At 47.0% G+C, this 71,828-nt stretch overlaps 1 protein-coding gene across 1 annotated transcript; it reads right to left on the bottom strand.

The window, feature by feature from the left end:
- Positions 1-25,097: 25,097 nt before the first annotated feature.
- On the bottom strand, positions 25,098-40,296 carry LOC137817379 (uncharacterized). The gene is made up of 3 exons (XM_068620664.1): positions 39,949-40,296; positions 27,798-28,186; positions 25,098-25,239 (listed from the first exon to the last, which is right to left on the bottom strand). The coding sequence occupies exons 1-3, from the start codon at positions 40,294-40,296 to the stop codon at positions 25,098-25,100; spliced, it is 879 nt and encodes a 292-aa protein (XP_068476765.1).
- Between the last annotated feature and the right edge of the window lie 31,532 nt (positions 40,297-71,828).

The raw sequence follows: 71,828 nt of genomic DNA, 5'->3' as shown, positions 1-71,828 counted from the left end.
ATCTCAATAATAGCACTGGAATTACTCAAAAACAGTAAGCCAATTAATTGTGATAAATTTTCTAAAATCACTGCTAGATTACCGTATTTTTTTCGGCAGAATTACACACTGTTCGTATTTCATTTATCATTTTTTTTGTACTTTGAATTTTGAAGTACTTCTTTTTTCTACTCTTTTAAAACACTTTGACGAACTCAAATCCAGAATTTCAAAAAGTTCCAGTAAGCAAATCAATTCCAATAAATCGAAACAGTCAGCACGTTTTCAGGAAAACAGAGGAATCCTAATAGGAATGAAAAACAGAATTAAGAACTAGCAAAGACATAATAACAATGATGTTATAGAACTTGTATAGGTTTAATACACAAGTATGAACTCAATACTAAAAACAAAATGTACCAAAGGATCAAGAATCAAACACAGAAAACTGTTTGATCCTGACGACAACTCGAGCGTGGGGGAATTGCCTTGTCGCTTGCTTGACCCGCCTCGGGCAACTATGCTATCTGCAGGAACACTCTTAGAACCTCCTCCTTGGGAACTCCGAACGCAACCTGCAAACACACAGACGGCGCCTCTACCGGCCGTTTGCACTCCGACGCTCAAGTTAGATCACAGAATCACTAGAAAATAATGTGTGTAAAAAAACGTGTGTGTGTATTTCTCTCTAATCCTCTTTTTATCGCCCTCTGTATCTGTGCCTAACAGAATTCTGCTACGCTGTCCTCTGCGCGTGTCAGAATTTTGTTATGCTTTTGTACGAAAACGTACCACAGTCAGGGTCGTGGGTGTCTGGGTTTTCTGCCTGTACCTTTCACGACACGGAGTGCACCTTTATCTGGGTCGCGCCCCTCTCAGACAGTGACACGTGGAGGCATGCAACTCGCATCTAACCGTTCACGTGCCTCCACCTGAAGGGCTCTAGCGCATCTCTTGTGCGCCTAAGTTATTCCCTTGCGGAGTAACTTAGCGCGTTTCTTCCATCTGGGTGAAATCGCACATTCCCAGGAGAACGCCAGGTGTGGCTGGACTAGGCACACTCACCAAGCATTGCTCTCTACATACACGATTTCCCCTTCACGACGCCATGCACGTAATGGGTTGAGAGAGTAACCAATCACCGACCGGTTTGCTGACTCCCTCAGGCCACTCTCGTGCACGACTATACCGACGAGGAGCTCTTCTTTCTCTGAGGTATGATCATGCGAGGTCCATGCGTAACGCTCTCGCTGGGAATCTCAGTCCCAGTTTAACTGCGTGTAACACGAAACCCCGATGACCATGAACCCGATGACTGATCGGTACTCTATTGCTTCTCGCGTTCTCCCCCGGGTGTTTATCTTGGAACTGATCTGTCGGTGGCCACTCGGTTACTGACCACCGATAACCATACCAGGTGATCTCCTCCCTGATTTCTCGGCCACCTGATCCACGTGTCACCCTCGAGTAGTCCACGTGGTTATCTGCTGCTGACGTCATCGACTACCGATGACCGACCGGATCACTGTTCTTAACATAAAATCAAGAAACAAAAATTACAACAAAAGAACCACAAAGAATTGATAACATGCTTGGAGAAACATGACTATGACAAAACTTAAAAGGATTCAAAAATTAAAATGACACAAACACAATGTAATAAAAACAAGAAAAACAGCAAGAAATACCCAAAAAATAAACCTAAAACAGAAAGGTAACAACAAGAATGTAAAGTTCTTGAATTAAAAGTGCCAAAACAACTCAAAATCAAACAAGAACAAACCTAAGACTCATGATACCACATGATATGATTCCAATAGCAAGATATAGATGATTCTTTGACATTTTATGGAATCAACTTGAGTTGGAAAGTGAATAGGCACTTTTCTAGAATTGGATCAATGTTCTTTGATTCAAGAACTCACCAAAACTTGAGCAACCACACCAAAACTCATAGAGAAATCCATTTCTTGTCAATTGAGCCGATTAAAAGGCATAAGAACTCAAATGAACTGATTAAATTGCTTAATAATTGAAATGCATCGAACAAATCAAGAGAAAATGAAGAAGAACCAATTGAATCCAGCAAAAGAGAAGATGAACCGAACAATACATGAGCTAAAGCTAAAGCACCGAATGAAATTGCAAGAAAAGAGCCTAAGACATGTTTAGGAGTTCATATGAGCTTGGAAATGGAGGGAGAAGATGGAAAAGAAAGAAGACTTATGTGGTTGAAGTTCTTGGTTGATGAACACGCCACTTGAAGTGTGAACGCTCCAAGATAAGTGTGAATTGCCGCCACTTGAGGGAACCAAGGCTCTCCAAGATAAGTGTGAATCACGTGCCACCTCACGTGTCGCCCTTTAACGTTACAACTTCCTTTCTTAATCTTGCGACACGTGGTCGCATCAACGGCCAGCGTGGAGTGCCGCTAGCGCTTCCCTTATTCAAATAGGCGCGCGTTTTCACTGTTTCATCATCTTCTTCAACACTCTCAGGCTCACTTCGAATTCCCTCTCTGCGCGCCCATCTTCCTTCAAGCTTTCTACCTCCAAACCTTTCGCGATCACTCAAAGGTATGGTTTTTCTTCTTCCTTGGTCTATTTAGGCTCTTTTCACCAATTGCATTCGTCCCTTTCATTATCATGCATTCATCTTCTCTGTTTTTCCTCTTCTCGACCCGCGCTAGGGTTTTCGCACCCCTCACTCTGCTTTCTGCTTCTCCCTCTTCCTCTTTTTCACCTGGACATCTCTTTCTTCTTCCCTTCCTCTGTTTTTCACCGAACCATTCATCATTTCTTCCTCTTCCATTCCTCTGACCCTTCATTTTTCTCCATTGCAGTTATCTTGCAATGGCCCTCTTAAAACAAACTGCTCGAATCGTCGCTTCGTCTTCTGGTGCACAGCCTTCAGCAAGTGCACCGGCGCCGCCACCACCCGATGCTACCTCCTACCATGACAACGCCAGGGTTTACGACTGGCTCCCTTGACGTTGCTGGCCGAAACCTCCACCCTACTACCGTAGGGTCACCTCACATCCCTTCTGAGCAACGACCCAGACGAGCCTTCTTGCGTCGTCGACAGGGAAAACGACATTAATATCCGTATACGCATTCCTCCTCGAGGGATGCCCATCTGTGCGGATGAGAGAGCCACCAATGGGGTGCCCTTCACCTTCGTCTACTCTGCCATCTTCACCTTTTTCGAGAAGGAGCTGATGATGGAGCTGAACGTCGCACCCTGCCAACTCCATCTAAATGCCTGGGCTTTCATCCGGGCATTTGAGATTCTCTGCAATTACTTCGGGCTTAACGCCTCTGTGGATGTGTTTCTCTACTTCTTCGAGGCGAAGAACCCTGGGGACAGGTCCTGGGTTAGTCTGAATGGGGTTGCTGGACGGGTGCTCTTGGGCCTGTATCAGCAATCCTTCTGTTCCGTCCGGTTGACCGGGACGTCTTCGTGCGCGACCTCAACCGTCAGCTAGGGACTCCTTCCCACTGGTTGCCCGTGGATTCCTGAAAAAAAGAGGACAAAAAGGCGCCCTAGCGGCCGTGTGCACTCCGACGCTCAAGTCAGCCAGCAAGAAACACCAAAAACTGTCCACCTACGTGTCTGAGCACCGCGTATGGCACTCTGAAGGTGGTAAAAGAACTGTGTATATGTGTGTGTTGTCTCCTTCAGGCAAAAATATTCCCCAGTCACTTGTACGTAACCTTGAAGCACGAGCAAGCAACTAGAGAGTTCTCTGGTAAATTTGCTGAAAGTTCCAACCCTTTTTCCAACATTCTCCGCGCTATTTAAACTACCCAAGCATTTAAAGCGTCTTAAAGCGCTTTTAATCACAAACGTAACGCGCTCATTAAAGCGCTTAATTAGAAAATGTAGCGCATTTAAGACATTGAAACGCTCGGGAGCCATTATAGTACCTGAATGCTAAAAAGGGAAACTGTATCGGGGAACGCCCTGCCAGTGATTTGCTGGCGTTTGGCGGTCTCGTCTCCCTCCACAGTCTTTCCTACCTGTGGGCATCGGGGAGGCGACGCCTGTGTCTAGCTTTGCCTTCTTTGATTTCGTCTCCCTCCACAGTCTTTCCTACCTGTGGGTATCGGGGAACGCCCTGCCAGTGATTTGCTGGCGTTTGGCGGTCTCGTCTCCCTCCACAGTCTTTCCTACCTGTGGGTATCGGGGAAACAACGCCAGTAACTAACTCTGCTTCCTTCACTTTCGTCTCCCTCCACAGTCTTTCCTACCTGTGGGTATCGGGGAAGCGACGCCAGTTGATATTTGGGTTGGCGACGCCCGTGACGTCACACGCTGGTGTCGCTCTTCACATCCTTCCGGGCGACGCCTCGGGCGTTACCTTTACTTCGACATTGACTCTGATTCTTGCCTTGGTCGATGCCTGATGGCAGCGAAAAGCCCAAAGCTTTGTCTGTGCCATCCACGTGGCGCTCCTTGTATAGCTGATGGGACGTTCCGTCATTCGACTTGATCCACGTGGCGCTGCTTGTATGGTTGATGGGGCATCTAGTCATTCCATTTTCTGACTCCTGTTGTACCCCTGACCCACTTTCGACGGCGCATCGTACCACTGGATATTCTGCTGATACGACGTTTTCTGATTTAAACCCGTGGTGCCAGCGTCATCCTTTCATCTTCTGCCACGTGTATCAATCGTGCGGTGCATCCATTCTCGTCGTTTGGCGCTCTAACCGCTTTATTTAACTCTTCAGGCTCTGGAACTATCTTCATCATTTTCTCACTCTTCATAACCTACTTGCGTTCTTTCTTCTTGCACCCTTCCTTCTTGCACCCTTTCTTCTTGCACCCTTTCTTCTCTGTCGAAGGGTTGTTCTAGTCTTCGCTCCCCTCACTCAACTCTTGCATTTCTGGCAGTCCTAATCTTGTTAAAGAATGTCATCTCATGCTGCTTCCTCCAGAGTTCGTCCCAAGGACTTGTACCCTTGGGCTTCGAATGAACTTCTTGACGAGTGTTCATGCTTACTCTCTACCAGGGCCATACAGGAGCACAAAGGAGGGTCATGTTCCTATGACCACCGGGCCTTTGCGAGGAGGCATGACGACGACATCGCTGTGCTCCCTTGCACTCTAGGGGAGCCGGTATGTGGGGACGAACGGGCCAACGACGGGGTCCCTTTCTTTTACTTTTACCAGGTGGTGTTCAAGACCATCGGGGTGCGCTTACCCTTCTCCTGGTTCGAGAAGGAACTGCTGACGGAGATCAACGTCGCTCCGGCTCAGTTATACCCAAACAGCTGGGCCTTTGTCAAAGCCTTCGACATTCTCTTCGGGTTTCTGGGTTGTGCACCCTCGGTTGACCTCTTTCTTCACTTCTTTGAGGTGAAGAGGCAGAGACACAACCTCTGGGTAACTCTCAGTAATGTACCCGGGAGAGTTCTCTTCACACCCTTCCAGAGCTCGTTCACCGGGTGGAAAGGCCGGTTCTTCAGGATCTGTCGTACTGACCTTGTCCCCGACGCTCTGGATGGGTTTCCGCTGTACTGGGTGAGAGAGGAAAAGGTCCTCAAAGCCAAACCCCTCAAGAATCTAGCTCCAAGTGATCAAATAGCTTGCCGGATTCTTGCTGAGGCAGGAGGTTTTGACTCTGCTACGGTGATCAGCCTGGAGTTCAACGCTGGGACTCTTGAGAAGTACATACGTAAGAACCACTGCCTCAGGAAACTCGACCCTCGTTGCTTTCTAACTGCACCTGTCTTCCTTCATGGTGTCTCTAATACGTCTTTTTCCCTGGTGCAGGTTCGAAGCTAAACCAAGAAAAGAGGACACGACTTACTCGAGCGCTGCGAGCTGGAAAAGAGGTTTCGCCTTCCTCCAGTGATGACTCTGATGAGCGCTGAGAAATAGCCTGTTCGTGTTTTTGCATGATTTGTAGCGTTTGTGTCGTTTGTGCTGTTCCCATTGTACTGAACATTGCTTGTAACAACAATTTTTCAATGTCATACTTTATTTTTGTAACGCTACTTTACTTTGCATATGCTTCATGTACTGAGCGCTTTCTTTTCGTCTCGTTCTTCCAACGATGCATGCCTTCACTTCACTTGGGCGACGCCTGCTCAGGGCGACGCCCTTATCTTAGGTGACGCCTTCTTTCTGGGCGACGCCATGACCTGGGCGACGCCTTCTTTCTTGACGACGCCAAGGTCTGGGCGACGCATCACATTACTTCTGACAAGGAAAGATAAAGGCTGAAAACCAAGGCACTTCTTTTTCTCAACTGGTTTTTCCTTTTATTAGGGTGACCTCGTTAAAAAACCCCCGAAAGGGAAAAAGAGCGTTCCCTTCAACTAAATTGTTACATACTGCTTACATAAGTCAACTGAAATAAAATTTTAAGTTGGCTGCATTCCAACTGTGCGGGATAGGGCCTCCATCTAAGGTCTCCAGGCTGTACGAACCATTGCCCTTAGCCTCAGTCACCCTGAAGGGTCCAGTCCACTTGGGAGACAGCTTATTCTCCAACTCGTATGGGTGGGCTTTCCTCATCACTAGGTCGCCCACCTGAAACTGTCGCGGCTTTACCTTAGAGCTATATTGTCGCTCTACTCTTCTCTTCATCGCTTCAGCTTTTATTCTAGCTTCTTCCCTGGCCTCCTCTAGCAGATCGAGGTTTACCCGCCTCTCTTCATTGGACTCCTCCACCACAAAGTTTTGAAAACGTGGTGAGCTTTCATGTATTTCTACTGGAATCATTGCATCCGACCCGTATACCAAACTAAAAGGCGTCTCCATAGTAGAGGATTGGGGCGTGGTGTGATATGCCCATACAATCCTTGGCACCTCTTCCGCCCAGGCCCCTTTGGCTTTCTCCAACCTTCTTTTTAACCCCCTCAGCAGAACTCTGTTTGCCGATTCTACCTGCCCATTAGTCTGGGGGTGCTCAACTGATGCAAACACCTGTTTGATCCCTACTTCAGCACACAGATTTCTCAACTGCTGGCTGGCAAACTGGGTCCCGTTGTCAGATATCAGGCGCCTAGGTACGCCGAAGCGACACACAATGTTTCTCCACACGAAATGCTGTACCTTATGCGCAGTGATCTGTGCCACGGGCTCTGCCTCTATCCACTTAGTGAAGTATTCGATGGCGACGATCAGATACTTCATTTGCCTGATTGCCAGTGGGAAAGGGCCCAGGATGTCACTTCCCCATGTATGAAAAGGCCACGGGCTGTATATGGACCGCAACTCCTCTGGCGGCGCCTTGTGCCAGTCGGCGTGCTTTTGGCATTGCTTACACCGCTGGGCGTGCCGTGCGCAATCCTCTTTCACTGTTGGCCAGAAGAATCCTGCGCGTATTACCTTGGAGGCTAAGGACCTTCCTCCCACATGGCTTCCACAGATGCCTTCGTGTAGCTCCGCCATTATCCTGGTGCACTCATCGCCACTGACGCATGTTAGGATAGGGTGAGTGAAACCGTGCCTGAACAGCACCCCATCCACCAAAGTATACATTGCGGCATTTCTTTTGACTTTTTTACCCTCTTCAGGGTCCACTGGAAGAGCCCCATCCGCCAGGTATCGTTTATAGGGCGTCATCCAGGTGTCTCCCCTGGACAAAACGCAGACCTGCATCTGCTCTTCTTCAGGCACACCCGCGTATATGCTGATGCGGGGCGCCCTCTGCGTATCTTGGGTCAAAGAGGAATGACTCCTCGGCCTTCCCCTTGATGTATAAATCTGGAGGACATCCACCCTGTTGTCTTCCACGAAACGACGCGGAGCTTTGAGGGTTTCCTGGATCACTGTCCTCTGTCTACCCCCCTTGCCTGAGCTGGCTAGCTTTGCGAGCAGGTCAGCTCTGGCATTCTGCTCCCTCGGGACGTGTATCAACTCAAGAGCGTTGAACGCCCCCCTCAACAAATGGACGTATTTTAGATACGCTGCCATCTGTGGGTCCTTCGCCTAGAACTCACCCGACACCTGTCCCGTAATCAACTGAGAGTCGCTCTTCACCAGGAGGTTCTGTGCACCCATCTCCTTGGCCAAGAGCATTCCTGCTATCAGGGCTTCATATTCTGCCTGATTGTTACTTGCCTTGAAGGCAAAACGCAAGGCCTGCTCGATCAGTATGCCGTCGGGTCCCTCCAAAACTATTCTGGCACCGCTCCCCTGTTGGTTTGAAGAGCCATCAACCGAGAGCAGCCACTACGAACCCGCTTCCACCTCTTGCTCACCTCCGGGCGAAAGTTCTGCTACAAAATCTGCGTACACCTGCCCCTTGATGGATCCCCTAGGCTCGTACTGGATGTCGAATTCTGACAGTTCCACTGCCCAGCGTACCATTCTTCCTGCCACATCGGGTTTCTGTAGCACTTTTTGTATAGGGAGATTGGTCATCACCACCACCGTAAAACTGTGGAAGTAATGACGGAGCCTCCTAGCAGAGAACACTACCGCCAGCACCGCCTTCTCTAGTGCTTGGTACCTCGTCTCAGCCCCCTGTAAGGCCTTACTTACGAAGTAGATGGGCTTCTGACTCTGGTCCTGCTCTTGGACCAACACAGAACTGATGGCCCGCTCTGTTACAGTAAAATACAACCGGAGGGGCACGCCCGTTACCGGCTTGCGGAGGACCGGTGGCGTCGCCAGGTACTCCTTCAGTTTAATGAAAGCCCCTTCGCATTCATCAGTCCATGCAAAGCGACTGTTTCTCTTGAGGCACTGGAAGTATGGGTGCCCCTTTTCTCCTCCGACGGAAACAAACCTCGAGAGCGCCGCCATCCGCCCCGTCAACTGTTGCACCTCCTTAACCGATGTCGGGCTCCGCATCGCGATAATAGCCGCGCATTTGTCGGGGTTCGCCTCTATCCCCCTCTCGGTGAGCAGAAAACCCAAGAACTTACCGGCCTCTACCCCGAAAACACACTTCTCGGGGTTCAACTTGAGGCGGTACTTGGATATTGTGTGGAACAGCTCTTCCAGGTCTGCCATGTGCTGCACCCTACTTTGCGACGCCACCACCATGTCGTCTACATAAGCATACACGTTCCTCCCAAGCATTGGCGCCAGAACTTTGTCCATTAGTCTCTGGTATGTGGCTCCCGCATTTTTCAGCCCGAAGGGCATCACCTTATAGCAGTAACTGCATGTCTCGGTCATGAATGCAGTCTTGCTCTCGTCTCTTGGGTGCATCTTAATTTGGTTGTACCCTGAAAAGGCGTCCAAGAAACTTAGCCCCTTGCTGCCGGACGCACTGTCTACTAAGGCGTCGATGCTGGGCAACGGATACGAGTCCTTTGGGCATGCCTTATTCAGGTCCGTGAAGTCGACGCACATCCTCCACTTTCCGTTCGCCTTTTTCACCAAGACGACGTTGGCGAGCCACTCAGGGTACTGAATCTCCCTGATGTGGCCAGCGCTCAGCAGCTTCTGCGTTTCGTCTTTCACCACCTGTTGTCGTTCCTCATTGAACTCTGACAGGTTGAACACGCGCCGGTCCCCTCGGGCGTGAGGGCACGGCGCTGGTGCGCTTCACACAGACCTCCCCTTCCGATGCAATATGCTCTACCGCCCTGCGCCGTAACTCAGCGAAAGTCCTAGGGCGATTACGGATGATGGATTCTCCGAAGGGGCCGGGGCACACGCCTTTTACAAATGCGTACACAATCATAGGCTCCTCTATCGTGCCAACCTTCACGATCTGGGCCCCAAAGCGATTGATATACTCCTTCAGGGTCTCTCCCTGATACTGCTTTACGTCGTACAGATCATAGGAGACCGGCGGCGGGGCCTTGTTGGCTAAGTACTGTTCTCGGAACAATCGCGACAATTGGCGGAAAGATGTGATATGAACTTCTGGGAGGCTAATAAACCAGTCCATAGCCATCCCGGTCAGGGCGCTCATGAAGAGCTTGCACTTGGCAGCATCAGAACCGCCTATCAGGACCATCTGCGTGTGAAATGCAGCCAGGTGCGTCTCTGGGTCCTCCATCCCGGTGAAGATCACCTTGGGTCCCGCGAACGTGTTTGGGATCGCTGCGTCTAGGATCTCCTGCGAGAAAGGAGTGGAAAACTCCCTTGGTGGGGAATGGTTCTCCATCTCGTCTTGCCCAGGTCGTCTCCTATCGTTTCTCAGGCCCTGGCGCAACTCCTCATTCACACGGTGGAGCTCTTCGTTCCGCTCATGCGAGGCGTCAAGGTCTGCCTGCATGCGTTCCTACTCCATTTTCGAATCCGCCATGTCCTGCTGCACCCCCTCATTTTTTCCAGGACTTGCTGCATGGATAGGTCTACTGGGGCTGCGCGTGCTGCTCTTCGTCTGGTGGGAGCCATTGTCACTCCAACCTCCTTCAACGTTACTGTAACTTGGTAGATTTTCTCGAACTTGTGATGGGACTGATGTTTTATATCGGCCCCACGGTGGGCGCCAAATGTTCCGTCCGGTTGACCGGGACGTCTTCGTGCGCGACCTCAACCGTCAGCTAGGGACTCCTTCCCACTGGTTGCCCGTGGATTCCTGCAAAAAAGAGGAAAAAAAGGCGCCCTAGCGGCCGTGTGCACTCCGACGCTCAAGTCAGCCAGCAAGAAACACCAAAAACTGTCCACCTACGTGTTTGAGCACCGCGTATGGCACTCAGAAGGTGGTAAAAGAACTGTGTATATGTGTGTGTTGTCTCCTTCAGGCGAAAATATTCCCCAGTCACTTGTACGTAACCTTGAAGCACGAGCAAGCAACTAGAGAGTTCTCTGGTAAATTTGCCGAAAGTTCCAACCCTTTTTCCAACATTCTCCGCGCTATTTAAACTACCCAAGCATTTAAAGCGTCTTAAAGCGCTTTTAATCACAAACGTAACGCGCTCATTAAAGCGCTTAATTAGAAAACGTAGCGCATTTAAGACGTTGAAACGCTCGGGAGCCATTATAGTACCTGAATGCTAAAAAGGGAAACTGTATCGAATGACTTTTAATTACCTGGCACTTGACTGAAAGGTGTTTCTATTCTGGCATGGCTATCGTACACGTGGAGGGCCTCACGACGCCATGACCCCATCCGGGGGCGCTCCTGCCCACCTGGGGACGTTTCTACGTGTGAGTCCTCTTGCTGGGAGTGCTACTGCGCTAGGGGTGACTTTTTGGGTGCCAACTCATGCCCCCAAGTATCTAGTCACTTACTTTGAGAGCGTATCTGCCTTTCTTTAGTACTCTGCACCGGGTTGCCCTGGGCGTGACTTTCTTCTTGAGTCGTATCTGCCCCACAGGCGTCTCTGGGGCGGCAGGAGCACTTCACGAGTCAGGCTGCCCTTCACTGGTACTATTACTATGGCCTTGAAGCCACCTTTTCCTTCTCTTTACTACTGCCCCGTGCTATTGGGACCTGAGGCCTTCCCACGGCGTCGCTCCCTCCATGGTCTTTCCTACCCATGGGTATCGAGGAACCACACCGCGATTGCCTTACTTTCGCACTGTTTGATCTGGCGACACCTTGGTTGGGCGACGCCCTTACTTAGGCGACGCCCTGCCTTGGCGACGCTTCCTCTTGGCGTCTCTCCAGCGAGGCGACGCCTTCACCTAGGCGACGCCTTGCCTTGGCGACGTTTCCTCTTGGCGTCTCTCCAGCTAGGCGACGCCTCGCGTTGACTTTGACTTTGACTTAGTCAACGCCCGGGTACCGGACGGTACACCTTCAAAGATTGGAAAGGCAGGTTCTACATGATATCTGCCACCCCACGAAGTCCAACATTGCTCGAGGGGTACCCCCTCTACTGGGTTCCTGGGGTTGAGTTCAAGAAACCCCGGGGTCTCGAAGCCATGGCCCCCTACGAGCGCGAGCTATGTGGGCTGTTCCTGGGGGCCAAGTACAACTCTGCTCTTCTCATCAAACATGAGTTTGATGTGTTGGCTTTGAAAAAATACATAGGTAGTCTCTTATTCCTTCACCTCTTAGGATACTTGCACATTCTCATGCATGCTTGCATACATTTTGGCTCACTTGCATAACTATGCCATCTAACTCTTCTTTTTCCCTTCGATGTAGATACGATGTCAGGGAAGGAAAGGAGGAAAGCTTTGCTGGAGCTTGCCAGACTCAAAGGGGCCAAAGGGACTGGCTCCTCTTCTTCCACCACCGATCCTATCGCCGCTCCTCCTCTCTCGGTCGCGCCAACTGAAGGCCCCGAGCCAGGAAGGAAGAGAAGAAAGCTGGTGAAGGCCTTTCCTTCATCTGCTGTTGCTGCTCCTGCTCCCTCAATTGAAGAGGAGAGCTTAGGCTCTCCTCTCGTACACCGCAAGAGGAAACTTCCAGCGGTTGGGGGGGGCTTCATCTCTTCAGCCTGGGGAGATTGAGTTAGTGGAGATAGAGGAAGGTTCACCCTCGCCTCCTTCTATTCAACCTGCCCCAGTGCCAACAAGCTTTCCCTCTCCTCAACAACTGCCATCCCCAGCTCCTCGATCACCATCTCCTTCCCAGCAGGCCAACCACTTGGTCAATCCACTCCACCTGCTGGAGGCGATTCTGCTCGCTCGGGGGATCTCCCGGGACCTCTCGTGACGCCACCACCACCGCCAACCTCTGCCGCTACTGCTGAAGGCGGCGGGGCCAGCTCTCGACCAAGCGACTCTGGAGCAAGCAATGAGAACTTCAGCCGAGTTATTGCCTTGGTCCGACAGCTCATTCGCAGCCGGGAGCTTGTCGAGTGGAACGGGGAGGAGGTGGACATGCACCTGGCGAAGCAAATAGTGCTTTCCCTGGAGTTTTCCACCCAGCACCGCAAACAACTAATCATGGAGAAAAGGATCAAGGAGCTTGAGCATGACAAGGAGTCACTGCAAAGTGACTTTGAGGCTGCCCAAGGATCCGTAGAGCTGATGAGGGGTATGGTGGAAAAAGTCAGGGGAGAGTACCTAGCGCAGGTCCAATAGATCATCAAGACTGAGATCTTGATGGGGCAAGCCGTTAATGTCTTGGACTGCGAGGTGGTGGAGTTGCGGGGCAAGGTGACCCACCTGGAGGCCGAGACTTCCTCCCTACGCCAACTGAACTCACAACTGGCGGGGGATCTCGAGTCTACCAGAGAAACGGCTGTTACTGGGGAGAAGAAGCTCGAGGAGGTGGTGAGCAAGCTGTCCGAGGCAAAAGGCCAATTGGAAGAAGCTGCTTCTTCCATTGCTTCCCTTACCACTGAGAAGAATGCTGCGGAGGCCTCCAAGCAAAAGCTCGAATTGAGAATGCTGACCTTATGGGCGTGGGCGCTGAAGCCCTTGCTGATGGGTTCGAGCTGGCACTCGAGCAGATCAAATGCATTCTCCCGGCTCTGGACCTCTCCCAGTTCAGCATTTATCACGAAGTGGTAGATGGAAAACTCATCCCTCCTCCTTGAGCTCTTTCTCTCTTTTTTCTTTGTAATTTTACACTTCTGCACAATTTGTTGTACTTGAACTTGTATAAACTTTGTCGCTTAATATATACTAGTTTCAGATGCATATCTTTCTCTCCGCGTTTTCTTAAGCTTTGTCTTTCTCTTTGCACACGACTAACTGTTAACCAGCTTAGGCTTAACGCGATCTGCCTTCTTTGATCTTGGCCTCTACTTTGATCACGACTAACAACTCCCTTAGCTTCGTCCTTAACAATTCTTGTGCACTGCTTTGTACTGGATGACTGACAAGGCATAGCCTGTCTGCTAGCTTGTTGTGTAGGAATTTGTTTGGAAAAGTTTCCTCCGACAAGGCAAGACTGATCAGTCATCGTTCTTCAAGCAGCGTACCCACCAACAACTCATCAGTCATCGTTCTTCGGGCAGCGTACCCACCAACAACTCATCAGTCATCGCTCTTTGTACTTCACTTTGCTTCTCTATCGCTCTAGCGCTAAGTGCATAGAGGACATCGATCGTCAGAGGTGGTACCTTGTTTGGCGAAACTTGCTCAACTGCGTGAACTCAGCAATACTTGAACTTGACCCTCCATGTGCCGCTTTTAACTCGAGCAAGTTGTTTAACCTTATAGCAAACTTGGCAAACTGTTAACTCAAAGTAAACTTGAGCAACTATCAATTCTTCGGCGATGACGTTCAATAAAACTTGTGAACTTAAGGCAACAAACCTTAACATAAAATCACTTACTAGGCAGCAGGTTTTGACTCAAACTAGTATTAAAATACAGTTTACCTGATCTGCCAAGTGAAATCCCCCCTACTTCTGTCGTCGCCCAGAACTCTTCTGATCTGGTACTCGCCGCACAATCCCTTCACTGTCTCAACTTTCACGCCATAAGGTTCTGGCGATGTTACCTTTCTTCTTTTCCTGACCTGATCATTGTTCCCTCATCTGGGGATAGAGGCGCCTTTCGGATCCTTCTCTACCTCCCTGAGTTTCAGAACAATGATCTGGTCTTACTGGGTCAACATTGATGTTTCACTTAAAGGGGGAAAGGCATTTTCCTTCCCTTCCCACCATTTAAGGTCACAAACACCCCTGACCTTTTAGCTCATTTTGCCTGAACTCGCTCAACGGCGAGAAGGACTTTATCTGGCCTGAACTCGCTCAACGGCGAGAAGGACTTTATCTGGCCTGAACTCGCTCAACGGCGAGAAGGACTTTATCTTTCCTAAACTCGCTCAACGACGAGAAGGACTTTATCTTGCCTGAACTCGCTCATCGACGAGAAGGACTTTATCTGGTGCCTCTACTTTGCCCAGGGTTTACATCTCCTCTTCCCTGGATGCACTGAGGACTTTTAATCTTGCCTCTATCTCCTGGTGCAGAGAGGTCTTTTAATCTGATCTCGCCTGCACTCGCACAAAGTCGAGGAGGACTTTATCTCTTTCTCGCCTCAAGACGCGCGAGGGCGTTGAGGTCTTTAATCATTGTTGGTGCCTCCGATCGCCGAAAGACGATGAGGTCTTTAAAACCTTTAACTGATACCGCCGATCGCCCAAAACGATGGGGCTTTAAAATTTTTAACTGATGCCGCCGATCGCCGAAAAGCGATGGGGACTTTAAAACTTTAACTGAGAGCATGCAATACGATTTTATTGTTGCCCTAGATCACATACAAGTAATAAGGCCTTTTTTCTAAAACTCTTGAAGCCAAAAGCATGCAAACATAGAAGCTTTAAACTTTGAAAAACTCTTCTTTATTGGGTGGCCTCATTAAAAACCCTCCTTAGGGAAAAAAGAGTGCCCCCTTGAAATTGTTTTAACAGAAACTATTCAAATCTCTTCATATTCGTCTTTACTTACAAGGCTTTAACTGTAATACGACTTGAGATGTGTGGCGTTCCAAGTGCGAGGAATCGCCCCTCCTTCTAACGTCTCCAAGTGGTAGGCGCCATTCCCGAGCGCCTCGGTATCACTTGTTCTGCATCTCATACTGATGGGCCTTCCTCATCACCAGATCGCCGCTTCTAAACTGCCTTGATGTTACCTTAGAGTTGTACCTTCGCTCAACTCTTCTCTTTACCGCTTCGGCTTTCACTCTCGCCTCCTCCCTGACCTCATCCAGCAAATCCAGATTCATTCTTCTTTCTTCGTTCGAGTCTTCCGCCACGAAGTTCTGGAATCTCGGCGAGCTTTCCTGGATTTCGACTGGAATCATCGCATCACATCCATAAACCAAACTAAAGGGGGTCTCGTGGGTTCCTGACTGCTCAGTGGTATGGTATACCCAAACTATGTGGGGTTCCTCTTCAGGCCACGATCCCTTAGCTTTCTCTAATCTTCTCTTTAAACCTCTCAGCAACACCCGATTGGCAGACTCCACTTGGCCATTCGTCTGTGGGTGCTCGACAGATGCAAACACCTGTTGTATCCCCACCTCTTCCCACAGCTTTTTCAAGAGGTGACTTGCAAACTGAGTCCCAATGTCTGACACCAGGCGTTTAGGCACACCAAACCGGCACACTATGTTCTTCCATACAAAGCTCTCGATCTTGTGTGCGGTGATCTAGGCCACTGGCTCCGCTTTGATCCACTTGGTGAAGTATTCAATCGCCACCACCAAGTACTTCATCTACCTGATCGCCAATGGGAAGGGTCTCAGAATGTCAATTCCCCAAGTATGGAACGGCCAGGGGCTGTAAATCGACTTCAGCTCTTCTGCGGGTGCCTTGTGCCAATCGGCGTGCTGCTGGCATTGCTTGCAACGCTGGGCGTATCTCTTGCAATCTTCTCTCATCGTGGGCCAGTAATAGCCTGCACGGATAGTCCTTGTCGCCAGCGATCGACCTCCAATGTGGCTCCCGCAAATTCCCTCATGGAGCTCAGCCATAATCCTCGTGCACTTCTCTCCGTGTATGCATACAAGAAGGGGGTGCGTGAATCCAAACCTGTACAGCTCGCAGTCAATAAGGGTAAACTTGCTGGAGCTCTTCTTTATTTTTCTGGCCTCAGCTGAGTCCACTGGAAGCACACCATCCGCTAAATAACGTTGGTAAGGCGTTATCCACGTGTCTGGCTCGTGGACAGCGCAAATCTGCATCAATCTTGCCCCTTCTTCTGCTGGGCGCGCTCTGACCCTCGGCGCCCTCAGAGTTTCCTACGTTAGGGACCTATGACTTATCGCCGGTCTTCCCATTGATCTACAAACATGGAGAACTTGGTGGTCTGCCACGAATGCTCGAGGCGCTTTCAAAGTTTCTTGAATGACAGTCCTTTGCCTACCCCCCTTGCCCGAACTGGCGAGCTTGGCTAGCAAGTCAGCTCGGGCATTCTATTCTCTTGGCACGTGCACCACTTCAAACGAAGCGAAAGATCTTCTTAGCTCCTGCACGTACTCCAAGTAAGCTGCCATCTGCGGGTCCTTGGCTTGAAACTCGCCAGTCACTTGTCCCGTGACCAACAGCGAGTCGCTCTTGGCCATCAGCACTCTCGCCCCCATTTCCTTAGCCAACAAGATTCCAGCGATCAAAGCCTCATACTCTGCTTGGTTGTTGCTTGCTTTGAAAGCGAACCTCAATGACTGCTCTATCAACACTCCATTGGGCCCTTCCAAGATGACCCCAGCCCCGCTGCCCAGCTGGTTGGACGACCCATCAACAGAGAGTACCCAGCGAAAGTCACCCTCGGCGTTTTGTGCCACCTCGGAGGACAACTCGACCACGAAATCGGCGAAGACTTGCCCTCTGATCGATCCCCGGGGTTCATACTTGATGTCGAACTCCGAAAGCTCGACCGCCCACTTCACCATCCTTCCGGCCACATCGGGCTTCTTCAAAACCTTTTGGATCGGCAGATCAGTCATCACCAGTACCGTGAAGCTCTGGAAGTAATGGCGCAATCTCCTCGCCGAGAATACAACCGCTAATGCTGCCTTTTCTAGGGCCTGGTACCTTACCTCCGGGCCTTGCAGCACCTTGCTAACGAAATATATAGGCCTTTGGGTCTGGTCCTGATCCTGCACTAGCACTGCGCTGATCGCCCTCTCAGTTATGGCAAAGTATAGCCTGAGGGGTGTTATGTCTTGGGGCTTGCACAGAATTGGAGGGCTCGCCAAATATTCCTTGAGCTTTACGAAGGCCTCCTCACACTCCTTTGTCCAAACAAATCTGTTGTTTCTCTTCAAACATAGGAAGTATGGGTGGCCCTTCTCTCCGCTTGCCGATACGAATCGAGACAGGGCGGCCATCCGCCCCGTGAGTTGCTGCACCTCCTTCACATTGGCGGGGCTCCTCATTGCCAAAATGGCGGCGCACTTCTCGGGGTTAGCCTCAATTCCCCTCTCTGACAGAAGGAACCCCAGAAATTTCCCTGCTTCTACACCAAAAACGCACTTTTCAGGATTCAGTTTTAGCTTGTACCTGGCTATTGTGGTGAACAACTCTTCCAAGTCTGCGGCGTGTTTGTCTTTCTCCAGGGACGTCACGACCATGTCGTCGACGTATGCCTGCACATTCCTTCCGAGCATGGGCACGAGCACCTTGTCCATCAGCCTTTGGTACGTGGCCCCTGCATTCTTCAACCCAAAGGGCATCACCCTGTAGCAATAACATGACCTTTCCGTCATGAAGGCGGTCTTCTCTTCGTCCATGGGGTGCATTTTGATTTGGTTGTACCCCGAGAAGGCATCCAGGAAACTGAGCAGCTTGCACCCTGATGCACTGTCTACTAGGGCGTCAATGCTTGGCAGAGGGTAAGAGTCCTTCGGGTAGGCCTTCTTCAAGTCTGTAAAGCCAACGCACATCCACCATTTTCCGTTGCTCTTCTTGACCAGGACGACGTTAGCGAGCCATAATGGATATTGGATTTCCCTGATGTGGCCCGCTGCAAGTAGTTTCCGTGTCTCTTCTTTGATCGCCTGTCTCTTCTCCTCATTGAATTTTCTTCTTCTTTGGCGGATGGGCTTGACTTGGGGGTCCATTGCCAAACGATGGCACAAGAAATCGGGGTCGATCCCCGACATATCTGAAGCAGCCCACGCAAACGCATCCAAGTGTCTACTAATTACTTTGGCGATTTGGTCTTGCGTCTTGCTATCCAGGGTTCTTCCCAACTTAAACACCTTACCACTGATATCCTTCTCGAGCCATTCCTCTACTGGCTGAGGTTTCCTCTCGCTGGCGATCAGCGCCCTCGCGATACCGGTTTCTCTGGCGGTCTCCGAGCAGTTTCTCTCCGACCTTGCCTCTACATTCCCCATCGGCACATCGCCCTCGGTGATCACCTCTAACGCCGCATCCGAAACTCGCCAGGGTTCGCGCTCCGGCTCCACGCCAGGGGGAGGCGTTGTGGTTACGTGGCACACAGACCTCTTGTTTTTTTGGGCTGTTTTCGTAACACTTCTTCGCCTCCTTCTGGTCGGAGCAAATAGTGATGATCATACCCTCCATAGACGACAGCTTGACCTTCATGTGCCTTGTCGAAGGCACAGCTCCTGTTCTGTTGAGCGTTGGCCTCCCCAGCAGTATGTTGTACGCTGACGGGGCATTTACAACAAGGTACCTGACCTTCTCCGTTCGTGAGGCCAAGTCGTCAGTGAAGGTCGTCCTCAGCTCGATATACCCCCTCACCTCCACTTGGTCGCTGGCAAAGCCGTACAAGCAGCCCCCATATGGTCTTAGCTGATCAGGGGACAGTTGTAACTTCTCAATGGTTGGCCAAAACATCACGTCTGCTGAGCTTCCTTGGTCGACCAGCACCCGGTGGACGGTCCTTCCCGCCGTGACAAGCGAGATCACAATAGGGTCGTTGTCGTGAGGCACCACGTCCCTGCGGTCCTCCTTGGTGAACGTGATGTCCACGTCGGGCGAGTGATCTTCAAAGACTTCCACTGACATTATCGACCTCGCATACCTCTTTCGTTGCGACGCCGTGCACCCCCCGCCGGAGAATCCGCCAGCTATGGTGTGGATTTCGCCGTGAATAGGCACCTCGTGCTGTTGCCCTCCGCTGCTCGCCGGTTGAGACCCTGATGCTTGGTCCGCTTGCTTCTCTAGCAAGTAATCCTTTAGGAAACCACATTTGACCAGCTCGCGAGCTGGTGCCCAGAGCCAAACACGAATTGATAGAGTGGCCAAAACTCTTGTGGAACTCGCACCATGCGTCTGGTTTTGCCCCCAAGATCTTCTCCGCCGTTTTCTCAAGCACTTTGAGCCTGGCAGCTATGTTTGGGATGGCGATCAAATCAGCCAAACCCATCACAAACTCATACCTTGGGGGGCGATTACTCTCCCTGGGGCGCCCTGGTCCCTTGCTTTTATTTTTCTTAGGGTCGTAAGGATGACGCGTCCTTTGATCCCTCTTTCCCGCCGCCGCCTCCATTACCCTCTGATCCGATCGGTCATCGGTAGTCGATGACGTCAGCATCAGAGAACCACGTGGACCACTCGCAGGGTGACACGTGGACCAGGTGGCAGAGAGGTAGGGGGACGATCGCCAAGAGAGGTGATCGGTGGTCAGTAATCAAGTTACCACCGACAGATCAGGCGGCAGAGAGTTCGGGGGATAGATCACCCAGAATGGTGATCGGTGGTCAGTAGCCAAGTGACCACCAGCAGATCAGTTCCTAGACTCGCGCCTGGAGGCAGAGCGCGATAAGCGAATAAACTCTGATCAGTCATCAGGTGTATTGTCATCGGGGTCTCGTGTTACACGCAGTTAAACTGGGACTGAGGCTCCCAGCGAGAGCGTTACGCGTGGACCTCGCATGAACACACCTCAAGGAATCGTGCACGAGAGTGGCCTGAGGGAACTAGTAAGCCAGTCGGTGATTGGTGATTCCCTTAACCCATTACGTGCGTGTCATCCTGAAGGGTAAGTCGCCTACGCAGAGAGTAACGTTTGGTGAGTGTGCCTAGACCAGCCACACCCGACGTTCTCCTAAGAGTATGCAATTTACCCAGACAAGAGAAGCATCCTAAGTTACTCCGCAAGGGCGTAACTTAGGCAGACAGAGAGAGGCGCTAGAGCCCTTCCAGTAAGTGACACGTGTGTGGTTAGATGTGAGTTGCAGGCCTCCACGTGTCATCATCTGAGAGGGGTGCGGTCCAGACAAAAGAGCACTCCGTACCGCTAAAGGTACAGACAGGCGCAGCCAAGCGCAGACATGCGCAGACTCTCACGCTCCCCATTGCTGATTCTGAAGGTACGCTTTCTCTGAAAAGCACGACAGGATTCTGACACATGCCAGTAAAGCATAACAGAATTCTGTTATGCCCAGAAGCAGGGAAAGAGAGATAAAAGGCAGAATCAGAGGGAGAGTGAAGGGAGGGAGAAGAGAGACAGAGTGCAAGTTCTACACACACACATTCTTACTAGTTTCTAGTTTCTGGTGGTTCTGTTGAACTAACTTGATCGTCGGAGTGCAAACGGCCGCTAGAGGCGCCGTCTGTGTATTTTGCAGGTCACATTTTGAAGCCATCAGAGAGAGAGAGTTCAGAAGGTGATTCTTCAGGAGACGCAGTCGCGAAGACAGGGCAGAAAGTGTTACAAAGCGATTCACCCACGTTCAAGTTGCCGGCAGGATCATTTGGCGCCCACCGTGGGGCACGAGTGAATCGTTGTCCCATATATACCACAGTTTTAAAAGCTCACCAGAGTTTTGTCAGTTTCTCTGATAGAGAAGATGCCTAGAAACAGACAACCATCACCTGCGCCATCCACTGACGAAGGAGCTGTGACAATGGCGCAGGTCCTGGAAATGGTGCGCACGCTGCAGGATAACGCTGCAGCGTCGAAAGTCGAACAAGAAAGGATGCAGGCGGAGTTGGCTGCGTCGCAAAGCAGGAACGACGAACTGAATCGTGTCAACGAAGAGTTGAGAAGAACGCTGCAGGCGCAGAGGGAGCACGTCGTTGACGAAAGGGTGTCTAGGCAGCCTTCACCTCCGAGGGCATTTCCCATGCCATTCTCCCCCGAGATTATGGGAACCATGGTGCCTTCCAACCTGGTGGGGGTAAAAGCGTCGTTCAAAGGGGTAGAAGACCCGGAGGCGCATCTGACGGCATTCCACACCCAGATGATGTTGTCTGGGGGCTCCGACGCTGTATACTGCAAGATGTTCATGAGCACCCTGAGCGGAATCGCCATGGAGTGGTTCGTGAGTTTACCAGAAGGGCATATCACGTCGTTCTCTCAGTTCTCGAAGCTCTTCATCGAGCAATACATCGTCAACAAGGCACCTGCAGTGGTGTCCTACGACCTGTTCGACGTGCGCCAATACCAGGGGGAGTCGCTGAAGGACTACCTCAACCGTTTTGGAGCACAAGTGGTTAGACTACCCAGCAAAGATGAAGATATGCTTGTGCACGCGTTTAAGAAGGGAGTGCTGCCTGGCCCTTTCAGTGAGTCTCTCATCAGGAGCCATCCCAGCACCTTTGCAGAGATCCGACGGCGTGCGGTGGCGCACATAGTGGCAGAAACAGAAGTTTCTGAGAAGAGGGGAAGTGCTGCACCACCCAGACCGCGTGGAGGGCAAGGAAAACCACAGCAAGCGAGGGTGCATGAGGCCAAAGAAGGGAAGAAGGTGCGGGAAAAACCTCGTCCCTATGCACCAGGCAAAGACCAGAGTAAGGGGCGTGCAAGGGAGAATAACGCGCCCCCAAGATACAACTTCATGGTGGGGTTGGCGGATCTCATCGCCCTTCCTGCCGTAGCAGCAAGACTACGAGTACCAGAGAAGACAGACAAGGTACTCGGAAGGAAGAAGAATGAATGGTGTGAGTTTCATCAGGCCTTTGGACATACACTTCATTCCTGTTTGGCGCTGGGACACCAACTGGCAGAGTTGGTGAAGTCTGGTTTTCTAGCAGATTACCTGCGTGAGCCACAGGGTGATCGCGCGTCAGGATCCCAAACTGGAGAGCAACAGCATGAAGTCCCTGTGCATGGGGAAGTGCAGACGATCGCTGGAGGCTTCTCTGGTGGGGGATGCACAGCTTCACAAAGAAGGAGATACACTCGATCTGTGATGGCGGTAGATGCAGTAAATGAGAGTCATTACCCTGAGGTGGACATTGTCTTCAGGAAGGCTGACCTACGAGACGTTGTCCCACACGACAACGACCCTGTGGTCATTTCTCTCATCACAGCAGGAAGACGAGTGCATAGAGTACTCGTAGATCAAGGAAGCTCGGGGGATGTCATGTTCTGGCCAACATTCAACAAGCTACAGTTGTCCCCCGATCAGTTAAGACCGTATACTGGTTGTCTCTACGGTTTTGCAGGGGATCAGGTAGAAGTGCGGGGATACATCGAGCTGAGGACAACGTTCACTGACGGAACGACAGCCCGCACTGAAAAGATAAAGTACCTGGTGGTGAACGTCCCTTCTGCGTACAATGTCCTGTTGGGGAGGCCAACGCTCAATAGACTGGGCGCAATACCATCGACAAGGCATATGAAGTTGAAGCTGCCGTCGATGGAAGGGACTGTGATAACCATCAAGTCGGATCAGGCTGAGGCAAGACGCTGTTATGAGAACAGCTTGAAGCAAAAGAGAAGTGTGTGCCACGTCACCACAAAACCACCACCAGGCGTGCGCGAAGAGCGATTGGCGGTCAGGGAAACACAAGGCGCTCAGAGGATGGATAACGCCGCGGTGGGAGGCTCCCAGGTAGCCCAAGTTGAAGAAGAAGAGGAAGGCGCGATCACTCCTCGCGAGTCAGGGATCGCGAGAGCGGTCATTGCCAGTGAGAGAAGGCCCCACCCAGCTGAAGGATGGGTCGAAGTGGACATCGGGGGAAGAAAATTCAAGTTGGGGGGATCCCTCATTGAAGAAGAACGAAGGCTGATCATGCGTGTGATTGAGAAGCACATGAATGCCTTTGCATGGTCATCATCCGACATGCCAGGAATCGACCCCGATTTCCTCTGCCATCGTCTATCAATGGACCCCATGGTTCGACCCGTACGGCAGAGAAGAAGGAAATTTAACGAGGAGAAAAGGAAGGTGATCCACGACGAAGCGCAGAAGCTCCTTGACGCAGGGCATATCAGAGAAATCCAGTACTCCGAGTGGCTAGCGAATGTGGTACTGGTGCGGAAGGCAAGCGGCAAGTGGAGAATGTGCGTGGACTTCACTGACCTCAATAAGGCGTGCCCCAAGGATTCTTACCCCTTACCCAGTATAGATGCCCTAGTCGATAGCGCATCGGGGGGAAAGCTGCTCAGCTTCTTGGACGCTTTCTCGGGATACAACCAGATCAGGATGCACCCAATGGACGAATGCAAGACCGCGTTTATGACGGAACGGTCTTGCTATTGCTACAAGGTCATGCCATTTGGGTTGAAGAATGCGGGGGCTACCTACCAGCGGCTCATGGATAGGGTGCTCTCGCCCATGCTGGGGAGAAACGTACACGCCTATGTAGATGACATGGTGGTTACGTCCCAAGAGAAGAAGCATCATGCAGCTGATCTGGAAGAGCTATTCGCCACCATCGCCAAGTATAGGTTGAAGCTCAACCCTGAGAAGTGCATATTCGGTGTAGAGGCTGGGAAGTTCTTGGGTTTCCTCTTGACAGAGCGAGGAATCGAAGCTAACCCGGAGAAGTGCGCGGCGATCGTGGCGATGAGGAGCCCAACGACGGTGAAGGAGGTGCAGCAGCTCACCGGTCGCTTGGCAGCACTGTCCCGGTTTATGTCTGCTGGTGGGGAGAAAGGTCACCCATACTTCCAGTGTCTCAAGCGCAACAGCAGATTTCTCTGGACGCAGGAGTGCGAGGAGGCCTTCATTAAGTTGAAGGGATATCTGGCAAGCCCACCAGTCTTGCGAAAGCCCCAGGTAGGCATCCCTCTCCGTCTATACTTTGCTGTTACGGAGAGGGCAGTCAGTTCAGTCCTGGTGCAAGAGCAGGACCAGGCCCAGAGGCCTGTTTATTTCGTCAGCAAGGTGCTGCAAGGCCCGGAAACCAGGTACCAGGCCCTCGAGAAGGCTGCTCTGGCGGTGGTATTCTCAGCCAGAAGACTCAGGCATTATTTCCACAGCTTCACAGTGGTGGTGATGACTGATCTGCCTATCCAGAATGTATTGAAGAAACCTGATGTGGCAGGAAGGATGGTCAAGTGGGCGGTAGAATTGTCGGAATTCGATATTCAGTATGAGCCCCGAGGACCGATCAAGGGGCAGGTGTTCGCGGACTTCGTAGTCGAGCTATCATCCATCGCGACACCTGCAGAAGGGCTAGATTTCCGATGGGTGTTATCGGTGGATGGCTCCTCTAATCAGCAAGGAAGCGGCGCTGGGGTCATCCTGGAAGGGCCAAACGGAGTACTGATCGAACAGTCCCTCCGTTTCGCCTTCAAAGCTAGCAACAATCAGGCGGAGTACGAAGCCCTGATCGCGGGAATGTTGCTAGCAAGGGAAATGGGAGCAAGAAATCTGCTGGCCAAGAGCGATTCGTTACTGGTCACTGGGCAGGTTACGGGGGAGTTCCAAGCAAAGGATCCTCAGATGGCAGCCTACCTGGAGTATGTGCAGCTCCTGAAGACGTCCTTCACTGAGTTTGAGTTAGTGCATGTGCCAAGAGAGCAAAATGCCCGAGCAGACCTGCTTGCCAAGCTGGCCAGCTCAGGCAAAGGGGGGAAGCAGAGGACTGTCATTCAGGAGACCCTGAAGGTGCCACGCGCGTTTGTATCAGACAACCAGGTGCTTCACGTATACAAGTCAATGGAGCGTCTAACGATCGGTCATCGGTCGTTGACTCAAGAGACGCTGAGAGCGCCGAGGGTGAGATCACGACCCTCAAAGATTGGTGAGTCGATGGAGGTCCACGCGGAGAAGGAACCCCACACCTGGATGACTCCATACCGGCGATACTTAGAAGATGGTATACTCCCGCTCGATCTGGCAGAAGCCAAAAGAATAAAGAGGGGTTCAAGTAAGTTTACTCTCATAGATGGAAGCCTATTTAGATTTGGATTTTCTCACCCTGTGCAGATCTGTGTACACGGCGAACAATGCACCAGACTCATGTCTGAGCTGCACGAGGGGGTGTGCGGAAGCCATGTAGGTGGTCGCGCTTTGGCAAGTAGAGTACTCCGCGCGGGGTACTACTGGCCAAAGCTGAAGGAAGATTGCATAAGGTTTGCTCAGCGATGCAAACAATGTCAGCTGCATGCAGATTGGCACAAGGCACCCCCTGAGGAGTTGAGGTCCATCCATAGCCCGTGGCCATTCCATACATGGGGGATTGACATCCTAGGACCTTTTCCCCTGGCGACAAGGCAGATGAAGTTCCTCATTGTGGCCATTGAATATTTCACTAAGTGGGTGGAGGCAGAGCCAGTTGCACACATCACCGCACAAAAAGTCGAACACTTCGTCTGGAAGAACATTGTCTGCCGCTTCGGAATACCCAAGAGGCTGGTTTCCGACAATGGCACCCAGTTCACCAGTCATCAGTTGAGGAAGATGTGTGAAGAGCTAAAGATACAACAGGTTTTCGCATCAGTGGAGCACCCACAAACAAATGGACAGGTGGAGTCAGCAAATCGAGTGCTGCTCAGGGGGCTGAAGCGAAGGCTAGACAAGGCCAAAGGAGGCTGGGCAGAGGAGGTCCCCAGAATTGTGTGGTCTTACCACACCACCCCACAGTCCAGCACCCATGAGACACCCTTCAGCCTTGTCTATGGGACAGACGCCATGATTCCTGTAGAGATACAGGAGAGCTCCCCCAGATTCTTGAACTTCGTTGCTGAAGAGTCCAATGAAGAGCGTAAGGTGAATCTAGATCTGCTAGACGAAGTGCGAGAGGAGGCCAGAGTCAGTGCTGAAGCCGTAAAGAGAAGAGTCGAGCGGAGGCACAACTCTAAAGTGAGGCCCAGGCGCTTCCAGGAAGGTGATCTGGTGATGAGAAAGGCGCATCAGAATGACATGCAGAATAAGTTATCCCCGAAGTGGACAGGCCCGTACAGAGTGGTGGAGACATTAGAGAACGGAGCCTATCGCCTAGAGACTTTGGAGGGAGGAGCAATCCCCAGAACGTGGAACGCCACCCATTTAAAATTTTATTTCAGTTAAAATTGTACGGTAATGGCGTTCTCACGCTAAAAGGCACATGCTTTGTTTATGGTGGAAACAGTTGAACAGACAAGGGGGCACTCTTTTCCCTAAAGAGGGTTTTTAACGAGGCCACCCAATTAAAGAAAAATTTCCAGCATATAAAGTGTTCTCAAGTATTAAAGTTAAAATCCTCCTTGCCCCAGGTGCAAGTGCAGGTGATTGGTTAGGCCCTACTTGCCCTAGGCGCAAGTACTGGCACCGATCTAAGTCTTCCTCACCCCAGGTGTGAGCGCAAGCAGAAAGGTTTGAAAGGCCAGGGGTGCTAGTAAGACCAAGAGAAGGAAAGGAAAGTTTTTGACAAAACGTCCTTACCCACTTGGCATGCACCAATATTGGCCCAGTAAAACTCTAAGTCAGAAAACCTTTCTCACCCCAGGAGTGAGACAGGGAGTGATCGACTCAACCCGCCAAAGGGTGATGACCTCGGGGAAAGGGAAAGGGGTTAGCGAGAAACACTTCCTTTTCCCCAAGATGAGGCCTCACTTTGAGCAATCGATGTCAAGGTCCTTTATGCACTTAGCGCTAGAGCGACAGAGAAAGCTAAGTAAGGAGTAAAGAGCGATCACCGATGAGTCGTCAGTAATTGGCTAGTAGTACAAAGCAGCGCACGAGGACTGTTAAGCTGAGGGAACAGCCAGTCGAGATCATGCAGATCACGCTAAGCCTGAGTTGGTTAATACTTAGTCGCGCGCAAAGAGAAGAGAAGCAGATCGCGCTAAGCCTGAGTTGGTTAACACTTAGTCGCGCGCAAAGAGAAGAGAAGCAGATCGCGCTAAGCCTGAGTTGGTTAACACTTAGTCGCGCGCAAAGAGTAAGAGAAGCAGATCGCGCTAAGCCTAAGCTGGTTGACACTTAGTCGTGTGCGAAAGGAAAGGCAAAGCCCAAGATCGCGCTGAACCTAAACTAGCTAACAGTTAGTCGCGCACATAAAGGTAAGTGGAGTCCAAAGAAAATACAAAGAAAAATTGAGCAATTGAAACCAAGGTATATCACCAGAGATGTTCATACAATTGTCAGTTACAAAGAGTTGAATGGTGCAGAAACATAAGGTTACAAAATGAAACTTTGTACAGAAGAAGTCAAAATTACAGAAGGAAGAGATTCAGGCAGTAGGAGGCTTAAGTTTCCCATCTACCACCGAGTGATGAATGCTGAATTGCGCAAGGTCCAGTTCTGGAAGGACGCAGCGGACTTGCTCGAGCGCCAGCTCGAATCCATCAATGAGGGAATCGGCGCCCACGTTCATCAAGTCCTCTTTCTCCGCCTCCAGACTTCGCCTCGAAGCCTCTGCAGCATCCCTCTGCGTGGTAAGGGTAGCAAGGGAGGAGGCAGCCTCAGACAGCTTGCCCACTGCCTCCTCAAGCTTCTTTTCGGCGGCAGCAGTTGCCTCCTTGGCGGCCTTGAGCATCTCTACCCGCTGAGAATCCTGTTGGCGTAGGGAGGAGTTCTCAGCCTCTAACTCCTCCACCATCTGACTCCGTTCGAGCAAAGAGGAATTCTCAGCCTGTAACTCTGCCACCTTCCAGTCCAGGGGACCAACAGTCTGCCCCATCAAGATCTCCATCTTGATGGTCTCCTGGACCTGCAGCAAGTACTCCCTCCTGGCCTTCTCCACCATGCCTCGCATCAGCTCGACAGACCCCTGAGCGGCTTCAAGGTCACTGTGCAGCGACTCGTTGTCGTGCTCAAGTTCCTTCACCCTTTTCTCCAGGGCTTTCTGCTTGCGATGCTGGTTGGAGAACTCCAGCGAGAGCACCACCTGCTTGGCAAGGTGTGCGTCTATCTCCTCCCCGCTCCAGTCGACGAGCTCCCCATTGCTGATGTGCTGTCGCACCATGGAGATGACTCTGCTGAAGTTCTCATGGTTGGCTCCAGTGTTGCTTGGGCGCGAGCCAGACCCACCATGTTCAGCATTGGCGGTGGAGATTGTCATTGGAGGCGGGGCACACTCTTTTTGAGCAGAAACACCCCCAGCAGGGTGAGCGGATGGACCAGGTGATTGGCCTGCTGGGGGGGAAGTTGGTGGTTGAGAGGTTGGGGGCGATTTTTGGCCAGGAGAAGGAGGACATGCGGGCTCTGGGGCCGGTCGAGTAGAGGGAGAGGGAGGTGGTGAACCTTCCTCTACCTCTACCACCTCTATCCCTCCGGGCTGGAGAGACGAGACCCCCTCGGCTACTGCTTTCTTCCTCTGGCGGTGAATGAGGGGGGAGCCTGAGCTTTCCTCTTCCACTGAGGCAGCAGCAGCAGTAGGTACCAGCGAAGAAGCCTTCACCAGTCTCTTCCTTTTCTTCCCTTGCTCAGGGCCTTCGGCTGGCGCGACCGAGAGCGGAGGGGCTTCGATTGGCTCAGTGGTGGAAGAGGAAGAGCCAGTCCCTTTGGCCGCTCGGCGTTTAGCGAGCTCCAACACCGCCAACCTCCTATCTTTCCCTGACATTGAATCTGCATAGGCAAGAAAGAGGGAAGTTAGACAACTAAGAGACGCAAGCAAGGTGAAAAGTATAAGAGCATGCATGAGGAAGTATAAATGTCCTAAGGGGCGGCAGAGAAAGAACTACCTATATATTTCTTCAGGGAAACCACATCAAACTCATCCTTGATGAGGCGAGCGGAGTCATACTTAGCCCCCAGGAGCAGCCCACACAGCTCGCGCTCGTAGGGGGCCATGGCCTCGAGGTCCTTGGGTTTCTTAAATTGAACCTGGGGAACCCAGTAGAGGGGGTACCCCTCGAGCAGATGAAGGCTTTGTGGGGTGGCGGATATCATATAAAATCTGCCCTTCCAGTCTTTGAAGGACTGCTGGTACAGGCCCAGAAGCACCCGTCCAGCAACCCCGTTCAGGCTGACCCAAAACCTATCCCCTGGTTTCTTCGCCTCAAAGAAGTAGAGGAACACCTCCACCGAGGCGTTGTGCCCAAAGTAGTTGCACAGAATCTGAAACGCCCGGATGAAGGCCCAGGCATTGGGGTGGAGTTGGCAGGGCGCGACGTTCAACTCCATCATCAGCTCTTTCTCGAAGAAGGTGAAGGGGAGTCGCAGCCTCAACCTTTTGAAGATCGCGGAGTAAACAAAAACGAAGGGCACCCCATTGGTGGCCCTGTCGTCAGCGCAAATGGGCATCCCTCGGGGAGGGATGCGGACTCGGATGTGGAAGTCGTTTTCCCTGTCTATAGAACACGAGGGTTCATCCGGGTCGTGGCTCAGAAGCGAGTTAAGATGGTCCTCAGGTAGCAAGATGGACGTTTCAGATAGCAACGCCAGAGGGGCCCAGTCATAGACTTTGGCGTTGTCATGGAATGAGGTGACAACAGGCGGTGGCGAAGCTGGTGCACTCGCGGAGGGCTGTGCACCAGAAGAAGAGGCAAGGACGCGAGCGGTCTGCTTCAAGCGAGCCATCGAGAGATAGCTGCAATGGAGGAAAAACGAAGGGTCAGAAATAGAAAGGGAGAGAGTGATGGATGGATCGGTGAAAAACAGAGAGGGGGAATGAGGAAGAAATGCCCAGGTAAAGGAGAAAGAAGGGAAGGCAGAAGCCAAAGCGGAAACATGAGAAGAACCCTAGCGCGGGTTGAGAAGAAGAAAAACAGGGAAGGTGAATGCATGATAACTAGAATGGTAAATGCAATCGGTAAAGATGACCAAAAAGGGGCCAGGGAAAAGAAAAACCATACCTTTGAATGATCGTAGGAGTATAGGATCACAGAGAATTCGAAGAAAGATGGGTGCGCAGAAGAAAGGTTCGCAGAGAGTTTGGGAGTCAAATGAAGAAGATGAAGGAACAGTGGAAGGGCGCGCCATTTTGAATAAGAGAAGCGCTAGCGACGCCCAACGCTGGCCGTTGATGGTGCCACGTGTCGTGAGATTAAGGAAGGAAGCCCAAACGTTAAAGAAGCAGCACGTGAGGTGGCACGTGAGGCGGCCCCACTTGCCACATGGACTGAGGGCACGACCACTTAGTCTCTTCGCTGAGAACGAGTTCTCGACTCGAGACTGGGGGGCTTGTGATCCGATCGGTCATCGGTAGTCGATGACGTCAGCATCAGAGAACCACGTGGACCACTCGCAGGGTGACACGTGGACCAGGTGGCAGAGAGGTAGGGGACGATCGCCAAGAGAGGTGATCGGTGGTCAGTAATCAAGTTACCACCGACAGATCAGGCGGCAGAGAGGTCGGGGGATAGATCACCCAGAATGGTGATCGGTGGTCAGTAGCCAAGTGACCACCAGCAGATCAGTTCCTAGACTCGCGCCTGGAGGCAGAGCGCGATAAGCGAATAAACTCTGATCAGTCATCAGGTGTATTGTCATCGGGGTCTCGTGTTACACGCAGTTAAACTGGGACTGAGGCTCCCAGCGGGAGCGTTACGCGTGGACCTCGCATGAACACACCTCAAGGAATCGTGCACGAGAGTGGCCTGAGGGAACTAGTAAGCCAGTCGGTGATTGGTGATTCCCTCAACCCATTACAAGCGTGTCATCCTGAAGGGTAAGTCGCCTACGCAGAGAGTAACGTTTGGTGAGTGTGTGATGGAGATCAAGCCCAAGAGAACATGGAGGCCACTCATCAAACTCAAGAAGAGGTGGAGGCACAAATAGAGGACGCCCATGGAGGTCAAAGTCCACCTCAAAGGATTACAAGAAGCATGTTCAAAGCCTTGGGAGCTAGAGGACATTTATTTTCTCTTTTTGTAGTGTCTTTAGTTGAAGGTGCTTAGAGGGAAACCTTAGAAACCTCTTTTGTTATAGCATCTTTTAGGTTTTAAATAGGACCTTTAGGGGGGTGTATTAGTAGATAGGTGTAGGAGTAGAATAGGGGGTGCCAAAGTGAAGGAAGGGATCACACCTTCCTTGCTTAGGCAATTAGCGCCGGTTCTAGTGGCTTTTGGAGGGAATTTTGAATTGTTTAGCTTTCATTTTTCAGCACCTTAGGCTATAAATAGAGGTGCCTTCCTTGTAAATTTCAGATTTGAATTTTATCTAAAGAAACTATACTCAAAATTGGAGTGAGCATTTGGAGAGCTTTGAGCTTCTTCTCTAGTCTTATCTTGAAGGACCATGGTTTCCTCAAGTGGCGGCTTCCACACTCATCTAGGAGCATCCATTCTTCTAGTGGCGTGATCATCCAACCATTCCTCCATCTTCATGAGCATTCTCTTCTCCTTCCTTTCTTCTTCTTCAATTTGTTCATGTTATCTTGTGTTTTGAGTTGTCTAGCTTTCGGTTTTTCTATTTTCAGCACCTATATTCTGTTTTGTTTTTAAATTCTGTTCGGTTCTTTTGTTTTAAGTTCAATTCTGTTCGGTTTCTTCTTTTCATTCTCCTTTGTTGATTCAATTTGACAATATTTGGTTCATCCAAATGAGTTTGGGATTTGGTACTTGTTATTGGTGAGTTCTTGATTTTAGAATCATGATCCAACTTCTAAGAAAGTGCCTCTACATTTTCCAGCTCAAGGTGATTCCTCAAAGTGTCAAGAATCTTGTTCTATGTGGCTATTGGAATCACATCATGTGGTATCATGAGTCTTAGGTTCATTCTTGTTAATTGTTGAGTTGTGTGCACTTTAATTTCAAGAGCTCTTTAATTTCTTGCAATTTAAGTTTCTGTTTTAGAATTTTAATTGAGTATTCTTGCTGTTTTTCTTTTGCTCCAAGTGTTTGTGGAAAGGTTTATGGCACTCATAATTCTTATGAGTATGGTTGCTCTTTTGGAATGGCATTATCCTTCCTAGAGTTTACCTTAAGCTTCCTTTCACTTGTTACAATTTGTGTTGTGTGTTTTAATTTTTGAATCATGTCAAGTTTTGTCTTAGTCATGTTATTCCATATATGTCATTACTTCTAGTAGTACTTTTATTGTTTTGATTGTTTCTTGCTTTGGTGTCATATAATTTTCTGAATTGATGTTGATCCTTTGTGCATTTTCTTTTTAGAATTGAGTTCATACTTGTATTCTAGACCTATACAAGTTCCAATACATCATTTTCTATTATGTCTTTGCTAGTTCATCATCCTGTTTTTTATTCCTATTAGGATTCCTCTGTTTCTGAAAAAAAGTGCTTACTGTTTTTCCTTATTGCAACTGATTTACGTACTGTAAAATTCTGAAATTCTGGATTTGAGATATTCAAAGTGTTAGAAAAGAATAGAAAAAAGAATCATTCAAAAATATGAAGTACACAAAAAATGATAAATAAAATAAAAAAAGTGTACATTCCTGCCGAAAAAAATACGGTAATCTGGCAGTGATTTTAAAAAATTTATTTCTCTCAATTGGCTTACTGTTTTTAATTGATTCCAGTGCCATTTTTGAGTTAACATCTTGAAGTTTCTGTGGTATAAATTTCATAATCCAGTTCGCTCTACAACGTTCCAGTTAAATCAGTGAATATCAAGCACAGTTTGCATTTTAAAAAAAAAAATTCCAGTAGCTAATTTTTTTGTTTTCTTCATCTACTCTAGTGCTTTTCCTTAAGTATTCTTTTGTGTGCCTACTTTTCTCATTGAGTTCTTTATTTTCTTGATTGTCTTTCATTCTTACTCTTTGAGTTTGTCTTACATATAGTATTCCTTTTGCAATTACCTTTCCTTGCTTATACCTTTTCTTGTTTGTCTTTATTGTTTCTTTGGTTTTGTGGTGGTTTGCTCTTAAGATTGGTGTGCTTGCTTTGACATATTTCATTTGAGGATTCCAAGGCCTCAAGATCAGATTGGTGCAAGAACATTATTTCTTTGAGAGTGATATCTTTTTCAGCCTTAAATTCACTTCGGCAGTTTCAATTGCAAAGCTCACTGTTTTTGCTAATTTTTAACTTGTTTGCTGTTTTGTGTGTTTGCTGTTTTTTAATTACAAATGGCTGGATCTTCAAGTGATGCATCCTACAAGCAGAATTCTCCTTCCAAAGCTTCCATTCTTGGTGAATTACATGAAGCTCAAAGAACAATTAGAAGGTTGGAGGAAAAAATGCAAAAGATGGAGGTCCAACAAGCTAGACCATCTCCTTCTATCCATGATGGACATCATTCTCATAGACCATCTTCAAGAGCTTCTTCAAATGATGTTGGCCGTGAAGATGAGCATAGGAGAAGGAGACCTCCACCCCAAGTCCATGGACAAAGACATCATCACCAAGGGGAAAGAATTCACTACGGCAATGGCTTCTACCATGATGCAAAGTCCAAGCTTCCTTCGGTCAAACTACCTTGTTTTAATGGTTCTAGTGATCCAAATGTGTATTTAGATTGGGAGGCTAAGTGTGAACAAATTTTTGAGATCCATGAGATCCAAGATGAGCATAAGCTCAAGCTAGCCACCCTAGAGTTTAGTGATTATGCCATGAAATGGTGGCATGGGATTGTAAAGGACATTATCTATCACAAGGGTCCTCCCGTGGACTCTTGGAACTCTTTAAAGGATCATATGCGCGCTAGGTTTGTGCCCCCACATTTTAGGAAAGACCTCATGTTGAGACTCCAACGGTTTCAACAAGGCACGCTAAATGTGGATGAATATTATAAGGAGCTTGAGACGCTTGTGCTTAAAATTGAATTAGAAGAAAGTGAAGAAGCCATGGTTGCTAGGTTTGTGAGTGGTCTTAGGAAGGATATCCAAGACATTGTTGAGTTACAAGAGTATTCATCATTGGGCTCTTTAGTTCATCTTGCAATGAAGGTGGAAGCCCAACTTGCTAAGAAAAACTCTTTTAAAAATGCTTCCAATAATGGATACTACTCCAAGTCTTGGAGAAACAAAACTTCTTTTTCAAAACATCCTTCCAAAGATTCTTCTTTCAAACCCAAGGAATCTAAGCCATCAACATCTAGACCTAAGTCTCCCACTAGAACATCTAACACTAAATGCTTTAAATGTATGGGTTATGGTCATATTGCTGCAAATTGTCCTTCAAAACGAAGTATGTACATGCATGAGGGCATTGTAGTTAGTGAGCATGATTCGGATTCTTCAAAGCATTCATTGCATTCTCATGCATCTAGTGAGGAAGAGAGTGAATGTCCACTTGAAGGGGACTTGTTAGTTGTGAGAAGACTTCTTGGACAAGTTTCACAACCTTTTGATGAAAGTCAAAGGGAAAATATTTTCCATACAAGATGTCTTATTCAAAACAACATTTGTTCCTTGATAGTGGATGGGGGTAGTTGTGCAAATGTGGCTAGTACAAGAGTAGTAGATAAGCTTGGATTGCCTACTATCTCTCATACAAAGCCCTACAAATTACAATGGCTTAGTGAAATAGGAGAAATAATTGTTAATAAACAAGTCCTCATCCATTTCTCCATTGGAAAATACAAAGATGAGGTATTATGTGATGTTATGCCCATGGAAGCCACTCATGTTCTTTTGGGAAGGCCTTGGCAATTTGATAGAAAAGTTTTACATGATGGCTTTACCAACAAATTATCTTTTGAATTCCATGGTCACAAGGTTACTTTAAAATCTCTCTCTCCAAGAGAAGTCCATGAGGACCAAGTTATCATGAAGAAAAAGAGGGAGAGTGAAAAAGATAAAAAAGATAAAAAAGATAAAAAAGATAAGAGTTCTAAGCCTACACTCCTTTTGTCTAGGCGTGACATTGAAAGGGAAATAGTGGCTCATCATCCTCTTTTTTTAGCCATCCCTAGAACTCTTAGCATAGAAACACTTGTTGATAGTCCTCATTGCTTGGAAAATTTGGTAGAAGAGTTCAAAGATGTGTTTCAAGATCCTCCAAATGGACTTCCACCTTTGAGAGGGATTGAGCACCAAATTGATTTGATACCGGGCTCTTCTTTACCAAATCGTCCCGCATATAGGACCAATCCAAGTGAAACCAAGGAAATTCGCCAACAAGTTGAGGCTTTGATTGAAAAAGGGTGGGTGCAAGATAGCATGAGTCCTTGTGCTATGCCTATCATCTTAGTGCCAAAAAAGGATGGCACATGGCGAATGTGTTCGGATTGTAGGGCCATAAATAACATAACCATTAAGTATAGGCATCCCATACCTAGACTAGATGATTTGTTGGATGAATTACATGGTTCTAAAATCTTTTCAAAGATTGATCTTAAAAGCGGCTACAATCAAATCCGTATCAAACCGGGTGATGAATGGAAGACGGCTTTTAAGACCAACTTTGGATTATATGAGTGGTTAGTTATGCCTTTTGGTTTACCTAATGCACCAAGTACCTTCATGCGCCTCATGCATCATGTTCTTAGACCTTTCATTGGTAAGTTTGTTGTGGTTTACTTTGATGACATTCTCATTTATAGCTTATCTTTGAATGACCATAGGTTGCATGTTAGGCAAGTTTTGGAAACCCTTAGGAAGGAACATTTGTATGCTAACCTTGCTAAATGTATGTTTGCTCTTGATCATATAGAATTCCTAGGGTTTGTTGTGAGTTGTAAAGGGGTCCATGTGGACAAAACCAAGGTGGTGGCCATTCAAAATTGGCCTACACCGAAATCTTTGAATGAGGTCCGAAGTTTTCATGGGCTTGCTTCTTTCTATAGAAGATTTGTCCCAAACTTTGGTACCATTGCCGCACCACTCAATGACATAGTGAAAAAGGATGTGGTCTTTCATTGGGGAGAAGCACAACAAAATGCTTTTGATACTTTGAAAGAAAAATTGACTAATGCTCCCATCTTGGCCCTTCCTAATTTCACTAAGACATTTGAGATTGAGTGTGATGCTTCAAGCATAGGTATTGGGGCTGTTCTCCTTCAAGAGGGCCACCCCATAGCCTATTTTAGTGAGAAATTGAAGGGAAGTCATCTCAACTATTCCACCTATGATAAGGAATTATATGCACTTGTTAGGGCTTTGTTTACTTGGCAACACTATCTTTTTCCCAAAGAGTTTGTGATACATAGTGATCATGAATCTCTTAAATATTTGAAAAGCCAAAACAAACTTAACAAGAGGCATGCTAAGTGGGTGGAATTCATTGAGCAATTTCCTTATGTGATCAAACACAAGCAAGGCAAAATAAATATTGTGGCGGATGCTCTTTCTAGAAGATACACCTTGCTAAATCTTTTAACCTCTCAATATCTTGGTTTTGATCACATTAAGGAACTTTATCATGATGACCTTGATTTTTCTCTCCTCTATCAAGAGTGTCTTAAGGGAGGACACAAAGATTTTTTTATTCAAGATGGCTTTCTTTTTAAGGGAAAACGTCTTTGTGTTCCCCAATGCTCTATTAGATTATCTCTTGTTAGAGAAGCTCATGAGGGGGGCTTAATGGGACATTTTGGGGTTGCTAAAACTTTGGATGTGTTGCATGAACATTTCTTTTGGCCTCATATGCATAAACATGTTCATAGTTTGTGTGATAAATGCATAGCTTGCCGCAAAGCTAAATCTAAAATGCATCCCATGGTCTTTATACTCCTCTTCCTATCCCTTCAATGCCTTGGGTAGATATATCTATGGATTTCATCTTAGGCTTACCCAAGACATCAAAGGGAAAGGACTCCATTTTTGTGGTAGTGGATCGTTTTTCAAAGATGGCTCACTTTATTCCTTGCCACAAAGTGGATGATGCATGCCACATTGCAAACCTCTTCTTCCAAGAAGTGGTTCGCTTGCATGGGATTCCTAGGTCTATAGTGTCCGATAGAGATCCTAAGTTCTTGAGTCACTTTTGGAAGACCTTGTGGGGCAAGCTTGGAACTAAGCTTTTATTTTCTACCACTTGCCACCCACAAACCGATGGTCAAACCGAGGTGGTGAATAGAACTTTGGGACAACTATTGAGATGCTTTATTTCGGGGAATCCTAGAGTGTGGGAGAATTTACTACCCCATGTTGAGTTTGCATATAACCGAGTAGTAAATTCTACCACCTCCCATTCTCCTTTTGAGGTGGTCTATGGGTTTAATCCCCTAACACCTCTTGATCTTCTTCCTATTCCCCTTCTTGACGATGTCTTGTGCAAAGATGGGGATGAAAAGGCTTCTTTTGTGAAAACTTTGCATAAAGACATCAAGAAGAGAATTGAGAAGAAGGTTGGCAAGTATGCTGAACTTGCCAATAAGAGGAGAAAAGCATTGTTGTTTGATGAGAGCGATTGGGTATGGCTTCACTTGAGGAAGGATCGTTTTCCTATTCAAAGGAAGTCCAAACTAATGCCTCGAGGGGATGGACCTTTCCAAGTCCTCAAGAGGATTAATGACAATGCTTATGAGTTAGATATGACTGATACATTCTTAGGTAGTCATACTTTTAATGTCAGCGATCTAACTCCTTTTTCTGTAGGTCTCCAGAATTCGTGGTCGAATTCTCTCCAACTCGGGGAGTATGATGGAGATCAAGCCCAAGAGAACATGGAGGCCACTCATCAAACTCAAGAAGAGGTGGAGGCACAAATAGAGGACGCCCATGGAGGTCAAAGTCCACCTCAAAGGATTACAAGAAGCATGTTCAAAGCCTTGGGAGCTAGAGGACATTTATTTTCTCTTTTTGTAGTGTCTTTAGTTGAAGGTGCTTAGAGGGAAACCTTAGAAACCTCTTTTGTTATAGCATCTTTTAGGTTTTAAATAGGACCTTTAGGGGGGTGTATTAGTAGATAGGTGTAGGAGTAGAATAGGGGGTGCCAAAGTGAAGGAAGGGATCACACCTTCCTTGCTTAGGCAATTAGCGCCGGTTCTAGTGGCTTTTGGAGGGAATTTTGAATTGTTTAGCTTTCATTTTTCAGCACCTTAGGCTATAAATAGAGGTGCCTTCCTTGTAAATTTCAGATTTGAATTTTATCTAAAGAAACTATACTCAAAATTGGAGTGAGCATTTGGAGAGCTTTGAGCTTCTTCTCTAGTCTTATCTTGAAGGACCATGGTTTCCTCAAGTGGCGGCTTCCACACTCATCTAGGAGCATCCATTCTTCTAGTGGCGTGATCATCCAACCATTCCTCCATCTTCATGAGCATTCTCTTCTCCTTCCTTTCTTCTTCTTCAATTTGTTCATGTTATCTTGTGTTTTGAGTTGTCTAGCTTTCGGTTTTTCTATTTTCAGCACCTATATTCTGTTTTGTTTTTAAATTCTGTTCGGTTCTTTTGTTTTAAGTTCAATTCTGTTCGGTTTCTTCTTTTCATTCTCCTTTGTTGATTCAATTTGACAATATTTGGTTCATCCAAATGAGTTTGGGATTTGGTACTTGTTATTGGTGAGTTCTTGATTTTAGAACCATGATCCAACTTCTAAGAAAGTGCCTCTACATTTTCCAGCTCAAGGTGATTCCTCAAAGTGTCAAGAATCTTGTTCTATGTGGCTATTGGAATCACATCAGTGTGCCTAGACCAGCCACACCCGACGTTCTCCTAAGAGTATGCAATTTACCCAGACAAGAGAAGCATCCTAAGTTACTCCGCAAGGGCGTAACTTAGGCAGACAGAGAGAGGCGCTAGAGCCCTTCCAGTAAGTGACACGTGTGTGGTTAGATGTGAGTTGCAGGCCTCCACGTGTCATCATCTGAGAGGGGTGCGGTCCAGACAAAAGAGCACTCCGTACCGCTAAAGGTACAGACAGGCGCAGCCAAGCGCAGACATGCGCAGACTCTCACGCTCCCCATTGCTGATTCTGAAGGTACGCTTTCTCTGAAAAGCACGACAGGATTCTGACACATGCCAGTAAAGCATAACAGAATTCTGTTATGCCCAGAAGCAGGGAAAGAGAGATAAAAGGCAGAATCAGAGGGAGAGTGAAGGGAGGGAGAAGAGAGACAGAGTGCAAGTTCTACACACACACATTCTTACTAGTTTCTAGTTTCTGGTGGTTCTGTTGAACTAACTTGATCGTCGGAGTGCAAACGGCCGCTATAGGCGCCGTCTGTGTATTTTGCAGGTCACATTTTGAAGCCATCAGAGAGAGAGAGAGTTCAGAAGGTGATTCTTCAGGAGACGCAGTCGCGAAGACAGGGCAGAAAGTGTTACAAAGCGATTCACCCACGTTCAAGTTGCCGGCAGGATCACCCTCTGAGGATGTCCCCTTGCTTGGGTGCGCGGTTTAGCTGGGGCCACATTTCCTCTCTTCTTGGTGACCTCGCTCTCGGCGGCGATATGAGCCACAACACGTCGCTGGATTTCGACGAACGTGGCGGGGTGGCTCCTGATGAGCGACTCACTAAAAGGCCCAGGCAACACGCCCTTTTTGAAGGCGTGCACGAACATCTCTTCGTCCTTTCCTGGCAAACGGACTATCCGAGCTCCGAATCTGTTCAGGAAATCCTTCAAGGACTCCCCTTGGTACTGCCTTATATCAAACAAGTCGTAAGACACCAACGGTGGCGCCTTGTTCACTATGTACTGCTCAACAAACATCTTGGAAAACTGCTGGAACGTGGTAATGTGGCCAGTGGGTATACTGACGAACCAGTCCAACGCCGTTCCGCTCAAAGTGCTCATGAACACCTTACAATACACTGCGTCTGAGCCCCCTGAGAGCATCATCTGAGTATGAAACGCCGTGATATGGGCTTCAGGGTCCTCCACCCCAGTGAAAGACGCCTTCACTGCCACAGTGCTAGCCGGGACCACCGAGTCCATGATCTCTTGGGAAAATGGCATAGGAAAGCTACGTGGTGGGGATGGGGGTGCAGATCTGTCCCCTGCCGCACGCTCCTCCCGCTCCTGAAGGGCTTTGCGCAGCTCTTCGCTGATCCTGTTAAGCTCCTCGTTCCTTGCTTGCGAGGCCACCAGCGCCTCGTGCATCCTTTCCTGCTCAGAACGTGAGGTAGCCACGTTCTCCTGCAGCGTCCTCATCATGTCCATCACTTGTGTCATGGACACAGCATCTTCGTCTGTTGATGGCGCAACTGAACTGGAGCGCGTTGTCCTCATTTTCTCAGCAAAAACTCAGCAAAAACTTTGAAAAATTCTAGAAACTTTGGTGTGGATGGGACCTCGATTCAAACGGGCCCCACGGTGGGCGCCAAATGATCCTGCTGACAACTCGAGCGTGGGGGAATTGCCTTGTTGCTTGCTTGACCCGCCTCGGGCAACTATGCTATCTGCAGGAACACTCTTAGAACCTCCTCCTTGGGAACTCCGAACGCAACCTGCAAACACACAGACGACGCCTCTAGCGGCCGTTTGCACTACGACGCTCAAGTTAGATCACAGAATCACTAGAAAATAATGTGTGTAAAAAACCGTGTGTGTGTATTTCTCTCTGATCCTCTTTTTATCCCCCTCTGTATATGTGCCTAACAGAATTCTGCTACGCTGTCCTCTGCGCGTGTCAGAATTCTGTTATGCTTTTGTAGGAAAACGTACCACAGTCAGGGTCGTGGGTGTCTGGGTTTTCTGTCTGTACCTTTCACGACACGGAGTGCACCTTTATCTGGGTCGCGCCCCTCTCAGACAGTGACACATGGAGGCATGCAACTCGCATCTAACCGTTCATGTGCCTCCACCTGAAGGGCTCAAGCGCATCTCTTGTGCGCCTAAGTTATTCCCTTGCGGAGTAACTTAGCGCGTTTCTTCCATCTGGGTGAAATCGAACATTCCCAGGAGAACGCCAGGTGTGGCTAGACTAGGCACACTCACCAAGCATTGCTCTCTGCATACACGATTTCCCCTTCACGACGCCATGCACGTAATGGGTTGAGAGAGTAACCAATCACCGACCGGTTTGCTGACTCCCTCAGACCACTCTTGTGCACGACTATACCGATGAGGATCTCTTCTTTCTCTGAGGTATGATCATGCGAGATCCATGCGTAACGCTCTCACTGGGAATCTCAGTCCCAGTTTAACTGCGTGTAACACGAAACCCCGATGACCATGAACCCGATGACTGATCGGTACTCTATTACTTCTCGCGTTCTCCCCCGGGTGTTTATCTTGGAACTGATCTGTCGGTGGCCACTCGGTTACTGACCACCGATAACCATACCGGGTGATCTCCTCCCTGATTTCTCGGCCACCTGATCCACGTGTCACCCTCGAGTGGTCCACGTGGTTATCTGCTGCTGACGTCATCGACTACAGATGACCAACCGGATCACTGTTCTTAACACAAAATCAAGAAACAAAAATTACAACAAAAGAACCACAAAGAATTGATAACATGCTTGGAGAAACATGACTATGACAAAACTTAAAAGGATTCAAAAATTAAAATGACACAAACACAATGTAATAAAAACAAGAAAAACAACAAGAAATACCCAAAAATAAACCTAAAACAGAAAGGTAACAACAAGAATGTAAAGTTCTTGAATTAAAAGTGCCAAAACAACTCAAAATCAAACAAGAACAAACCTAAGACTCATGATACCACATGATATGATTCCAATAGCAAGATATAGATGATTCTTTGACATTTTATGGAATCAACTTGAGTTGGAAAGTGAATAGGCACTTTTCTAGAATTGGATCAATGTTCTTTGATTCAAGAACTCGCCAAAACTTGAGCAACCACACCAAAACTCATAGAGAAATCCATTTCTTGTCAATTGAACCGATTAAAAGGCATAAGAACTCAAATGAACTGATTAAATTGCTTAATAATTGAAATGCATCGAACAAATCAAGAGGAAATGAAGAAGAACCAATTGAATCCAGCAAAAGAGAAGATGAACCGAACAATACATGAGCTAAAGCTAAAGCACCGAATGAAATTGCAAGAAAAGAGCCTAAGACATGTTTAGGAGTTCATATGAGCTTGGAAATGGAGGGAGAAGATGGAAAAGAAAGAAGACTTATGTGGTTGAAGTTCTTGGTTGATGAACACGCCACTTGAAGTGTGAATGCTCCAAGATAAGTGTGAATTGCCGCCACTTGAGGGAACCAAGGCTCTCAAGAGGAGACTAGGAAGAGGAGAAGGCAAGTTCTCACTACACTCAATCACCAATTTGGGAGAGTTTTGTTACTACAAATTCCAATTCTCTATTATGAAAGACCGAATCCCTTCTTATATAGGATAAGGACCGGTCAAAGAGTACACAAACCTTACATAAGAAGCTAACCAAAGGTCCCTTCCCTATTACCTATTCTAGCGCCTATAGTGAAGACATGAAGAGTCAACTTCTAGAAAATTCTAAACTAATGCCTAAAGATGCTTTACAAAAGAGATATCTTAAGGATTCCCTCGAAGCACCTTCCTAAACACTATTTTATATTATTTACAAATTGAAAGCAACTATAAAGAGAAATTTTAGGGACTTCATATCACTTTCAATAGATTTAGAGGAGTGAGAAGACATGACTAAAACTTTGTGTTTAGAAGTGCTTTACTTCAAGAAAGAAGAGGAAAGTTAATGAAGGTAGCTTTCCAGGTAAGAGAGGTGAGTCACTAAGGACTACTTAAGTACCAAGTCTTGCCTTAGCCAAAAACTATCCCTAAAAAACTTCACACAATTCTTTTTCTAAGTAAATTACTTAGAACACAATGAGGATGGAGAAATCAAATTTTATGCAAGAAAAACGATGCAAAGCTATTTAACAAATAAAGCAATTTATCAAAGCTTTAAACAAAGATATACGTAAGCAATTTAAGCAAAACTAAGCAAGGATTACCGTAAATCAAACTAGCTAGCACAATTAAAATTGCTATTCTACAAAGCTTTAAACTAGGTGTACCGTCCCGTATCCGGGCGTTGACAAAGTCAAGGTCAAAGTCAACGCCAGGAGTCAAAGTTAACACAAGGCGTCGCCTAGGTGAAGAGACGCCAAGTACCAGCGTCGCCAAGAGGAAGCGTCGCCAAGAGGAAGCGTCCCCAAGGCGAGGCGTCGCCTAGGTGGAGGCGTCGCCCAACCAGGGCGTCGTCAAGATCAAACATCATTAAGTCAAGGCAGTCACAGCACGGTTCCCCGATACCCATAGGTAGGAAAGACCATGGAGGGAGCGACGCCGTGGGAAGGCCTCAGGTCCCGATAATCCGGGGTAGTGATAAAGAGAAGGAAAAGGTGGCTTCAAGGCCATAGTGATAGCACCAGTGTAGGGCAGCCTGACTCGTGAAGTATCCCTGCCGCCCCAGAGACGCCTTTGGGACAGATACGACTCAAGGGAGGGTCACGCCCAGGGTAGCCAGGTGCAGGGTACGAGAGGAAGGCAGATACGCTCTCAAAGTGAGTGACTAGATGATTGGGGACATGAGTTAGCACCCAAAAAGTCACCCCTTGCGCAGTAGCACTCCCAAGCAGAAGGACTCACACGTAGAAACGTCCCCAGATGGGGTCATGGCTCTGTGAGGCCCTCCACGTGTACGACAGCCAGGTCAGAGTAGAAACACCACTTAGTCAGGTACCAGGTAATTAAAGTCATTTAATACAGTTTCTGTTTCGAGCGTTTAAGGTACTATAAAGGCTCCCAAGCGTTTCAACGTCTTAAATGCGCTACGTTTTCTAATTAGACGCGTTAATTAAGTGTGTTACGTTTTATGATTAAAAGCGCTTTAAGGCGCTTTAAATGCTTGGGTAGTCTAAATAGCGCCGGGAATGTTGGGAACGGGGTTCATACTTTTCGCAAATTTTCCAGAAACTCTCTAGTTGCTTGCTCGAGCCTTGAGGTGAGGGACAAGGGACTGGGGAAAGATTTTTGCCAGAACGAGAGAATACACACTAGAAATAGTTTCTTTTTTACCACCTTCAAAGTGCCATACGCGGTGCTCCGATACGGAGGTGCATAGTTTTTGGTGTTTCATGCTGGCTGACTTGAGCGTCGGAGTGCAAACGGCTGCTAGGGCGCCCTTTTGCCCTTCTTTGCAGGAATCCACAGGTAATCAGTGGGAAGGAGTCCCTAGCTGACGGTTGAGGTTGCGCACGAAGACGTCCCAGGTCAACCGGACGGAACATTTGGCGCCCACCGTGGGACTGATATAAAACATCAGTCCCATCACAAGCTTGAGAAGATCTACCAAGTTATAGTAACGTTGGAGGAGGTTTGAAGAGACCGTGAAAATGGCAGCCACAAGACGAGGTACTGCACGCGCGCCCCCAGCAGAACTGTCCATGCAACAGGTCCTGGAGATAATGCGGGGGCTGTAGGAGGATATGGCGGAGTCGAAACTGGAACAGGAACGCATGCAGGCAGATCTCGAAGCCTCGCATGAGAGGAATGAAGAGCTTCATCGTATAAATGAGGAGTTGTGCCGGGGTTTGCGAAATAATCGGGGGCAACGTGAACGTGACGAGATGGAGAACCACTCCCCGTCAAGGGAGTTTTCCACTCCCTTCTCGCAGGAGATTCTGGATGCAGTGATCCCGAACACATTCGCGGGGCCAAAGGTGATCTTCACCGGGATGGAGTACCCTGAGACACACCTCGCTGCGTTTCACACACAGATGGTCCTAGTAGGCGGCTCTGACGCTGCCAAGTGCTCTTTGTGAGCACCTTGACTGGGATGGCTATGGATTGGTTTATCAGCCTACCGAACGGCCATATCACCTCTTTCCGACAACTGTCACGATTGTTCAGGGAACAATACCTAGCAAACAAGGCCCCGCCGCTGGTTTCCTATGATTTGTTTAATGTGAAACAGTATCAAGGGGAGACCCTAAAGGAATACATCAATCGCTTCGGGGCCCAGGTAGTAAAGGTTGGTACGACAGAGGAACCTATGATTGTATACGCGTTCGTGAAAGGCGTATGCCCCGGCCCTTTTAGTGAATCCATCATTCGCAACCGCCCTAGGACTTTTGCTGAACTACGGCGTCGAGCGGTAGAGCATATCGCTTCTTAGGGAGAGGTGTGCGTGAAGCGCACCAACGTCGTACCCTCGCGCCCGAGAGGACCGACGCGAGCCCAACCCGCCAGGGTCAATGAGACCACGACGGGAAGGAAGAAACCAGAGGGGAGACGCCCCTACGAAGCCAGAAAGCCCCAGCCCCGGGGTCCAGCGGGAGGTGATCACCCGGCCAGAGAAAGAACGAGGCCAGCGAGATACAATTTTGTGGTGGAATTGAAAGACCTGATCGTCGTGCCTAATATAGCTGAGAGATTGAGGCGATCGGCGAAGTCTGATAAGGTGTTGGGGCCTCGGAAAGACTCTTGGTGTGAGTTCCACGAGGCTTTCGGTCACCACGTTGATAACTGCCTGTTGCTGGGTTACCAGCTGGATTAGCTGGTGAGAACCGGATTTCTGAAGGATTATGTCGCAGAACCCGCAACGACCGCCACCTTGCCGCCGCCAGTGGAAGAACAAGCACACGAGACGCCGGTTCTCGGCGAGGTCCATACCATAGCTGGAGGATTTTCCAACGGAGGACCCACCGCCTCCCAGCGAAAGAAATACGCGAGGGGGGTCAACTCGATCGAAGAAAGGATCTCGAGTGAGCCGTGGGAGTCGGACCTCGTATTCACGAGAGGGGATCTCCGAGACGTGGTGCCGCACGACAATGACCCTTTGGTCATTTCGGTTGTCACAGCTGGAAGAAAGGGGCACAGAGTTCTTGTCGACCAGGGAAGTTCAGCAGACCTCATGTTCTGGTCGACATTCAATAAGTTACGGTTATCCCCCGACCTTTTGAGGCCCTATACAGGGTGCCTGTATGGGTTTGCGGACAACTAGGTGGAAGTCCGAGGCTACCTGGAGTTGAGGACTACGTTCACGGACGGAGAGGCCTCGCGTACCGAAAGCATCCGGTACTTGGTCGTGAACGCCAGCTCCGCTTACAACATCTTGTTGGGCAGGCCGGAGTTGAACCGGATGAATGCAGTAGCCTCCACACGCCATATGAAGATGAAGCTGCCGGACCTCAGTGGCAGGGTGATAGTCATCAAGTCAGACCAGGAGGAGGCAAGGAAATGCTATGAGAACAGCCTGAAAACGAAGAGAGGCGTGTTCATGGTGTATGAGCGTCCGCCGAGTGCGGACACGACGATGATTGAGGCGACGCCCGCTAGGTCGACGCCTAACAAAGCCGTACCCGCGAGGGCGACGCCCGAAACAGATGCACCCATGGAAGAGGGCTCTGACGACGCGGCACCCGTGGAAGAGGCGGCGCACGTCGAGGATGGTAGCAGGGAACAACCGGCGGCTAACGCCGTGGAGAGGGAGATTGGCGGCAAAACGTTTAAGTTAGGAAGTTTGCTGAGCCCAGAAGAACAGGAAGGGGTGGCAGAAGTGATTTCACGCCACTTGGATGCTTTCGCATGGTCCGCCTCGGATATGCCCGGCATCGACCCTGATTTCCTGTGTCATCACCTCAGCATGGACGCCACGGTCCGCCCCGTGCGCCAAAGAAGGAGAAAGCTTAACGAAGAGAGGCAACAGGTAGTAAAGGATGAAACGCAGAAGCTGTTGAGTGCTGGCCACATCAGGGAGATTCAATACCCTGAGTGGCTAGCCAACGTCGTCTTGGTGAAGAAGGCGAATGGGAAGTGGAGGATGTGCGTGGACTTCACGGACTTGAATAAGGCGTGTCCGAAGGACTCGTACCCACTACCCAGCATCGACGCATTGGTGGATAGTGCATCCGGCAGCAAGGTGCTGAGCTTCCTGGACGCATTCTCGGGGTGCAACCAGATCAAGATGCACCCGAGAGATGAGAGTAAAACTGCATTCATGACGGAGACTTGCAGTTACTGTTATAAGGTGATGCCTTTTGGGCTGAAAAACGCGAGCGCCACATACTAAAGGCTAATGGACAAGGTCCTGGCGCCCATGCTAGGGAGGAATGTGTATGCCTACGTGGATGACATGGTGGTGGCGTCGCAGGATAGGGCACAACACATGGCAGACCTGGAGGAGTTGTTCGTCACAATATCCAAGTACGGCCTCAAGCTAAACCCTGAAAAGTATGTCTTCGGGGTAGAGGCCGGTAAGTTCTTGGGTTTTATGCTCACAGAGAGGGGGATAGAAGCGAACCCCGACAAGTGCGCAGCGATTATCGCCATGCGAACCCCGACGTCGGTAAAGGAAGTGCAACAGCTGACAGGGCGGATGGCGGCACTCTCAAGGTTTATTTCCGCCGGGGGAGAGAAGGGGCACCCATATTTCCAGTGCCTTAAGAAAAATAGTCGCTTTGCATGGACTGACGAATGCGAAGCGGCTTTCATTAAGTTAAAAGAGCACCTGGCGACGCCACCGGTCCTCTGCAAACCAGTAACAGGTGTGCCCCTCCGGCTATATTTTACGGTAACGGAGCGGGCTATCTGCTCTGTGTTAGTCCAGGAGCAGGACCAGAGTCAAAAGCCCATCTATTTCGTGAGCAAGGCATTACAAGGCGCTGAGACGAGATACCAGGCGCTGGAGAAGGCAGCATTAGCAGTGGTGTTTTCAGCCAGGAGGCTCCGTCATTACTTCCACAACTTCACGGTGGTAGTGATGACAAACCTCCCTATACAGAAAGTGCTGCAGAAGCCTGACGTGGCGGGAAGAATGGTGCGCTGGGCGGTGGAGCTGTCAGAATTCGACATTCAGTATGAGCCTAGAGGATCCATCAAAGGGCAAGTGTACGCAGATTTTATAGCGGAACTCTCGCCCAGAGGTGAGCAAGAGGTGGAGGTGGGCTCGCAGTGGTTGCTCTCGGTTGATGGCTCTTCCAACCTACAAGGGAGCGGTGCGGGAATAGTCTTGGAGGGACCCAATGGCGTACTGATTGAGCAAGCTCTGCACTTCGCCTTTAAGGCAAGTAATAATCAAGCGGAATACGAAGCTCTGATCGCAGGATTGCTCCTGGCCAAGGAGATGCGCGCACAGAACCTCCTGGTGAAAAGCGATTCCCAGCTGATTACTGGGCAGGTGTCGGGTGAGTTCCAGGCGAAGGACCCACAGATGGCGGCGTATCTAAAATACGTCCAGTTATTGAAGGGAGCATTCAACGCTTTTGAGCTGGTACATGTCCCAAGGGAGCAGAATGCCAGAGCTGACCTTCTTGTCAAGCTGGCCAGCTCAGGCAAGGGGGGTAGGCAGAGGACAGTGATCCAAGAGACGCTCAAGGCTCCGCGTAAATTCGTGGAAGATAACAGGGTGGATGTCTTCCAGACTTATACAACAAGAGGAAGGCCAAGGAGTCATCGCTCTTTGGCCCAAGCACGTACGCGGATATGCCTGAAGAAGGAAGGCAAATGCAGGTATGTGTCCTAGCCGAGGGAGACACCTGGATGACGCCATACAAACGGTACCTGGCGGATGGGGCTCTCCCAGTGGAGCCGGAAGAGGGTAAGAAGGTCAAGAGAAATGCCGCAAGATATACTCTGGTGGACAGAGTGTTGTTCAGGTACGGTTTCACTCACCCTATCCTAACGTGTGTAAGTGGCGACTAGTGTACCAGGATAATGGCGGAGCTCCACGAAGACATTTGCGGGAGCCACGTAGGGGGAAGGTCCTTAGCCTCCAAGGTGATACGCGCAAGGTTCTTCTGGCCAACAGTAAAAGAGGACTGCGCGCGACACGCCCAGCGCTGCAGGCAATGCCAAAAGCACGCTGACTGGCACAAGGCGCTGCCAGAAGAATTGCGATCCATATATAGCCCGTGGCCTTTTCATACCTGGGGAATCGACATCCTGGGTCCCTTCCCACTGGCGATAAGGCAGATGAAGTATTTGATCGTTGCCATCGAGTACTTCACCAAGTGGATAGAGGCAGAGCCCGTGGCACAGATCACTGCGCACAAGGTGATGGCATTTCATGTGTTCTTCTTGAATCAAAGTAGTAAAATGTGATGCGGAAGCAATGGGTGAGTGAAACAAAGCCCTCCTAGGAGTTGTGATGGCTTTGAAGGTGCATGATGAGTATGAACTAGAGAGGTTCGGCCAGCTCTATGAAGAAAGGTGAAGGAAGTGAAGTTTATAGCCTAGATTTCTAGGAGAAGTATAGCTAGTGCACAAAATGGGCAGCATAACAATACTCAAATAAACTTGTCCAATACAAAGAGATAGCCTTCCTATTTATAGGCTATTTGGGCTTAAATGTTAAGCTACATTTCTAAGGAAAAGAAAACCAAAATTAAATCTAAATTCTAAGCCATGTGCCATGCAATGACCGGCCACACAACCCTAGGTTCTAGAAGGTTTCCTTCACAAAGTTCTTTCTACGCTACCTATCTTACTAAGTACCCCTAATGGGCCTTTTATGCAACAAAGCCTTTTCTCTCCCAAACCGTAGCTTTGGCCCTTGTGTGTGTGAAGCTAGACGGTCTAGGACTCTTCATAGATGCTCCTCATGTAGCCTTGGCCTAGACGCTCCTCATCATGGCTAGACGCTCCCTTTGTGAGGCTAGACGCTCCTTGTGAGGCTAGACGCTCCTTTTGGAAGGCTAGACGCTTCTTTGTGAAGGCTAGACGGTCTTGGTCTTGGAAGCTTGGCTTTCATAGTGTGGTGAGCTTGGGCCTTCCTCCATCACAAGGTACAACACTTTGTGTGGAAGAACATTGTGTGTCGCTTTGGCGTACCTAGGCGCTTGATATCCGATAATGGGACCTAGTTTTCCAGTCAGTAGTTGAGAAATCTGTGCACTGAGGTAGGTATCAAGCAAGTGTTCGCATCAGTCGAACACCCCCAGACCAACGGGCAAGTGGAGTCAGCAAACAGAGTCCTACTGAGGGGGTTAAAGAGGAGGTTAGAGAGGGCCAAAGGGGCGTGGGCGGAGGAAGTACTGTTCCGTCCGGTTGACCGGGACGTCTTCGTGCACGACCTCAACCGTCAGCTAGGGGCTCCTTCCCACTGGTCACCTGCGGATTCCTGCAAAAAAGAGGATAAAGAGGCGCCCTAGCGGCCGTTTGCACTCCGACGCTCAAGTCAGCCAGCAAGAAACACCAAAATTGTTCACCTACGTCTCTGAGCACCGCGTATGGCACTCTGAAGGTGATAAAAGGAACTGTGTATTGTGTGTGTTTTTCTCCTCCTAGCAAAAATCTTTCCCTAGTCCCTTGTGCGTAACCTCAAGGCTCGAGCAAGCAACTAGAGAGTTTCTGGGAAATTTGCCAAAAGTTCCAACCCCCTTTCCAACATTCCCAGCGCTATTTAAACTACCCAAGCATATAAAGCGCCTTTAATTACAAATGTAACGCGCTCAATCAGCGTATCTAATTAGAAAACGTAGCGCATTTAAGACATTGAAACGCTTGGGAGCCATGATAGTGCCTGAACGTTCGAAACGGAAACTATATTGAATGACTTTAATTACCTGGCACCTGACTAAAGGGTGTTTCTATTCTGACATGGCTTTCATACACGTGGAGGGCCTCATGACGCCGTGACCCCATCTGGGGGCGTTTCTGCCCATCTGGGGACGTCTCTACGTGTGAGTCCTCCTGCTTGGGAGTGCTACTGCGCTAGGGGTGACTTTTTGGGTGCCAACTCATGCCCCCAATCTTCTAGTCACTTACTTTGAGAGCGTATCTGCCTTCCTCTCGTACCTTGCACCCGGCTACCCTTGGCGTGACCTTCCTCTTGAGTCGTATCTGTCCCAAAGGCGTCTCTGGGGCGGCAGGGATACTTCACGAGTCAGGCTGCCCTACACTGGTGTTGTTACTATGGCCTTGAAGCCACCTTTCTCTCCTCTTTATTACTGTTCCCTGGTTATACTGGGTTTGGGGCCTTCTCACGGCGTCGCCCCCTCCATGGTCTTTCCTACCCATGGGTATCGGGGAGCCGCACCGTGATCGCCTTGACTTAATGATATTTGATCTTGGGGACGCCCTGTTGGGCGACGCCTTCACCTAGGCGACGCCTTGCCTTGGCGATGCTGGCACTTGGCGTCTCTCCACCTAGGCGACGCCTTACGTTGACTTTGACTCCAGGCGTTTGACTTTGACCTTGACTTAATCAACGCCCGGATACGGGACGGTACAAGTACCAAGGATCGTATGGGCATACCACACCACGCCCCAATCTTCTACCATGGAGACGCCTTTCAGTTTGGTGTATGGGTCGGATGCGATGATCCCCGTAGAAATACATGAAAGCTCGCCACGCTTTCAAAACTTTGTGGTTGAAGAATCCAACGAAGAAAGGCGGGTAAACCTGGATCTACTAGACGAAGCCAGGGAGGAGGCCAGAATAAAAGCCCAAGCGGTAAAGAGGAGAGTAGAGCGGCAATATAGCTCTAAGGTAAAGCCACGACAGTTTCAGATTGGCGACCTAGTGATGAGGAAAGCCCACCCATACGAGCTGGAGAATAAGCTGTCTCCCAAGTGGACCGGACCCTTCAGAGTTACCGAGGCTAAGGGCAACGGCTCGTAAAACCTAGAGACCTTAGAAGGGGGTCCCATCCCGCGCAGTTGGAATGCAGCCAACCTAAAGTTTTATTTTAGTTGACTTATGTAAAGTAGCTATGAAACAGTCTTGTTAAAGGGGACGCTCTTTTTCCCTTTCTGGGGTTTTTTAATGAGGTCACCCAAATAAAAGAAAAACAAGTTCAAGAAAAAACCTTGCCTTGGTTTTCAATCTTTATCTTTCTCCGTTTGAAGTAGCGAGAGGCGTCGCTAGTAAAGAAGGCGTCGCCAAGAAAGAAGGCGTCGCCAAGGAGAAAGGCGTCGCCAAGAAGAAAGGTATCGCCTGAGTCCAGACGCCGCTAAGAAACATGACGGAGGAAAAACGCACAATATATGAGATGTATGCAAAGTAAAGTGGCGTTACAGAAACCAGGTGTGGTATAATACAGTTGATTTTACAAGCAGTTTTCGATACAGATGGGAGAAACGCGAGTAGGGCAAACATTACAACTCATACAAAAGCACAAACGAATCACTTCTCAGTAGCCATCGGAGTCAGCACGGGAAGAAGACGAAGCCCCGCTCTCAGCCCGCAGAGCTCGGGTAAGTCGTGTCCTCCGCTCTTGGTTTATTTTCGAACCTGCACCAAGGAAGATGAATGTGTCAGAGACACCATGAAGCAAAACGCACCCAGAAAGAGAACGATAAAGGCGGAGGTTTCTAGGGCAGTAACTCAGACCTATGTACTTTTCGAGAGTTCCAGCGTTGAACTCCAAACTGATCAAGGTGGCGGAGTCAAAACCTCCCGCCTCAGCGAGAATCCGGCAAACCACCTGGTCATTTGGGGCTAACTTCTTGAAAGGCTTGGATTTGAGGACCCTCTTCTCCCTCACCCAGTACAGTGGAAAATCATCCAGGGCGGAGGGAGCGAGGTCAGAGCAGCAGATCTTGAAGAACCGGCCTTTCCTTCCAGTGAATGAGTTTTGGAAGGGGTCAGGAGAATTCTGCCAGGAACGTTACTAAGGGTTACCCAGAGGTTGCTCCTTTGCCTATTCACCTCAAAGAAGTGAAGGAAGATGTCAACCGAGGGTGCACAACCCAGAAACCCGAAAAGGATGTCAAAGGCCATGACAAAAGCCCAGCTGTTGGGATATAACTGGGCCGGAGCGGCATTGATCTCCGTCAGCAGTTCCTTCTCAAACCTGGAGAAGGGCAGGCGCACGCCGATGGTTTTGAAAACCACCTGATAGAAGTAAAATAAGGGGACCCCGTCGTTGGCCCGTTCGTCTCCATATACTGGCTCCCCTAGAGTGCAAGGGAGCACAACAATGTCGTCGTCGTGCCTCCTCGCGAAGGCACGGTGATTATAGGAGCATGAATCCCCTTTGTGTTCCCTTATGGCCCTGGTGGAGAGTAAGCAGGAGCATTCGTCAAGAAGCTCGCTCGAAGCCCAAGTATACAGGTCCTTGGGGTTGACCCTGGGGGGAGTGGCACGAGAAGACATTCTTGAACAGAATCAGGGAGGTTTGAAGGCGTGTGGCCCACTGGTAACGCAAGGTTAAAATGCTGGTGGGAAGAAACAGTGGAGGAACCCTTCGCGAGAAGAGAAAGGGTGCAAGTAGGTTACGAAAAACGCATAAATGATGAGGGCAGTTTCAAAGTTTTGAAGAATTAAATACTGCAGTTAGAGCGCCAAACGCCGCAAATGGAAGTATTGCGGTTATAGCGCTAAACGACGCGAATGGATGCACCGCACGATCGAGGCACGTGGCGGAGGATGGAAGGATGGCCCTGGCACCACTGGTTAAACTCAAAAAACGTCGTATCGACAGAATGCCCAAGGGTACGATGCGCCATCGAGAGTGGGTCAGGGGCACAGTAGGAGTCAGAACCAAGTCGAGTGACTGAACATCCCATCAGCCATGCAAGAAGCGCCACGTGGATGGCACAGGCGAAACCTTGAGCTCTTCGCCATCCTCAGGCGTCGACCAGGGCCAAGGTCAAAGTCAATGCCAAGGTAAAGATAACGCCCAAGGCGACGCCAGTATGAGACGCCCGAGGCGTCGCCAGGAAAGGCGCAAAAGGCGGCGCAAGCATGAGACGTTGCGGGCGTCGCCAACCCAAGTATCAGCTGTGCCGCCTCCCCGATACCCACAGGTCGGAAAGACTGTGGAGGGAGACGAAAATCGAAGAAGTCGAAGCTAGTTTAGCGGCGTCGCCTCCCTCTCTGGAGGGAGACGAGATCGCCAAATGCCAGCGGATCACTGGCAGGGTTATTCCCCGATACCCGTGGGAAGGAAAGACCATGGAGGGAACGACCCCCCCCCCCCCCAGAGCACTCGGCGTTTATAGACACCCTGGGACGATACGGCGCTGCTGTAGCAGGCCTCTCCTTAGGCGTGGGCGCCGGGCACCAGGAATCAAGGGACGGAGGCAGGGTTGATAGGGGGTTCGAGTCAGCAGCAGGGGCGGAGGAGGCGCCCTCTTTGGCAGCACGAGCGTCTTTTATCGCTTTCGCCAGCATCATCCTTTTGGAGGCACCCATCACCGATCCTAAATTCAGATAAACCAAGCAGCAGAAGTCAAAGCCAAAGCAATTATGCAAAACCACAAAACGCTTAGAAACGTGAGACACAAATCACATGGTACAATGGGAAACAGGTGGAAGAGGCCAGAGGAACAAACATCTGGTAGTAAGGTGCAGATAACAAAAGATGGTAAGGGGAGAGTCTCCCTACCAAAGTATGTGGTCAGGGCGTGAGCGTTGTATTCGCTCGCGATAAGCTTCAATGTATCGAAGACAATCCCCAAGCCAGCCAAGGCCTTGCATACCTCCCTATCAGCAGGGGATAGCTCATCCAGGGCTTTGGCCCTGAGCAGCTTAGGGTGCTCCGTCCAGTACAGGGGAAAGCCGTCTAAGGCTGTGGGGTCATGCTTGGCGCTGCACACCCTAAAGAATTTTCCTTTCCAGTTTTTGTAGGAGTTCTGGAAGAGGGAGAGGAGGATCCTACCCGCGATCCCGGAGAAGCTTACCCAAAAGCTTTTCCCCAGTTTCTTCACTTTGAAGAAATGCAAGAAAACATCCACGGAATGAAGGATGCCCAGGTGCCCGCAGAGAATTTGAAAACCCCTTACAAATGCCCAGCTGTTGGGATGGAGCTGGGCGGGGGCTGTGTTAATCTCGGTGAGGAGTTCCCTCTCAAAGGGCGTGAATGGGAGACGCACCCCGACGCGTTTAAACACCGTCTGGTACATGAAGAAGAAGGGACTCCCCTTTCTAGGTCTGTCATCCACACAGACAGGTTCCCCTGGTCGGCCGGGACGAACGGAGATGTGCGCGTCATGAGTGCGGTAGAAAGCATTAAAGTTATACAAGTGGGGATCCCCACGATGATTTTCCAGGTCCTGAAAGGATGTCAGGCTGGTACACTCGTTCAAAAGCTCGTCGGGGGCCCATGTATAGAAGGCTTTATAGTTGGACTTCGGGGTCTTAGGGGGAGAACCAGACTGGGAGTTCGGGCGCGTCATGGTGTGAATAAATAGTTGGAGAAAGAAGAAAGGAAAAAGGTTTTTAACAAAGTGATGCCAAGACAGAAAAGGGGTAAAACCCCAGGGAATACCACCCACGCGAGAAAACCCAGAAAGAAGGAGAAGGGAACAGAGAAGAAAGGAGAAGCAGAAGAACACAGTAATGCATAAACGTAAACAGTCCTAGACAGTTTAATAAACTATGCAATGCGACGAAGGAGAAGAGTCGGGATGTGCAAAAATCATACCTTTGTTGTCAAAGTGAGGGAGGAAGGAGAGCATGAAGGAAAGAGCAGGAGTTGCAGGGAAAGGGTTTGAAGGCGATGAACAGTGCGGAGATGCAGAGAGAATGAATGTAACAGTGGTGTGAGCGCGGGGTTTGGGGTAACTTGACCGTTACATTTGCAACCCAAGAGGAGCTAATCAGGAGCCGTGGGATCGTGCCGCGTGTCAAAGGATTAAGCGCCCAAGGGGAGCGCGAGAGACTCTAGAGGCTGGCCGTGCGATGAGCCACGTGGCGCACGATTAAGCGTAGCCCCAAAAGGTGTTACTTTCCCCGCTTCAGAGGATGTCCAATCAGCCATTAAGAGTGCCCCTATGGTTCAGAGAGTGTCACGTCAATGATTCGAGAATTGTTGGGTCAGCAGGGAATGACACGTCATCAGGGTGACACGCGGACGGCGTGGGCGAGGCCTTAGTCTTTGCGCTGAAGACAAGTCTTCGGCTTAAGACTGGGGGGCTTGTGTACCGTCCCGTATCCGGGCGTTGACAAAGTCAAGGTCAAAGTCAACGCCTGGAGTCAAAGTCAACACAAAGCGTCACCTAGGTGGAGAGACGCCAAGTACCAGCGCCGCCAGGAGGAAGCGTCGCCAAGGCAAGGCGTCGCCTAGATGAAGGCGTCGCCCCACCAGGGCGTCGCCAAGATCAAATATCACTAAGACAAGGCAATCACAATGCGGTTCCCCGATACCCATGGGTAGGAAAGACCATGGAGGGAGCGACGCCGTGGGTAGGCCTCAGGTCCCGATAATCCGGGGTAGTGATAAAAAGAAGAGAAAGGTTGCTTCAAGGCCATACTGATAGCACCAGTGTAGGGCAGCCTGACTCGTGAAGTACCCCTGCCGCCCAGAGACGCCTTAGGGACAGATACAGCTCAAGAGGAGGGTCACGCCCAGGGTAGCCAGGTGCAGGGTACGAGAGGAAGGCAAATACGCTCTCAAAGCTAGTGACTAGATGATTGGGGGCATGAGTTGGCACCCAAAAAGTCACCCCTTGCGCAGTAGCACTCCCAAGCAGGAGGACTCACACGTAGAAACGTCCCCAGATGGGATAATGGCGTTGTGAGGCCCTCCACGTGTGCGACAGCCAGGTCAGAATAGAAACATCATTTAGTCAGGTACCAGGTAATTAAATTCATTTAATACGGTCTCTGTTTCGAGCGTTTAAGGTACTATAAAGGCTCCCAAGCGTTTCAACGTCTTAAATGTGCTACGTTTTCTAAATTAGACGCGCTAATTAGGTGCGTTACGTCTTACAATTAAAAGCGCTTTAAGACGCTTTAAATGCTAGGGTAGTTTAAATAGCGCTGAGAATGTTGGGAACGGGGTTCAGACTTTTGGCAAATCTTCCAGAAACTCTCTAGTTGCTTGCTCGAGCCTTGAGGTGAGGGACAAGGGACTGGGGAAAGATTTTTGCCAGAACGAGAGAATACACACTAGAAATAGTTTCTTTTTTACCACCTTCAGAGTGCCATACGCGGTGCTCCGATACGGAGGTGCATAGTTTTTGGTGTTTCATGCTGGCTGACTTGAGCGTCGGAGTGCAAACAGCCGCTAGGGCGCCCTTTTGTCCTTCTTTGCAGGAATCCACAGGTAATCAGTGGGAAGGAGTCCCTAGCTGACGGTTGAGGTTGCACACGAAGACGTCCCAGGTCAACCGGACGGAACACCAACCATGTTCAATTTCTTTTGCAACCAAACTTTTGACACCTCATTTTGGATGCATTTGTGACAATTCCACCTTAGGATTGCTGAAAATCCATGACTTCACTTTTTCACCAATTTTGCTACAAATGTAAGAAAATCCAATCCACTGAACTTGGCTAAGCCAAAACCAACAATGATTAATTGCTTTTGCAACAAACCTTTTCACGCCTCATTTTACATGCATTTGTAACAATTCCCCACTAAGATTGTTCAAAAACCATGAGTTCACTCTTTCAACAATTTTGCTACTAAGGCACAAAAACTAGGCCAAGCGACCAAACTTGGCTAAGCCAAAACCCAACCATGATCAATTCCTTTTGCAACCAAACTTTTGACAGCTCATATTGGATGCATTTGTGACAATCTTCAGCTGTATCTTCATGTTGAACATCCATATCAGCAGGTTCATCTTGTTCAAGATGAGCAGCACCACTAGACGAGGCCCCATGATCACCATCCTTACTTATCCATTTTCCACCTACTTTTGTAAAGCCCATCTTGGTGACTGATCCATTGTTCAACTCTTGAGTTGACTTGACCAGCTCAAAAGTTTCATCATCAAGATTAACTTCAAAATAGAGTAGAAACTTAGATATTAAAACAACATAGGGATAATGGTAATCGCCTAACCTCATGGCTTTTTGCATATGTTCTTTGATTATGTGAATCTAATTGATCTTCACTTTTTAGTGATGCAGAAGATGTAAACCAGATCTTCTTCAGTCAACACAGAGTGATTACTCCCCCTTGGAGTTAGAATCCAAGTTACAATGAGAGCAAGCAACCTCTCATCAAGCTTCAAACCTCCAACCGAGCATGTGCTAACTTGAGATTGATTGTTCTTCAAGCATTTTTTGTAGAACTGGATTTTGTTAAAATCTTCCACCACACCAAGGTTTCCCTTGTTGATTCTTAGACCAAAGAACTTAAGCCCAGCAACAGCAGCCCAAACCTCATGAATTATCTCCATTTCCACACCTTTCACATGAGAAACTAGATTGTTTCCCTCAAACTTCAAGTTGGTGTAGAATACCCTCACCAAATCTGGATAGATGTTCCCTTTTAGCTCCTGGAATTTTCTGAGTGATTGGTCCTTGAGAAGCCTCCTCACATTGTCAAGCTTTTGACTTTTCAGCCAGTCAAAGCACACAACCTTGGGGTTGTTTATCTTCTTGACACTTGTTTCATACCTATACTTCTCAATGAGATCGGTGTCACCAGAAAACCAGCTTTCAAGCCTTCCTCCAGACCTTACAGCTCTGGTTTTGACTCTCTTAGAGATGGGAGGGGTTGATTCCATGACAACAGAGACGAAAACTCACTTCACAAAATTTTAGCAAGTGATGGTGCAAGAGATATTGCAAGAGATGTTGCAATTGGTTGTTCTTGTTGGAAGAAATCTGCACCTGATTTTATAGCAGTAACAAAATCAATTTGAATTTAATTTCATTCAATGGGTACCTGATTTTCAGAGAGAGGACTTGACTCTGTTCTGTATAGAAAATGTCAGAAAAAGCTGAAAATCACATGGTCTTCACATGTGATCTTTGACTAGTCATTAAGGCTCTTGAATTTCCAAGATTTTGGAATATATTCCTTTATGACTGTTGTAACTTCTTTCTGAACATGCTCAGCTTTCAACACAGATCTTTTGACCAAGATTCTCCCTTTGAAATTGATCTGCAACGGATATTATTTCAAAAAGCAATTAAATTAATTTCTTCACAGTGCTGTCAGACTCAAAACAATCGGTTGTTTTGAAGAAACAATTGGTTGTTTTTCTGTAGCAGTTAAAAACTTGATTTTGAAGTTTTTAACCATAAACAGAAACAGATTAAAGCTCATGATATTGATTAAAAGAAAATTAATCACAAGAAAGAACTTTGAAACATAAATTGAGAACAAATAAAGGAAGGTCTTATCCTTGTGTTGTTTCTGCAATGAGCCAATTGCTTGTTGATCAAGAAAACTTCTTTTCACTGTTTTGACCTTTTGCATAGCATTGATACAGCTTCAATGACTGCCTTTTTCTTCAAAATCTTGATCAGATGGCTCAGTTCTTCTTTTTCTCTTCATTTTTCCTGCATAAACAAATTCAAGTTGCATGATTTGGTCCCCTTACAAATTTGGGTCCATTTGGCTTTTCTTTGCTGTTAGAAACATCACATCCCTTAGGAATCCATTTCATAAGACCTTTAGGAACATAATATTTTCTAATTTTATAGAATCTAACAGAGTGGCCTTTCTTCATGCAGTAAAAGCATGTAACAACCAGTTGTTTCGTCTTAACAATCGGTTGTTTTTCTGATTTTCTTAAAAAACTTTATGAAAACCTATCTTGCTTGTTCAGTGGATTGAAGCCTAAACCAGCCTTTCCAAAAACACAGCTTTGAGATGCCAAGACATTCTCAAAGTTTGACTTCCCCTTTGAAAGCTTGTCCACAGTTTCAACAAGATAGTGAACCTTTTTCTCAAGATTTTCACAATTTGTGAAATTCAGAGTATCACACTTGCAAGAGGCTTTTTTGAAATGATTTTCCAGTTTTTCAAAATAAATTTTAGCTTTTCTCAGATCCTCTTCAAGTGATTTAACCAACTAAGATCAATTCATTTTGCAACCTAACTTTTCACACCTCATTTTGCATACATTTGTGACACTTCCACCCCAAGATTGCTCAAAAACCATGACTTCACTTTTTCACCAATTTTGCTACCGAGGCACAAAAAGCCAATCCACCCAACTTGGCTAAGCCAAAAGCCAACCAAGATCAATTCCTTTTGCAACGAAACTTTTGACACCTCATTTTGCATACATTTGTGACACTTCCCCGCCAAGATTGCTCAAAGACCATGACTTCACTTTTTCACCAATTTTGCTACCAAGGCACAAAGAGCCAATCCACCGAACTTGGCTAAGCAAAAACATAACAAGGATCAATTCCTTTTGCAACCAAAGTTTTCACACCTCATTTTGGATCTATTTATGACAATTCCCCTCCTAGATATCTCTAAAACTATGACTTCACTTTTTCACCAATTTTGCTAGCAGGGCACAAAAGGTAGGCAAAGCGATCAAACATGGCTAAGCCAAAACCCAACCAAGATCAATACCTTTTGCAACCAAACTTTTCAGACCTCATTTTGCATACATTTGTGACACTTCCCCACCAAGATTGCTAAAAAACCATGACTTCACTTTTTCACCAATTTTGCTACCAAGGAACAAAAAGCCAATCCATCCAACTTCGCTAAGCCAAAAGCCAACCAAGATCAATTCCTTTTGCAACCAAACTTCTGACACCTCATTTTGGATGCATTTCTTACAATTTCCCACAAAGATTGCTAAAAAACCATGACTTCACTTTTTCACCAATTTTGCTACCAAGGCACAAACCCTAGGCCAAGCGACCAAACTTGGGTAAGCCAAAACCCAACCAAGATCAATTCCTTTTGCAACCAAACTTTTCCAACCTCATTTTGCATACATTTGTGACACTTCCCCACCAAGATTTCTCAAAAACTATGACTTCACTTTTTCACCAATTTTGCTACTAGGAACAAAAACTAGGCCAAGCGACCAAACTTGGCTAAGCCATAACCCAACCAAGATCAATTCCTTTTCCAACCAAACTTTTGACACCTCATTTTTGATGCATTTGTGACAATTCCCCACCTAGATTGCTGAAAAACCACGACTTCACTTTTTCACCAATTTTGCTAACAAGGCACGAAAACTAGGCCAACCGACCAAACTTGGCTAAGACAAAAGTCAACCAAGATCAATTCGTTTTGCAACCTAACTTTTGACACTTCATTTTGCATACATTTGTGACACTTCCTGATGGAGATCAAGCTCAAGTGGACATGGAGGCCAATCACCAAGATCAATAAGAGGTTGAGGCTCAAGTGGAGGACGCCCATGGAGGTCAAAGCCCACCTCAAAGGCTTACAAGAAGCATGTTTAAAGCTTTAGGAGCTAGGGGACGTTAATTTTCTCTTTTTGTAATTTCTTTTATTGAAGGTGCTTAGAGGGAAACACTAGAAACCTCTATTGTTAAAGCATCTTTTAGTTTTTAGTTAGGAGTCTTAGGAGGGGGGGTGCGTTAGTAGATAGGTGTAGGAGTAAATAAGGAGGTGCCAAAGTGAGAGAAGGGGTCACACCTTCCTCATGACTTGGTTTAGGCGCCGGTTGCGTTTGTTTTTAAGGAGGGAATTTTGAATTCTCTTAGCTTGATTTTCAGCACCTCTAGGCTATAAATAAAGGTGCTGCCCTTGTACATTTTAGATTTGAATTTAGACTAAAGAAACTATACTCAATTTTTGAGAGAGCATTGGAGAGCTTTGTGCCTTCTTCACTAGTCTTATCTTGATGGTTCCATGGTTACCTCAAGTGGCGGCTTGCACACTTATCTTGGAGTCTCCATCCTCCTAGTGGCGTGATCATCCAACCATTCTTCCATCTTCATGAGCTCCCTCTTCTCCTTCCTTTCTTCTTTTGTTATTTCCTTGTCTTAGCTTGTTTCCTTGTCTTGAGGACTTGGAAAGGAAAACGATCCTTCCTCAAGTGAAGCCAAACCCAATCGCCCTCATCAAACAACAATGTTTTTCTCCTCTTATTGGCAAGTTCAACATACTTGCCAACCTTCTTCTCAATTCTCTTCTTGATGTCTTTATGCAAAGTTTTCACAAAAGAAGCCTTTTCATCCCCATCTTTGCACAAGACATCTCCAAGAAGGGGAATAGGAAGAAGATCAAGAGGTGTTAGGGGATTAAACCCATAGACCACCTCAAAAGGAGAATGTGAGGTGGTAGAATTTACTACACGATTATATGCAAACTCAACATGGGGTAGTAAATTCTCCCACACTCTAGGATTCCCCGAAATAAAACATCTCAATAGTTGTCCCAAATTTCTATTCACCACCTCGGTTTGACCATCAGTTTCTGGGTGGCAAGTGGTAGAAAATAAAAGCTTAGTCCCAAGCTTGCCCCACAAGGTCTTACAAAAGTGACTCAAGAACTTGGGATCTCTATCGGACACTACAGACATAGGAATCCCATGTAGGCGAACCACTTCTTGGAAGAAGAGGTTTGCAATATGGCATGCATCATCCCATGTAGGCGAACATACATTTAGCAAGATTAGCATACAAATGTTCCTTCCTAAGGGTTTCTAAAACTTGCCTAACATGCAACCTATGGTCATCCAAAGATAAGCTATAAGTGAGAATGTCATCAAAGTAAACAACAACAAACTTACCAATGAATGGTCTAAGAACATGATGCATGAGGCGCATGAAGGTACTTGGTGCATTAGTTAGCCCAAAGGGCATAACTAACCACTCATATAAACCAAAGTTGGTCTTAAAAGTCGTCTTCCATTCATCACCCGCTTTGATACGGATTTGATTGTAGCCGCTTTTAAGATCAATCTTTGAAAAGATTTTTGAACCATGTAATTCATCCAACAAATCATCTAGTCTAGGTATGGGATGCCTATACTTAATTGTTATGTTATTGATGGCCCTACAATCCGAACACATTCGCCATGTGCCATCCTTTTTTGGCACTAAGATGATAGGCATAGCACAAGGACTCATGCTATCTTGCACCCACCCTTTCTCAATCAAAGCCTCAACTTGTTGGCGAATTTCCATGGTTTCACTTGGATTGGTCCTATATGCTGGACGGTTTGGTAAAGAAGAGCCCGGTATCAAATCAATTTGGTGCTCAATCCCTCTGAAAGGTGGAAGTCCATTTGGAGGATCTTGAAACACATCTTGGAACTCTTCTACCAAATTTTCAAAGCAATGAGGACTATCAACAAGTGATTCTACTCTAAGAGTTCTAGGGATGGCTAAGGTAAGAGGATGATGAGCCACTATTTCCCTTTCAATGTCACGCCTAGACACAAGGAGTGTAGGCTTAGAACTCTTATCTTTTTTATCTTTTTTATCTTTTTCACTCTCCCTCTTTTTCTTCATGATAACTTGGTCCTCATGCACTTATCTTGGAGAGAGAGATTTTAAAGTAACCTTGTGACCATGGAATTCAAAAGATAGTTTGTTGGTAAAGCCATCATGTAAAACTTTTCTATCAAATTGCCAAGGCCTTCCCAAAAGAACATGAGTGGCTTCCATGGGCACAACATCACATAATACCTCATCTTTGTATTTGCCAATGGAGAAATGGATGAGGACTTGTTTATTAACAATTATTTCTCCTACTTCACTAAGCCATTGTAATTTGTAGGGCTTTGTATGAGAGATAGTAGGCAATCCAAGTTTATCTACTACTCTTGTACTAGCCACATTTGCACAACTACCCCCATCCACTATCAAGGAACAAATGTTGTTTTGAATAAGACATCTTGTATGGAAAATATTTTCCCTTTGACTTTCATCAAAAGGTTGTGAAACTTGTCCAAGAAGTCTTCTCACAACTAACAAGTCCCCTTCAAGTGGACATTCGCTCTCTTCCTCACTAGATGCATGAGAATGCAATGAATGCTTAGGAAAATCCGAATCATGTTCACTAACTACAATGCCCTCATGCATGTACATACTTCGTTTGGAAGGACAATTTGCAGTTATATGACCATAACCCATACATTTAAAGCATTTAGTATTGGATGTTCTTGTGGGAGACTTAGGTCTAGAAGTAGATGGCTTAGTTTCCTTGGGTTTGAAAGAAGAATCTTTGGAAGGATGTTTAGAAAAAGAATTTTTGTTTCTCCAAGACTTGGAATAGTATCCATCATTGGAAGCATTTTTGAAAGAGTTTTTCTTAGCAAGTTGGGCTTCCACCTTCATTGCAAGATGAACTAAAGAGCCCAATGATGAATACTCTTGTAACTCAACAATGTCTTGAATATCCTTCCTAAGACCACTCACAAACCTAGCAATCATAGCTTCCTCACTTTCTTCTAATTCAATTTTAAGCACAAGCGTCTCAAGCTCCTTATAATATTCATCCACATTTAGCGTGCCTTGTTGAAACCGTTGGAGTCTCAACATGAGGTCTTTCCTAAAATGTGGGGGCACAAACCTAGCGCGCATATGATCCTTTAAAGAGTTCCAAGAGTCCACGGGAGGACCCTTGTGATAGATAATGTCCTTTACAATTCCATGCCACCATTTCATGGCATAATGCTAAACTCTAGGGTGGCTAGCTTAAGCTTATGCTCATCTTGGATCTCATGGATCTCAAATATTTGTTCACACTTAGCCTCCCAATCTAAATATACAATAGGATCACTAGAGCCATTAAAACAAGGAAGCCTGACCGAAGGTAGCCTAGACTTTGCATCATGATAGAAGCCATTGCCGTAGTGAGTTCTTTCCCCTTGGTGATGATGTCTTTGTCCATGGACTTGTGGTGGATTCCTCCTTCTCCTATGCTCTTCTTCATGGCCAAAATCATTTGAAGATGCTCTTGAAGATGGTCTATGAGAATGATGCCCATCATGGATAGAAGGAGATGGTCTAGCTTGTTGGACCTCCATCTTTTGCATTTTCTCTTCCAAGCGTCTAATAATTCTTTATGCCTCATGTAATTCACCAAGGATTGAAGCTTCGGAAGGAGAATTCTGCTCGTAGGATGCATCACTTGAAAATCCAGCCATTTGAAATTACAAACAGCAAACAAGTCAAGAAACAAAATTAGCAAAAACAGTGAGTGTTTTAAGCAAAAATGCCGAAGTGAATTGAGGCCTTGGAATCCTCAAATGAAAGATGTCAAAGCAAGCACACCAATCTCAAAGGCAACCACCACAAAACCAATGAAACAATAAAGACAAACAAAAAAAGGTATAATCAAAGAAAGGTAATTGCAAAAGGAAAACTATATGTAAGACCAACTCAAAGAGTAAAGAATGAAATACAATCAAGAAAATAAATAACTCAATGAGAAAGTAGGCACACAAAAGCATACTTAAGGAAAAGCAGTAGAGTAGATGAAGAAAACAAAAATTTGCTACTGGAAATTTTTTTTTTTAAAAAACAAATTGTGCTTGATATTCACAGATTTAACTGGAATGATGTAGAGAGAACTGGATTATGAAATTTAAACCATAGAAACTTCAAGATGTTAACTCAATAATGGCACTGGAATCAATTAAAAACAGTAAGCCAATTAATTGAGATAAATTTTTTAAAATCGCTGCCAGATTACCGTATTCTTTTCGGCATAATTGTACACGTTTTTTATTTTATTTATCATTTTTTGTGTACTTTGAATTTTTGAATGATTCTTTTTTCTACTCTTTTCTAACACTTTGTATATCACAAATCCAGAATTTCGAAAAAGGAAAAAGAGTAAGCACTTTTTTTTAGAAACAGAGGAATCCTAATAGGAATAAAAAACAGAATTATGAACTAGCAAAGACATAATGGAAAATGATGTATTGGAACTTGTATAAGTCTAGAATACAAGTATGAACTCAATTCTAAAAAGAAAATGCACAAAGGATCAATATCAATTCAGAAAATTATATGACACTAAAGCAAGAAACAATTAAAAACAATAAAAGTACTACTAGAAGTAATGACAATTATGGAATAACATGACTAAGACAAAACTTGACATGATTCAAAAAGGAAAAATACTCAAACATATGATAGGCAAAAGAATTAAAACAGCAAGAAAACTCAAATAAGCCTAAAAACAGAACCATAAATTGCAAGAAATTAAAAGAGATCTTGAAATAAAGTGCTACACAACTCAACAATTAAACAAGAACACACCTAAACTCTTGATTCCACATGATGTGATTCCACTAGCACAATTAGAATGATTCTTGACATTCTTAGGAATCATCTTGAGTTGGTTAAGAGCTAAGCACTTTATCATAGAAATGGATCAAGGTTCTATGAACAAGAACTCACCAAAACTAGTGCCAAAACACAAACTCATATAGAAGATCCAATTATTTTCAAATTGAACCGAATAAAAAGGCACAAAAGCTAAGCAAACTGAATTTGAATGCTGGAAATTAAAATGAACCGAACAAAAAGCTGGAAAATGAAGAAGAAAGATGAAGAACAACAAGGCAAATGATAGAACCGAAGCAACACAAAAATAAGCTAAAACTGCCGAACCAAAACAACAAGGAAACAAGCTAAGACAAGGAAATAACAAAAGAAGAAAGGAAGGAGAAGAGAGTGCTCATGAAGATGGAAGAATGGTTGGATGATCACGCCACTAGAAGGATGGATGCTCCTAGATGAGTGTGCTGCCGCCACTTGAGGACACCATGGATTCTTCAAGATGAGACTACAGAAGAAGGCTCAAAAGCTCTCCAATGATCACTCAAAATTTGAGTATAGTTTCTTTTCTCTAAAATTCAAATATGAAATTTACAAAGAGAGCACCTCTATTTATAGCCTAAGGTGCTGAAAATGCAAGCTAAACAAATTCAAATTTCCCCCCTAAACATATTCTAGAACCGGCACCAATTGCAAGGCATGAGGGAGGTGTGACCTCTTCCTTCACTTTGTGATGGAGGAAGGCCCAAGCTCACCACACTATGAAAGCCAAGCTTCCAAGACTAAGACCGTCTAGCCATGATGGGAGCGTCTAGCCTAAAAAAGGAGCGTCTAGCCATGATGAGGAGCGTCTAGGCCATGAAGTGGAGCGGCTACATAAGGAGCATCTATGAAGAGTCCTAGACCGTCTAGCTTCACATATACATGGGCCAAGCTACGGTTTTGTGAAGAGAAGGCTTTGTTGCATAAAGGCCCATTAGGGGTACTTAGTAAATAGAGTAGTGTAGAAAGCATATTTGAGTGAAACTTTCTAGAAGCTTTCCATGTGCTCATTTGTGCACCCATGTGCCATGTGCACCCATGTGCTTCACATTTACATTTCATTTGGCTAGCATTAGGGTTGCATTATGGTCCTCCTTAGCCTATAAAAGGAGGAGCCTACACCTTGTATTTTCAAGTTTATTGTGAGTAAAGTTATGCTGCCCATTTGTGCTCAACTTTGCTTCTCCCTAGAATCCTAGGCTCTAAACTTCAATTCCTTCATCTTTTCCCTTGAGCTGGCCGAACCACTCAATACCCATACTTAACATGCACCTACAAGATCAACACCACTCTTAGGAGGATCTTGCTCACTATCATTCATTGCTTCCGCCCCATACTCTACATTGATTCAAGAAGAACTTCATGAAAATGCCATCATTTGGTATCATGAGCTTTGGTTCTTCAAGATGAGTAGCTCCTTGTCTTTTAAATTTTAGTTCTTCTTTATTTCATATTGTCATTTACTTTCCTTACTTGTCTTGCTGTTTTTACATTTTAATTTGTTCTTGGTGTGCTTTGTGGAAGATCCAACCGAAGCACTCTTGTTCATTTGATCTTGAACAAGTTCTTGTGCAATTTGTGATAGGATTCCATACACCTTTGTGTTGCTATTTTGTTTTAGGCTTTGAGTCTTTATTGCTTTCATTATTTTGCTTCATATTATGCTTTGAGTCTTTAATTTTCTGAATCTATACATGTTTTGTCAAGTCATGTTCATCCATATTGTCAACAATTCATAGTAGTCCTTTTATTTGGCTTAATTGTTTCTTGATTTTGGGTCTCTTTATTTGCTTGAATCTGCTGTTCTTTGCTCCTTTGGTGCCTTTTTAATTTTTAGTTCGAGTTCATATTGTGTTTAGATCATACACAATTCTATTTCACAAATTTCCATTGTGTCTAAACTTTGGTATCTTGCTGTTTTTGTTTCTAGTTTTCAGATTTCCCTGTTTTCACCTTCTCTGTTTTGGCTGTTTTAACCCAGAAAAATATTTCCACCCATAGGAAAATTTTGATTCTCTGGAAAATGCAAGTTTAAAGTGTTATAGAAAGGACAAAAAAAGAATTAGGTCAAAAGAAGCAACAGAAAAAAAATGATAAATATTTTAAAATCAGAGTGCAAATCTGAAGCGCTCCAGCTGGCCTAACCGAACACCAAATTTGCAAAATTTATTAAAAAAAAATGGTGCATCCGTTTTGAGTGAATCCAAAGCCAGATTTTAGATAAGATCCTGAATATCTTGCATACCAAATTTCAGAGCCAAATTTTAAAACTACAGCTCAGCATAAATCGGGGAACAAACACGTTTTCTGGCCCATAACATTTTCCAGTGGTGCTGTTTTTTTATTTGGTCATCTAATCTAGTGCTTTTCTTTAGGAATCCTTTTGTGTGCCAACCTTTAATTGAGTACCTTTATTTGTTTGCTTTAATTTCTTGACTCTCTTTCTAGTTGTCATCATCTAAATCCTTTTGGTGGTACTGTTTTATTCAATTAAATTTGTTTCTTGCTTTTGTTCTTTGACCTCTAATTTGGGTGCTGGAATTTATTCTTCTTTGGTGCTTATGTGAATGAGAACTTGATTTGGTTAAGGTTTAGCCCTTTGCTAGGTGCTGGAAATTGGAGGATTAAAGGCCATCATTCTAAGGAGAAGACAAGGCCAAAGCCGAAACAAGCATTCTTGAGAAAACACTACAAACACTTGGAAGATCAACAAGCAAAGACAACAAGGAAGTGCACTAACCAAAAAGAGGATCAACAAAGGGAGTTCTCTTATTTCCTTTGCAACTTGGTTTATTGTTAATTACCTTGTTAATTACGTTTAGACGGTGAGTGTGTCTTCAAGGGCTCAAAGTGTCCAAGAAGCCTCACCTAGGGCCGAATAGTATAGCATTCTTGATTAGTAATTGTTACTTGTTTGTAATTGCTTTTCTTTTGCTTTCATAGCTACGCTTTGCATGTTTGATTTTGTTTAATTTGTGTGCTAAACCGACTAGCTTTGTTGCATAGTTAGCTTACATTGTTTTCTTCCATTTATTTCTCAACTTATTTGTGTTCTAAGTGTTTCACTAAGAGAAAGTCTTGTGTGAAGATATTGGGGGATAGTTTTTGGCAAGGAAAAGGCTTGGTACTTAAGTAGTCCTTTGTGACTCACCTCCCTTACCTGGAAAACTACTCTCTTTAACTTTCCTAAACTTTCTCAAAGTAAAACACCTATATACACAAAGTTTTAGCCATGTCTTCTTCTTCTCACTCTCCAAAGTCTATAGAAAGTGAAGTAAAATCTTTGAAAACTCTTTTGAAAGAAGTATCACAAGCGGTACAATTAATCTCTTTTAGACAATTGGAGAATGAGAACAAAATCAATGAATTGGCTAAAGCTCAAGAAGAGAAATCACAAAACTCACAAAAATAAAAAAAAAACTCATGCATCCCATTCTAAAAGTAATGAGACTCTAGGGGAGGGAAGCCTTAGAATTAATGACTATTACCAACCACCCCCTAGAAGAACTAGACAAAGGGAGCAAGAGAGCCCAAAGGAAGTAAGGGTAGACCTACCCCATTTCTATGGTAAGGAAGATGTAGAGGCCTACCTAGATTGGGAGATGAAAGTAGAGCAACTCTTTGCTTGCCATAGGGTGAGTGAAGAGAGGAAGGTACCCTTAGCAACCCAACCAAGATCAATTCCTTTTGCAACCAAACTTTGGACTCCTCATTTTGGATGCATTTGTGACAATTCCCAGCCAATATTGCTCAAAAACCATGACTTCACTTTTTCACCAATTTTGCTACCAAGACACAAAAACTAGGCCAAGCGACCAAACTTGGGTAAGCCAAAACCCATCCAAGATCAATTCCTTTTGCAACCAAAACTTTGACACCTCATTTTGGATGCATTTGTTACAATTTCCCCCTAGGATTGCTCAAAAACCATGACTTCACTTTTTCACCAATTTTGCTACAAAGGCACAAAAAGCCAATCCACCCAACTTGGCTAAGCGAAAACCCATCCAAGATTAATTCCTTTTGCAACTAAACTTTTCACGCCTCATTTTGCATACATTTGTGACAATTCCGCACCAAGATTGTTCAAAAACCATGACTTCACTCTTTCAACAATTTTGCTACTAAGGCAAAAAAACTAGACCAAGCGACCAAACTTGGCTAAGCCAAAACCCAACCAAGATCAATTCCTTTTGCAACCAAACTTTTGACACCTCATTTTGCATACATTTGTGACACTTCCCCACAAAGATTGCTCAAAAACCATGACTTCACTTTTTCACCAATTTTGCTATTAAGGAACAAAAACTACGCCAAGCGCCCACACTTGGCTAAGCCATAACCCAACCAAGATCAATTCCTTTTGCAACCAAACTTTGGACTCCTCATTTTGGATGCATTTGTGACAATTCCCAGCCAATATTGCTCAAAAACCATGACTTCACTTTTTCACCAATTTTGCTACCAAGGCACAAAAACTAGGCCAAGTGACCAAACTTTGGTAAGCCAAAACCCATCCAAGATCAATTCCTTTTGCAACCAAAACTTTGACACCTCATTTTGGATGCATTTGTTACAATTTCCGCCTAGGATTGCTCAAAAACCATGACTTCACTTTTTCTCCAATTTTGCTACAAAGGCACAAAAAGCCAATCCACCCAACTTGGCTAAGCGAAAACCCATCCAAGATTAATTCCTTTTGCAACTAAACTTTTCACGCCTCATCTTGCATACATTTGTGACAATTCCGCACCAAGATTGTTCAAAAACCATGACTTCACTCTTTCACCAATTTTGCTACTAAGTCACAAAAACTAGACCAAGCGACCAAACTTGGCTAAGCAAAAACCCAACCAAGATCAATTCCTTTTGCAACCAAACTTTTGACACCTCATATTGGATGCATTTGTGACAAATCCCCACCAAGATTGCTTCAAAACCACGACTTCACTCTTTCACCAATTTTGCTACCAAGGCACAAAAACTAGGCCATGCGACCAAACATTGCTAAGCCAAAACCCAACCAAGATCAATTCCTTTTGCAACCAAACTTTTGACACCTCATTTTGGATGCATTTGTGACAATTCCCAGCCAATATTGCTCAAAAACCATGACTTCACTTTTTCACCAATTTTGCTACCAACGCACAAAAACTAGGACAAGCGACCAAACTTGGGAAAGCCAAAACCCAACTAAGATCAATTCCTTTTGCTACCAAAATTTTGACACCTCATTTTGGATGCCTTTGTGACAATTTCCCCCTAGGATTGCTCAAAAACCACGACTTCACGTTTTCACCAATTTCGCTACAAAGGCACAAAAAGCCAATCCACCCAACTTGTGATGTGATTCCACTAGCCATATAGAGAAAGGTTCTTGACCTTCTTAGGAATCACCTTGAGTTGGACATTATAGAGGCACTTTTCTTAGAGTTGGATCATTTTTCTAAGACAAGAACTCACCAAAAACTAGTACCAAATCCCAAACTCATTGGATGAACCAATTTTAGTCAAATTGAAGCGAACAAAAGAGGAGAAATTAAAAAGAACCGAACAGAAATGATTAAGCACACAAATGAACCGAACAGAATTGAAATTAAAAGGCAAGAACAGAAATAAAAGGTGCTGGAAAAACAGAAAAACCGAACCAAAATGCTCAAGAACACAAGACAACAAGAGTAATTGAAAGAGAAGAAAGGAAGGAGTTGAGAGTGCTCATGAAGATGGAAGAATGTTGGATGATCTCGCCACTAGAAGTGTGGAATGCTCCTAGATAAGAGTGATGCCGCCACTTGAGGACTCCATTGATCCATCAAGATAAGACTAGAGAAGAAGGCTCCAAAAGCTCTCCAAAGTTCACTCAAAATTTGAGTAGAGTTTTCTTAGATTAATTCCAATATGAAAAATACAAAGAGAGCACCTCTATTTATAGCCTAAGGTGCTGAA

This window comes from Phaseolus vulgaris, unplaced genomic scaffold, assembly GCF_000499845.2.
Source record: "Phaseolus vulgaris cultivar G19833 unplaced genomic scaffold, P. vulgaris v2.0 scaffold_39, whole genome shotgun sequence".
Lineage (NCBI taxonomy): Eukaryota > Viridiplantae > Streptophyta > Magnoliopsida > Fabales > Fabaceae > Phaseolus > Phaseolus vulgaris.
The sequence above is the reverse complement of the archived record's forward strand: the minus strand, read 5'-3'. Positions and strand labels throughout refer to the sequence as shown.

What these genes read in the sequence shown, in the direction of transcription:
- LOC137817379 (XM_068620664.1), bottom strand. Translation starts at nt 40,296, where the DNA reads ATGAGGACAACGCGCTCCAGTTCAGTTGCGCCATCAACAGACGAAGAT. An exon ending in TGAAGGCGTCTTTCACTGGG is followed by an intron (nt 28,187 to 39,948) that starts GTGGAGGACCCT and finishes TTCTCCAACCAG; the next exon opens with CATCGCAAGCAGAAAGCCCT. An exon ending in GAGGAGGCAGTGGGCAAGCT is followed by an intron (nt 25,240 to 27,797) that starts GTCTGAGGCTGC and finishes GGCTTCTGCCAG; the next exon opens with ATCGAGCGGGAGTATACCAT.